General features: G+C 39.6%; 3 pseudogenes across 2 annotated transcripts; 1 reads left to right on the top strand and 2 right to left on the bottom strand.

The window, feature by feature from the left end:
* Positions 1 to 36,206: 36,206 nt before the first annotated feature.
* On the bottom strand, positions 36,207 to 36,480 carry LOC128594454 (leydig cell tumor 10 kDa protein homolog; annotated as a pseudogene).
* Positions 36,481 to 45,674: 9,194 nt separating this feature from the next.
* Positions 45,675 to 47,039, bottom strand: LOC128594451 (26S proteasome regulatory subunit 4-like; annotated as a pseudogene). Its single transcript, XR_008382558.1, has one exon. The product of XR_008382558.1 is annotated as a 26S proteasome regulatory subunit 4-like (transcript).
* A 1,663-nt stretch (positions 47,040 to 48,702) lies between these two features.
* Positions 48,703 to 49,257, top strand: LOC128594453 (60S ribosomal protein L30-like; annotated as a pseudogene). Its single transcript, XR_008382560.1, has one exon. The product of XR_008382560.1 is annotated as a 60S ribosomal protein L30-like (transcript).
* The last annotated feature ends 22,832 nt before the right edge of the window (positions 49,258 to 72,089 follow it).

Raw genomic sequence — 72,089 nt, forward strand, 5'->3', positions numbered from 1 at the left:
CCAACATGTACCCTTGCATTATGCACCATAGGTGTGATCCCACCATTCACCCTCCCTCGATCTCACTTCCCTCCTCCCCTCCACCTCCCCTCCCTCCTTCCTCTTGGGCCATAGTTGTGATTTATTCTTCATATGAAAGTGTAATTATAAATTGGTTTCATAATAGTACTGAGTACAATGGATATTTTTTCTTCCATTCTTGAGATATATTACTAAGTAGGATATGTTCCAGCTCTATCCATGTAAACATAAAAGAGGTAAAGTCTCCACCTTTTATGGCTGCATAGTATTCCATGTTGTACATATATCACAATTTGTTAATCCATTCATGGGTCGATGGGCACTTAGGCTGATTCCATGTCTTAGCTATTATGAATTGGGCTGCAATAAACATTCTGGTGCAAATGTCTTTGTTGTAAAATAATTTTTGATCATCTGGATATATATCTAGTAGAGTAATTGCAGGATCAAATGGTAGGTCTACTTTTAGATCTGTTAGTATTCTTCATACTTCTTTCCAGAAGGGATATATTAGCTTGCACTCCCACCAGCAGTACAGAAGCGTTCCCTTTTCTCCACATCCACACCAACGTCTGTAGTTTTGGGATTTTGTTATGTGAGCCATTCTTATGGGAGTTAGATGATATCTCAAAGTGGTTTTTATTTGCATTTCTCTGATGATTAAAGATGATGAGCATTTTTTCATGTGTCTGTAGGCCATGCACCTATCTTTTTCAGAGAAGCTGCTGTTCAAGTTCCTTGCCCACAATGAAATGGGATTACTTGTTCTTTTCTTATTAATAAGTTTGAATTCTCTGTGGATTCTGGTTATCAAACCTTTGTCAGAAGCATAACCTGCAAATATCCTCTCCCATTCTGAGGGCTGTCTGCTTGCTTTACTTACTGTGTTTTTGGCTCTGTAGAAGCTTTTTAGTTTGATCAGATCCCAGTAATGTATTTTTGGTGTTGCTTCAATTGCCTGGAGGGTCCTCCTCATAAAGTATTCTCCCAGGCCAATTTCTTCAAGTGTTTCTCCTTTTCTGTCTCCAAGAATCTTTATTATTTCATGTCTTAAGTTTAAATCTTTTATCCAGTGAGAGTCAATTTATGTCAGTGGTGAAAGGTATGGGTCCAGTTTCAGTCTTCTACAAGTCACCAGCCAATTCTCCCAGCACCATTTGTTAAATAGGGAATCTTTCCCCCCATTTATATTTTTGATGGGCTTATCAAAGATCAAATGATGATAAGTGTCTGGGTTCATCTCTTGGTTCTCAATTCTGTTCCATACATCACCTCTCTATTTTTGTGCCAAACCATGCTGTTTTGATCACTATAGATTTCTAGTATAGTTTGAAGTTTGGTAGTGTGATTCCTCCTGATTTGTTTTTATTTCTGAGTAACGTCTTGGCTATTTGAGTTTTTTTCTGGTTCCAAATAAAACGAAGTACCATTTTTTTCAGATCTTTAAAGTATGATGGTGATGCTTTGATAGGGATTGCATTAAATTTGTACATTGCTTTGGGTAATATGGACATTTTAACAATGTTGATTCTTCCTAGTCATGAGCATGGTATGTTTTTCCATTTGTTAACTAACATCTTCAGCTATTTCTTTTTTTTTTTTTTTTTTTTTGTAGAGACAGAGTCTCACGGTACCGCCCTCAGGTAGAGTGCCGTGGCGTCACACGGCTCACAGCAACCTCTAACTCTTGGGCTTACGCGATTCTCCTGCCTCAGCCTCCCGAGCAGCTGGGACTACAGGCGCGCGCCACAACACCCGGCTATTTTTCTGTTGCAGTTTGGCCAGGGCTAGGGTTTGAACCCACCACCCTCGGCATATGGGGCCGGCGCCCTACTCACTGAGCCACAGGCGCAGCTATTTCTTTTCTCAGAGTTTTATAATTCTCTTTATAGAGATCTTTCACATCATTTGTTAGGTAAAGTCCCAAATATTTCATCTTCTTTGGCACAACTGTAAAGAGAATAGAGACCTTGGCTGTGTTTTCAGCTTGATTGTTATTGGTATATATAAAAGCTACTGATTTGTGAGTATTGATTTTGTATCCTGACATGACACTGTATTCATTGATCACTTCTAAGAATTTTGTGGTTGAGTTCCTGTGGTTTTCCAGGTATAAAATCGTATCATCTGCAAAGAGTGAAAGTTTGATCTCCTCTGACCCTCTTTGTATACCTTGATTGCCTTGCCTGATTGCGATGGCTAAGACTTCCATTACAATGTTAAAAAGCAGTGGAGACAATGGGCAACCTTGCCTGGTTCCTGATCTGGGTGGAAATGTTTTCAATTGTACTCCATTCAATATGATATTGGCTGTGGGTTTGCTGTAGATGGTCTCTATCAGTTTAAGAAATGTCTCTTCTATACCTATTTTCTTAAGTGTTCTGATCATGAAAGGATGCTGGATATTGTCAAAAGCTTTTTCTGCATCTATTGAGAGAATCACACGGTCTTTGATTTTTAGTTTGTTTATGTGATGTATTATATTTATAGATTTACGTATATTGAACCAACCTTGAGACCCTGGGATAAAACCCATTTGGTCATGGTGTATAATTCATTTGATGTGTTTCTGGATTCTGTTTGCTAGGATCTTATTGAATATCTTTGCATCTATATTCATTAAAGATATTGGTCTATAGTTTTCTTTTCTTGTTGGGTCTTTACCTGGTTTGGGGATCAGGGTGATATTTACTTCATAGAATGTGTTGGGAAGTATTCTTTCTTTTTTGATGTTTTGGAAAAGGTTAAGTAACATAGGTACTAGTTTCTCTTTAAAGGTTTGGTAGAATTCTGATGTGAAGCCACCTGGTCCTGGACTCTTCTTTTTTGGGGAGATTTTATATAGTTGATTCTATTTCAGTACTTGATATAGGTTTGTTCAGCATTTCCAATTCTCTCTGATTAAGTCTAGGAAGTTGATGTGCTTCCAAGTATTGGTCAATTTCTTTCAGATTTTCATATTTCTGAGAATAAAATTTTTTGTGGTATTCATTAAGGATTTTTTGAATTTCTAAAGTGTCTGTTGTTATTTCTCCTTTGTCATTTCTGATTGATGAACTATGGACTTTAATTTTCTATTTTTGGTTAGGTTGGCCAAAGGTTTATCAATTTTGTTGAATTTTTCAAAAAATCAACCTTTTGATTCATTGATCTTTTGAGTCATTCTTTTTTTTATTTCATTTAATTCTTCTCTAATTTTAGTGATTTCTTTTCAGTTTGGGGTTGAAATGCTCTTCCTTTTCCAGTTGCTTAAGATGTCCCATAAAGTGAAACTGGAGGTGGAGCAAGATGGCGGCCGAGTAACAGCTTCCTTGCATCTGGGCACCATGAGTCTGGGGAGATAGGACTCCAGGCATCTCTGGCTGGTGGGATCTGCCTATCATCACCCCTGCGAGGACACAGGGAGTCAGCGAGAGACTTCTGGACCCCAAGAGGAGGACTAAAACAGTGGAAAACCGGCAAGTGGTCACATATGTTCAATCGGTCTAAACCCGCCGGCAACTGTAAGTTCAGTAGCAGCGAGACTGCAAACCAGAAAGGCCTTACCTGTGAACTGTTTTGGTGTCTTTGGACTTGGCACTCAGTTGAACTGCCTTGGGGATAGCCTGAGCGGGAGTGCGGAGAACTTTGGCCTTTGTCTAGGGCCCCAGTCTGAGCCACTGAGCCAGACGGAGCTAATAGTGTTTGGCTGTGGGTCACAGGGAAACATTGTGAGCGATCTGCCCCGGCAAGCTCCGCCATCAGGGTTGCAGAGCTAGAATTGGGTGGGAGCTGGTAACCCAGCGACCAAGTAGCTTAAGGGCGGGGTTTGAGCTGCCTTGCAGCCCTAACCCTCAGGGGCAGAGTGACACCAGTTTTGGCACACTGGGTAAATGGATAGCCACTTCAGCAGTGATTCCAGCAACAAGCATTTTCCTGGGAAACTACTGCTCAGCAAGTGAACAAGTTCAAAGTGCCTTTTAAGTGGGCTGAAGAGAGATTTAGGGTGTCTACCTGCTGGGGTTTGAGAAATCAGCAGCCACCAGTCGTATCATAACTGTGATTAACATCTCATACCCCAGAAGACCACGTGTTGCCCAGACAATATTCAATAACATATACATACTGCTTTGTTTTTGGTTGTGTTTTTTTTTTTTTTTTTTGGTTTGGTTGTTTTTTTTGTTTATTTTTATGTTGTTGATGTTGTTTTGTTTTTTTAGTTCAACCTTTTCCATACAGATCCTTTTTCTTTCTCAATTTTTCTAGTTTAATTATAATTTCCCATTGCTGCCTTTTTCAATAATTAGAACTTCATTTTTGCTAGTGTTTCTACCGCTATTATTTGGTTTTCCACCTAATTTTATCCCGTAAAGTTTTCAGTTTGCTTGTTTTGGTTTGATTTATAGCATTTTTGTTTTTCCTCTCTACTTGGTGGAAGTGGGGTACTGTGTCTGATCAGGTTAGCAAAGAGCTGCTGACCTCAAGGGAACCACCCAACTAAAGGTGGGTTTTTTTTAAGGTTGTGTCAAAGTACCCTACTGTACACCTATATTGCTTTGTCTCCCTCTTTCTGTGCCTCTCTTCTTTTTGTGAATATTCCTTTTACCCACCCCCTCTCCTTTCTCTATTTTTCTTTGTTTTTCTTATCACTCGGTCCTCCTTTCTTTCATCCCTTTTTTGCTCTTCAACCTTCTCACCCTTCTGGTCCTGTAACCCTTAGTCAGATGAATGACAGATGAATGGCTAACAAACACATGAAAAAATGTTCATCATCTCTATATATTAGAGAAATGCAAATCAAAACAACCCTGAGATATCATCTAACCCCAGTGAGAATGGCCCACATCACAAAATCTCAAAACTGCAGATGCTGGCGTGGATGTGGAGAGAAGGGAACACTTTTACACTGCTGGTGGGACTGCAAACTAGTACAACCATTCTGGAAGGAAGTATTGAGAAACCTCAAAGCGCTCAAGCTAGACCTCCCATTTGATCCTGCAATCCCATTACTGGGCATCTACCCAGAAGGAAAGAAATCCTTTTATCATGAGGACACTTGTACTAGACTGTTTATTGCAGCTCAATTTACAATCGCCAAAATGTGGAAACAGCCTAAATGCCCACCAACCCAGGAATGGATTAACAAGCTGTGGTATATGTATACCATGGAATACTATTCAGCCATTAACAAAAATGGAGACTTTACATCCTTCGTATTAACCTGGATGGAAGTGGAAGACAGTATTCTTAGTAAAGCATCACAAGAATGGAGAAGAATGAATCCTATGTACTCAATTTTGATATGAGGACAATTAATGACAATTGAGGTTATGGGGGGGAAGCAGAAAGAGGGACGGAGGGAGGTGGGTGGGGCCTTGGTGTGTGTCACACTTTATGGGGTCAAGACATGATTGCAAGAGGGACTTTACCTAACAATTGCAATCAGTGTAACCTGGCTTATTGTACCCTCAATGAATCCCCAACAATAAAAAAAAAAAAAAAGATGTCCCATAAAGTTATTGACGTCCTCTCTTTCCGTTCTCTGGAGGAAGGCTTACAATGCTATAAATTTCCCTCTTAGGACTGCCTTTGTAGTATCCCACAGGTTTTGATAATTTGTGTCTTCATTTTTGTTTTGTTCTGAAAGTTTGGCATTTCCCTCTTAATCTCATCTATGACTCAGCTATCATTCAGCATAAGGTTATCTAGTTTCCATGTCTTTGTGTAAGTATGCAGATACCTGTTATTGGGGAGTTCAAATTTTATTGTGTGATGATCTGAGAAAATACAAGGAATAATTTCTATACTTTTAAATTTTCTAGAGTAGACTTGTGACCTAAGACGTGATCAATTTTGGAGGAAGTTCCATGGGCCGATGAGAAGAATATGTATTCGGTTTTGTTAGGATGAAATGTTCTATAGATGTCTGTTAAATTCAATTATTGTATGGTGAAGTTTAAGTCCAAAATTCCTTTGCTTAGTTTCTTATTGGAGGATCTATCCAACACTGCCAAAGGGATATTAAAATCTCCAACTATTATGGCGCTGGAAGATATTAAATTGCTCATATCTGTTAGGGTCTCCCTTATAAATTGAGGCTCATTCTGGTTGGGTGCATAAATGTTAATAATTGACATTTCATCATGTTGAGTGTTTCCCTTAACAAATATGAAGTGACCATCCTTGTCTTTCCTTATCTTTCTTGCTTTAAAGCCTAGTGTATCTGCAAATTTAATTGCCACCCCTACTTTTTTCTGATTTCTGTTTGCCTAGATTACAGATGCCCATCCCTTCACCCTGAGTCTATATTATCCTTTAAAGTAAGATGAGATTCTTGTATGCAGCAGATATCTGGCCTGAGTTTTTGTATCCAGTCAGCCAACCTGTGCCTCTTTAGAGGACAGTTTAAGCTATTCACATTGAGAGTATTGATAAGCCTGGTAGTATTTTGGGTGCCAAGTTTTTCAAAACTCCAGTGGACATTTTGAATCTTTTCACCACTGTGGAAGTTGGGTTTTGGTCAAGAATTTCAGAATGAGTTTACTTTGGTAGTAGAGCATTGTGCTGGTCATTATGGAGGATGGGTCTGAGGATATCCTGAAGAGCTGGTTTGGTTATGGCAAATTTCTTCAATGTGTGTATGTCATTACAGTATTTAACTTCTCTATCATAAATGAAGCCCAATTTAGCTGGATACATGATCCTGGGCTGAAAGTTGTTTTGTTTTAGGAGATTGAAGGTTGATGACCATCCTCTTCTGGCTTGAAAAGTTTCAGAAGACAGACCTGCAGTTATTCTAATACTCTTCTCCTTGTAGGTTGTGATTTTCTTACATCTGGCTGCTTGCAGGATTTTCTCCTTCATATTAACTTTGGACTTTGGAAGTTAATTACAATATGTCTAGAAGATGCTTTCTTTGGGTTTAGTCATGCTGTGTTTCTGAAACTGTCTGCTATCTGAATTTCAGAATCTCTGGCCATTTGGGAAGTTCTCCTCAATTTTCCCGTAGAGTAGAGTATCTGTGCCTTTCGGATTATCCTCTTCTCCTTCAGGGATTCCTATGAGGTGAATGTTTGCTCTTTTGGTGGGGTCCCACAGTTCTCTCAGGGAATGATCCATTTTTGTTCTCCACTTCTCTTCCTCATTGAGTGTTTGGGATCATTCAAAAGCTTTGTCTTTTTTTTTTACGTTTTATTTATTTATTTTTATTTATTATTTTATTATAATTTCTTTTTTTAATTAAAAAAAAAAACAATAGCCACTTCAGCAGTGATTCCAGCGACAAGGACTTCCCTGAGAAAGCTTCTGCTCATCCACAGACACGAGAACTTAAAGAGCAAGAGGAAGTGAAAGGAAAATTAGGGCAAGGAAACAGATAAAAGAAATCACCCATGAGGAAGAATCAGTAGAAAACTCCAGGCAACATGAAGAACCAGTCCAGAACAACCCCGCCAAGGGACCATGAGGTAGCTACTGCAGAGGATTCCACCTATACAGAAATGTTAGGAATGACAGAAAGGGAATTTAGAAAACACATGTTGAAAACAATGAAAGAAATGATGGAAACAATGAAGGAAACTGCTAATAAAGTGGAAAATAACCAAAAGGAAATCCAAAAACAGAATCAAATCAGAGATGAATGATATGAAGAATATAAAAAGGATATAGCAGAGCTGAAGGAAATGAAACAGTCAATCAGGGAACTTAAAGATGCAATGGAAAGTATCAGCAACAGGTTAGACCATGCAGAAGAAAGAATTTCAGAGGTAGAAGACAAAGTTTTTGAGATAACTCAGATAGTAAAAGAGGCAGAAAAGAAGAGAGAGAAAGCAGAACGTTCACTGTCAGAATTATGGGACTTTATGAAGCATTCCAAGATACGAGTTATAGGAATTCCAGAAGGTGAAGAAGAATGCCCCAGAGGAATGGAAGCCATAGTAGAGATATTATAAAAGAAAATTTCCCAAATATCACCAAAGATTCTGACACACTGCTTTCAGAGGGCTATCAGACCCCAGGTTCCCTCAACTCTAACCGAGCTTCTCCAAGACACATTGTGATGAACCTGTCCAAAGACAAAAGAAAAGATTCTGCAAGCTGCCAGGAGTAAGCGCCAGTTGACCTACAGGGGCAAATCCATCAGAGTGACCGCAGACTTCTCTAATGAAACTTTCCAAGCAAGAAGACAATGGTCATCTACCTTTAATCTACTTAAACAGAACAATTTCCAGCCCAGAATTCAGTATCCTGCTAAGCTAAGCTTCAAAATTGATGGAGAAATCAAATCATTTACGGATATACAAACATTGAAGAAATTCGCCACAACAAGACCAGCTCTACAGGAAATACTTCAACCTGTTCTGCACACTGACCACCACAATGGATCAGCAGCAAAGTAAGAACTCAGAAATTAAAGGACAGAACCTAACCTCCACACTGATGCAAAAGATAAAACTAAGCAATGGACTCTCACAAAATAAGACGAATAGAATACTACCACACTTATCAATTATCTCAATAAATGTTAATGGCTTGAATTCCCCACTGAAGAGACATAGATTGGTTGACTGGATTAAAAAACACAAGCCATCCATTTGCTGTCTGCAAGAAACACACCTGGCTTCAAAAGACAAATTAAAGCTCCGAGTCAAGGGTTGGAAGACAATTTTTCAGGCAAATGGAATTCAGAAGAAAAGAGGAGTTGCAATCTTATTTTCAGATACATGTGGATTTAAAGCAACTAAAGTCAAAAAAGACAAAGATGGTCACTTTATATTGGTCAAGGGAAAAATACAACAAGAAGACATTTCAATTCTAAATATTTATGCACCCAATTTAAATGCTCCCAGATTCTTGAAACAGACCTTACTCAGTCTGAGCAATATGATATCTGATAATACGAAAATAACAGGGGACCTTAACACTCCTCTTACAGAGCTGGACAGATCCTCTAAAGAGAAATTAAACAAGGATGTAAGAGACTTAAATGAGACCGTAGAACAACTGTGCTTGATAGACGCATATAGAACACTCCATCCCAAAGATAAAGAATATACATTCTTCTCATCACCCCATGGAACATTCTCCAAAATTGATCATATCCTGGGACACAAAACAAATATCAACAGAATCAAAATAATTGAAATTTTACCTTGTATCTTCTCAGACCATAAGGCACTAAAGGTGGAACTCAACTCTAACAAAAATGATCGACTCCACCCAAAGGCATGGAAACTAAACAATCTTCTGTTGAATAACAGATGGGTGAAGGAAGAAATAAAACAGGAAAGCATTAACTTCCTTGAGCATAACAACAATGAAGACACAAGCTACCAAAACCTGTGGGATACTGCAAAAGCAGTTTTGAGAGGAAAATTCATCGCTTTAGATGCCTACATTTGAAAAACAGAAAGAGAGCACATCAACAATCTCACAAGAGATCTTATGGAATTGGAAAAAGAAGAACAATCTAAGCCTAAACTCAGTAGAAGAAAAGAAATATCCAAATCAAATCAGAGATCAATGAAATTGAAAACAAAAGAATCATTCAGAAAATTAATGAAACAAGGAGTTGGTTTTTTGAAAAAATAAATAAAATAGATAAACCATTGGCCAGACTAACGAGGAATAGAAAAGTAAAATCTCTAGTAACCTCAATCAGAAATGATAAAGGGGAAATAACAACTGATCCCACAGAGATACAAGAGATCATCTCTGAATACTACCAGAAACTCTATGCCCAGAAATTTGACAATGTGAAAGAAATGGATCAATATTTGGAATCACACCCTCTCCCTAGATTCAGCCAGGAAGAAATAGAGCTCCTGAACAGACCAATTTCAAGCACTGAGATCAAAGAAACAATAAAAAAATCTTCCAACCAAAAAATGCCCTGGTCCAGATGGCTTCACTCCAGAATTCTATCAAACCTTCAAGGAAGAGCTTATTCCTGTACTGCAGAAATTATTCCAAAGAATTGAGGAAGAAGGAATCTTCCCCAACACATTCTATGAAGCAAACATCACCCTGATACCAAAACCAGGAAAAGACCCAAACAAAATGGAGAATTTCAGACCAATCTCACTCATGAACATAGATGCAAAAATTCTCAACAAAATCCTAGCCAATAGATTACAGCTTATCATCAAAAAAGTCATTCATCATGACCAAGTAGGCTTCATCCCAGGGATGCAAGGCTGGTTTAACATATACAAGTCTATAAACGTTATCCAGCATATTAACAGAGGCAAAAATAAAGATCACATGATCCTCTCAATAGATGCAGAAAAAGCATTTGATAAAATCCAGCATCCTTTTCTAATTAGAACACTGAAGAGTATAGGCATAGGTGGCACATTTCTAAAACTGATTGAAGCTATCTATGACAAACCCACAGCCAATATTTTACTGAATGGAGTCAAACTGAAAGCTTTTCCTCTTAGAACTGGAACCAGACAAGGTTGTCCTCTGTCACCTTTACTATTCAACGTAGTGCTGGAAGTTCTAGCCAATATTATTAGGCAAGACAAGGAAATATGGGCAATCCAAGTGGGAGCAGAGGAGGTCAAACTCTCCCTCTTTGCTGACGACATGATCTTATACTTAGAGAATCCCAAAGACTCAACCACAAGACTCCTAGCAGTCATCAAAAAATACAGTAATGTTTCAGGATATAAAATCAATGTCCACAAGTCAGTAGCCTTTGTGTACACCAATAACAGTCAAGATGAGAAGCTAATTAAGCACACAACTCCCTTCACCATAGTCTCAAAGAAAATGAATACCTAGGAATATACCTAACGAAGGAGGTGAAGGACCTCTATAAAGAAAACTATGAAATCCTCAGAAAGGAAATAGCAGAGGATATTAACAAATGGAAGAACATACCATGCTCATGGATGGAAAGAATCAACATTGTTAAAATGTCTGTACTTCCCAAAGCAATCTACCTATTCAATGCCATTCCTATCAAAATACCAACATCGTACTTTCAAGATTTGGAAAAAATGATTCTGCGTTTTGTATGGAACCGGAAAAAACCCCGTATAGCTAAGGCAGTTCTCTGTAACAAAAATGAAGCTGGGGGCATCAGCGTACCAGATTTTAGTCTGTACTACAAAGCCATAGTGGTCAAGACAGCATGGTACTGGCACAAAAACAGAGACATAGACACTTGGAATCGAATTGAAAACCAAGAAATGAAACTAACATTTTACAACCACCTAATCTTTGATAAACGAAACAAGAACATACCTTGGGGGAAAGACTCCCTATTCAATAAATGGTGTTGGGAGAACTGGATGTCTACATGTAAAAGACTGAAACTGGACCCACACCTTTCCCCACTCACAAAAATTGATTCAAGATGGATAAAGGACTTAAACTTAAGGCATGAAACAATAAAAATCCTCCAAGAAAGCATAGGAAAAACACTGGAAGATATTGGCCTGGGGAAAGACTTCATGAAGAAGACTGCCATGGCAATTGCAACAACAACAAAAATAAACAAATGGGACTTCATTAAACTGAAAAGCTTCTGTACAGCTAAGGAGACAATAACCAAAGCAAAGAGACAACCTACACAATGGGAAAGGATATTTGCATATTTTCAATCAGACAAAAGCTTGATAACTAGGATCTATAGAGAACTCAAATTAATCCACATGAAAAAGCCAACAACCCATATATCAATGGGCAAGAGACATGAATAGAACTTTCTCTAAAGATGACAGACGAATGGCTAACAAACACATGAAAAAATGTTCATCATCTCTATATATTAGAGAAATGCAAATCAAAACAACCCTGAGATATCATCTAACCCCAGTGAGAATGGCCCACATCACAAAATCTCAAAACTGCAGATGCTGGCGTGGATGTGGAGAGAAGGGAACACTTTTACACTGCTGGTGGGACTGCAAACTAGTACAACCATTCTGGAAGGAAGTATGGAGAAACCTCAAAGCACTCAAGCTAGACCTCCTATTTGATCCTGCAATCCCATTACTGGGCATCTACCCAGAAGGAAAGAAATCCTTTTATCATGAGGACACTTGTACTAGACTGTTTATTGCAGCTCAATTTACAATCGCCAAAATGTGGAAACAGCCTAAATGCCCACCAACCCAGGAATGGATTAACAAGCTGTGGTATATGTATACCATGGAATACTATTCAGCCATTAAAAAAAATGGAGACTTTACATCCTTCGTATTAACCTGGATGGACGTGGAAGACATTATTCTTAGTAAAGCATCACAAGAGTGGAGAAGCATGAATCCTATGTACTCAATTTTGATATGAGGACAATTAATGACAATTATGGTTATGGGGGGGAAACAGTAAGAGGGAAGGAGGGAGGTGGGTGGGGCCTTGGTGTGTGTCACACTTTATGGGGTTAAGACATGATTGCTAGAGGGACTTTACCTAACAATTGCAATCAGTGTAACCTGGCTTATTGTACCCTCAATGAATCCCCAACAATAAAAAAAAAAAAAAAAAGCTTTGTCTTCAATGTCAGAGATCCTTTCTTCTGCTTGCTCCATTCTGTTACTGAGGGATTCTACTGTATTTCTCAGATCTTTGGTGTCTGCAAGTTCTTGCCTCAATGTGTCAAAATCTTTGGTGATTTTGTCTTTGAATTCATTGAATTCTTGAGATAACTTTTGAATTTATCCTTTAATTTCTAAGTCCACATTTACCTCCATTCTGTTAATCTTATTTGCAATCCAAATTCTGAATTTGATTTCTGACATCTCGACCATTTGTTTATGAATGGAATCATCTGTTGTGTCTCCTTTGTCATTCCTTGGGGAAGTTGATCTACTCTGATTATTCGTGTTGCTGGAGTTTTTCCACTGATTCTGCCCCATGATTATTTTTCACCGTTTGGCTAGAGAAGCTGGCAAGGTGAAATTGAATTGAGGGCTCCTGGAGTTGTAATTGACCAGCCCTTTACCAAAGAACTGGGACTGGTGATTGCAGCTTTTTCCTTAGAGCTTTACAAAGGTCCCATTCAGAACGACTGCCTGAAACTCTGGGCACCTGCTTGGTGTGGTGGGGCTAGATGGTGCTGACCAGTATTCAGCTAGTCTCTGTCCAATCCCAGTGAGTTAGTGGCTTAAGGCTGAAATCTCAGCTGTGGAGATATTTAAGGAACTAAGACACCCTGCCCCCCCACAGGTGACAACTGGAAGGGGAGAATCCCACACTCCCACAACACAGCCAGGGTACAACCTTGGTGGGTCCCCAGGTGATTGGCCCAGGTCAAGAGTTCCAAACCAATTGTCCTGGTTGATACAAACACTGATCAGGTGGGAGTGTTCAAAAGCTCTTCAGCATCTAGGCAGCAAGGGCCCACTGGCAGTTCAATTTGACCCCAGTGGGAGGGACCATGGAGCTGCCACCACTGTTAGGGGTGGCACTGCCACTGTTGGGGGTGGTGCTGCTGGTCTGGGGTATTGCTATGTGCTGGTTGCAGAAGCTGGCAGGGAGCTGGTTCCCCACCCAGCTCCTGTGACCCACCAGGTGCAAGGGTCACAGGAGCTGGGTGGGGAGCTGGAGGGCAGAGCTGCTGACCCCCGGCCTTGGGCTGTAGGAGCTGGGCCAGAAGCCCCACAGGGGAGTCACAAGCCTGGGGGCCTTAGGGATCGCAGGAGCTGGGCAGAAGTTGCCAGCCATGGGCTACGGGTCTTAGGAGCCAGGTAGGGAGCCAAAGGGCAGAGTCCTTGGCCCTGGGTCTGTGGGTTGCAGTAGATGGGTGGGGAGCCAGATGGCAGAGTCACTGGCCGTGGGCTGTATGGGTTGCAGGAGCCAGGTGGGAGTTGCCAGCCATGGTCAGTGGGTCACAGGAGCTGGGTAGGAGTCGCTGGCCATGGGCCATGGGCCATGGGCCAGGAGTAGGGCAGAGAATTGGAGGGTGGAGTCTCTGGCCTTGGGCCACATGGGATTTGCTGGGCAAATTCAGGGGCCGGGTGGGATTTTCCAGCCATGGGCTGCAGGTTGCAGGAACCTGGTGGGGAGCCAAGCCACCAACTGTGGGCTGCTGAGAAGGTGGGTCATGGTCCCCAGTGGTCAGTAGCGCGGGACCTGAGCTATGCTCTTTCCAACATGGGGAAAGTCTCTCTCCCCTTGTAACTCCCCACCTCTATTGAAGTTATAGTTTCAGCGCAAGTGTCCCACAGCTCATGAGGTGCCCTGCCCTAGCAAAAATATGCCAAACATGCCAGACTTTGCAGTCTAGTCTTCTAGACTGCTAGGAGCGGGGGAGGGGTGGATTGGGAGTTCAGAAAGGTGGGGAGAATACTACATCAACTTTTGGTCCAGACAAGAGCCTGCCTGGGCTTGCAACAGTATCTCTCCATGGAGAGAGTCCCGGCCCTCAGTTATTCTCTCCCTTTTGGTGAAACAAAAGGTCCTCTGTTCTCTACTCCCTCAAGCCTGGGTGAGGGGAGGGGAAGGATTCCCATGTCTTTAGGATGGGTTTTGTACTTGAAATTTGTTTCCTTGGAGTCCCAGCTTTTGGCAGCAGGGGTAATGTGAACCTATCGATCCTCTCTCTCAGTTCAGCTCCCAATCTTCCGCTTTATTAGGTTATTTCTGGGCATTATTTCTCCATCTAGATGGGAGCCTCTGCCGAAAGCTGGCTTCAGTTGGCCATCTTACCTCCCTCCCACCTTTCATCTTAATATACATTTCAGAATTAAAAGATAATGCCTTGCTTATTACACAAATTAACGTCAGTTTTAACCTATCCTTTTGAATAAAGCAATTATTTCTCCTTGAATATATAGCTGGACTCAAACAATGGTATCCCTCTTATGCTGTTATTTATATTACATAGCCCATAATTTGGGAAATACACTAATGGCCATTATGATTCCTTTTCTGAGGCCCTAGGTCAGATTACACTCTGTGAGGAGAAGAAGGACTTTTCTTTAAAGGAAATGAATTTTTCCACTGTAAATCATTCCAGGGTAGGGAAAAATTATGGGCTTTATTCCTGGGGAGAGGTAGACTCTCTTAGTAATATGAAAGGGTGAGGAGACTGGAAGTTTTTTTTTTTTTTATTGTTGGGGATTCATTGAGGGTACAATAAGCCAGGTTACACTGATTGCAATTGTTAGGTAAAGTCCCTCTTGCAATCATGTCTTGCCCCCATAAAGTGTGACACACACCAAGGCCCCACCCACCTCCCTCCTTCCCTCTTTCTGTTTCCCCCCCATAACCATAATTGCCATTAATTGTCCTCATATCAAAATTGAGTACATAGGATTCCTGCTTCTCCATTCTTGTGATGCTTTACTAAGAATAATATCTTCCACGTCCATCCAGGTTAATACGAAGGATGTAAAGTCTCCATTTTTTTTAATGGCTGAATAGTATTCCATGGTATACATATACCACAGCTTGTTAATCCATTCCTGGGTTGGTGGGCATTTAGGCTGTTTCCACATTTTGGCGATTGTAAATTGAGCTGCAATAAACAGTCTAGTACAAGTGTCCTTATGATAAAAGGATTTCTTTCCTTCTGGGTAGATGCCCAGTAATGGGATTGCAGGATCAAATGGGAGGTCTAGCTTGAGTGCTTTGAGGATTCTCCATACTTCCTTCAAGAAAGGTTGTACTAGTTTGCAGTCCCACCAGCAGTGTAAAAGTGTTCCCTTCTCTCCACATCCACGCCAGCATCTGCAGTTTTGAGATTTTGTGATGTGGGCCATTCTCACTGGGGTTAGATGATATCTCAGGGTTGTTTTGATTTGCATTTCTCTAATATATAGAGATGATGAACATTTTTTCATGTGTTTGTTAGCCATTCGTCTGTCATCTTTAGAGAAAGTTCTATTCATGTCTCTTGCCCATTGATATAAGGGATTGTTGGCTTTTTTCATGTGGATTAATTTGAGTTCTCTATAGATCCTAGTTATCAAGCTTTTGTCTGATTGAAAATATGCAAATATCCTTTCCCATTGTGTAGGTTGTCTCTTTGCTTTGGTTATTGTCTCCTTAGCTGTACAGAAGCTTTTCAGTTTAATGAAGTCCCATTTGTTTATTTTTGTTGTTGTTGCAATTGCCATGGCAGTCTTCTTCATGAAGTCTTTCCCCAGGCCAATATCTTCCAGTGTTTTTCCTATGCTTTCTTGGAGGGTTTTTATTGTTTCATGCCTTAAGTTTAAGTCCTTTATCCATCTTGAATCAATTTTTGTGAGTGGGGAAAGGTGTGGGTCCAGTTTCAGTCTTTTACATGTAGACATCCAGTTCTCCCAACACCATTTATTGAATAGGGAGTCTTTCCCCCAAGGTATGTTCTTGTTTCGTTTATCAAAGATTAGGTGGTTGTAAGATGTTAGTTTCATTTCTTGGTTTTCCATTCGATTCCAAGTGTCTATGTCTCTGTTTTTGTGCCAGTACCATGCTGTCTTGAGCACTATGGCTTTGTAGTACAGACTAAAATCTGGTATGCTGATGCCCCCAGCTTTATTTTTATTACAGAGAACTGCCTTAGCTATACGGGGTTTTTTTCAGTTCCATACAAAACGCAGAATCATTTTTTCCAAATCTTGAAAGTATGATGTTGGTATTTTGATAGGAATGGCATTGAATAGGTAGATTGCTTTGGGAAGTATGGACATTTTAACAATGTTGATTCTTCCCATCCATGAGCATGGTATGTTCTTCCATTTGTTAATATCCTCTGCTATTTCCTTTCTGAGGATTTCATAGTTTTCTTTATACAGGTCCTTCACCTCCTTCGTTAGGTATATTCCTAGGTATTTGATTTTCTTTGAGACTATGGTGAAGGGAGTTGTGTCCTTAATTAGCTTCTCATCTTGACTGTTATTGGTGTATACAAAGGCTACTGACTTGTGGACATTGATTTTATATCCTGAAACATTACTGTATTTTTTGATGACTTCTAGGAGTCTTGTGGTTGAGTCTTTGGGGTTCTCTAAGTATAAGATCATGTCGTCAGCAAAGAGGGAGAGTTTGACCTCCTCTGCTCCCATTTGGATTCCCTTTATTTCCTTGTCTTGCCTAATTGTATTGGCTAGAACTTCCAGCACTATGTTGAATAGTAAAGGTGACAGAGGACAACCTTGTCTGGTTCCAGTTCTAAGAGGAAAAGCTTTGAGTTTGACTCCATTCAGTAAAATATTGGCTGTGGGTTTGTCATAGATAGCTTCAATCAGTTTTAGAAATGTGCCACCTATGCCTATACTCTTCAGAGTTCTAATTAGAAAAGGATGCTGGATTTTATCAAATGCTTTTTCTGCATCTATTGAGAGGATCATGTGATCTTTATTTTTGCCTCTGTTAATATGGTGGATAACGTTTATAGACTTGCGTATGTTAAACCAGCCTTGCATCCCTGGGATGAAGCCTACTTGATCATGATGAATGACTTTTTTGATGATAAGCTGTAATCTATTGGCTAGGATTTTGTTGAGAATTTTTGCGTCTATGTTCATGAGTGAGATTGGTCTGAAATTCTCCTTTTTGTTTGGGTCTTTTCCTGGTTTTGGTATCAGGGTGATGTTTGCTTCATAGAATGTGTTGGGGAAGATTCCTTCTTCCTCAATTTTCTGGAATAATTTCTGCAGTACAGGAATAAGCTCGTCCTTAAAGGTTTGATAGAATTCTGGAGTGAAGCCATCTGGACCAGGGCATTTTTTGGTTGGAAGCTTTTTTATTGTTTCTTTGATCTCAGTGCTTGAAATTGGTCTGTTCAGGAGCTCTATTTCTTCCTGGCTGAGTCTAGGGAGAGGGTGTGATTCCAAATATTGATCCATTTCTTTCACATTGTCAAATTTCTGGGCATAGAGTTTCTGGTAGTATTCAGAGATGATCTCCTGTATCTCTGTGGGATCAGTTGTTATTTCCCCTTTATCGTTTCTGATTGAGGTTACTAGAGATTTTACTTTTCTATTCCTCGTTAGTCTGGCCAATGGTTTATCTATTTTATTTATTTTTTCAAAAAACCAACTCCTTGTTTCATTAATTTTCTGAATGATTCTTTTGTTTTCAATTTCATTGATCTCTGATTTGATTTTGGATATTTCTTTTCTTCTACTGAGTTTCGGCTTAGATTGTTCTTCTTTTTCCAATTCCATAAGATCTCTTGTGAGATTGTTGATGTGCTCTCTTTCAGTTTTTCGAATGTAGGCATCTAAAGCGATGAATTTTCCTCTCAAAACTGCTTTTGCAGTATCCCACAGGTTTTGGTAGCTTGTGTCTTCATTGTTGTTATGCTCAAGGAAGTTAATGATTTCCTGTTTTATTTCTTCCTGCACCCATCTGTTATTCAACAGAAGATTGTTTAGTTTCCATTCCTTTGGGTGGGGTCGAGCATTTTTGTTAGAGTTGAGTTCCACCTTTAGTGCCTTATGGTCTGAGAAGATACAAGGTAAAATTTCAATTATTTTGATTCTGTTGATATTTGTTTTGTGTCCCAGGATATGATCAATTTTGGAGAATGTTCCATGGGGTGATGAGAAGAATGTATATTCTTTATCTTTGGGGTGGAGTGTTCTATATGCGTCTATCAAGCACAGTTGTTCTAGAGTCTCATTTAAGTCTCTTATATCCTTGTTTAATTTCTGTTTAGAGGATCTGTCCAGCTCTGTAAGAGGAGTGTTAAAGTCCCCTGTTATGATGGTATTATCAGATATCATATTGCTCAGACTGAGTAAGGTCTGCTTCAAGAATCTGGGAGCATTTAAATTGGGTGCATAAATATTTAGAATTGAAATGTCTTCTTGTTGTAGTTTTCCCTTGACCAATATAAAGTGACCATCTTTGTCTTTTTTGACTTTAGTTGCTTTAAATCCACATGTGTCTGAAAATAAGATTGCAACTCCTCTTTTCTTCTGAATTCCATTTGCCTGAAAAATTGTCTTCCAACCCTTGACTCGGAGCTTTAATTTGTCTTTTGAAGCCAGGTGTGTTTCTTGCAGACAGCAAATGGATGGCTTGTGTTTTTTAATCCAGTCAGCCAATCTATGTCTCTTCAGTGGGGAATTCAAGCCATTAACATTTATTGAGATAATTGACAAGTGTGGTAGTATTCTATTCGTCTTATTTTGTGAGAGTCCATTGCTTAGTTTTATCTTTTGCATCAGTGTGGAGGTTAGGTTCTGTCCTTTAATTTCTGAGTTCTTACTTTGCTGCTGATCCATTGTGGTGGTCAGTGTGCAGAACAGGTTGAAGTATTTCCTGTAGAGCTGGTCTTGTTGTGGCGAATTTCCTCAATGTTTGTATATCCGTAAATGATTTGATTTCTCCGTCAATTTTGAAGCTTAGCTTAGCAGGGTACAGAATTCTGGGCTGAAAATTGTTCTGTTTAAGTAGATTAAAGGTAGATGACCATTGTCTTCTTGCTTGGAAAGTTTCATTAGAGAAGTCTGCGGTCAATCTGATGGATTTGCCCCTGTAGGTCAACTGGCGCTTACTCCTGGCAGCTTGCAGAATCTTTTCTTTGGTCTTGACTTTGGACAGGTTCATCACAATGTGTCTTGGAGAAGCTCGGTTAGAGTTGAGGCGACCTGGGGTCCGATAGCCCTCTGAAAGCAGTGTGTCAGAATCTTTGGTGATTTTTGGGAAATTTTCTTTTATAATATTCTCTAGTATGGCTTCCATTCCTCTGGGGCATTCTTCTTCCCCTTCTGGAATTCCTATAACTCGTATGTTGGAACGCTTCATAAAGTCCCATTATTCTGACAGTGAACGTTCTGCTTTCTCTCTCTTCTTTTCTGCCTCTTTTACTATCTGAGTTATCTCAAAAACTTTGTCTTCTACCTCTGAAATTCTTTCTTCTGCATGGTCTAACCTGTTGCTGATACTTTCCATTGCATCTTTAAGTTCCCTGATTGACTGTTTCATTTCCTTCAGCTCTGCTATATCCTTTTTATATTCTTCATATCGTTCATCTCTTATTTGATTCTGTTTTTGAATTTCTTTTTGCTTATTTTCCACTTTATTAACAGTTTCCTTCATTGTTTCCATCATTTCCTTCATTGTTTTCAACATGTGTATTCTAAATTCCCTTTCTGTCATTCCTAACATTTCTGTATAGGTGGAATCCTCTGCAGTAGCTACCTCATGGTCCCTTGGCGGAGTAGTTCTGGACTGGTTCTTCATGTTGCCTGGAGTTTTCTGCTGATTCTTCCTCATGGGTGATTTCTTTTATCTGTTTACTTGCCCTAATTTTCCTTTCAATTCCTCTTGCTCTTTAAGTTCTTGTGCCTGTGGACTAAGGGTTACAGGACCAGAAGGGTGAGAAGGTTTAAGAGCAAAAAAGCGATGAAAGAAATGAGGACCGAGTGATAAGAAAAAAAAAAAAATGAAAAAAAAGAAAAATAGAGAAAGGAGAGTGGTTGGGTGAAAGGAATATTGACAAAAAGAAGAGAGGCACAGAAAGAGGGAGACAGAGCAATATAGGTGTACAGTAGGGTACTTTGATACCACCTTAAAAAAAAAAAAACACCTTCTGGGGGTGCCAAGTGGGGTGGTTCCCTTGAGGTCAGCAGCTCTTTGCTAACCTGATCAGACACAGTACCCCACCTCCACCAAGTAGAGAGGAAAGACAAAAATGCTATAAATCAAACCAAAACGAGCAAACAGAAAACCTTACGGGATAAAATTGGCTGGAAAAACCAAATAATAGTGGTAGAAACACTAACAAAAATGAAGTTCTGATTATTGAAATAGGCAGCAATGGGAAATTATAATTAAACTAGAAAAATTGAGAAAGAAAAAGGATCTGTATGGAAAAGGTTGAACTTGAAAAACAAAACAACAATCTAGAACGTCAAAATAAACAAAAAAAACAACCAAACCAAAAAAAAAACCAAACAAACAAACAAAAAAAAACACACACGCAACCAAAAACAAAGCAGTATGTATATGGAATTGAATATTGTCTGGGCAACACGTGGTCTTCTGGGGTATGAGATGTTAATCACAGTTCTGATACAACTGGAGGCTGCTAGTTTCTCGAACCCCAGCAGGTAGACACCCTAAATCTCTCTTCAGCCCACTTAAAAGGCACTTTGAACTTGTTCACTTACTGAGCAGAAGCCTTCTCAGGGAAGTGCTTGTTGCTGGAATCACTGCTGGAGTGGCTATCCACTTACCCTGTGTGTCAAAACTGGTCTCCCTCTGCCCCCGAGGGTTAGGGCTGCAAGGCGGCTCAGACCCCGCCCTTAGGCTACTTGGTCGCTGGGTTACCAGCTCCCACCCAATTCCAGCTCTGCGACCCTGAGGGCGGAGCTTGCCAGGGCAGATCGCTCACAATGTCTGCCTGTGACCCAGAGCCAAACTCTATTAGCTCCGTCTGGCTCAGCGGCTCAGACTGGGGCCCTAGACAAAGGCCAAAGTTCTCCGCACTCCCGCTCAGGCTCTCCCCAAGGCAGTTCAGCTGAGTGCCAAGTCCAAAGACACCAAAACAGTTCACAGGTAAGGCCTTTCTGGTTTGCAGTCTCGCTGCTACTGAACTTACAGTTGCTTGCTGGTTTAGGCGGATTGAACACACGCGACCACTTGCTGGTTTTCCACTGTTTTAGTCCTCCTCTTGGGGTCCAGAAGTCTCTCGCTGACTCCCTGTATCCTCTCAGGGGTGATGATAGGCAGATCCCACCAGCCAGAGATGCCTGGAGTCCTATATCCCCAGACTCACGGTGCCCAGATGCAAGGAAGCTGTTACTCGGCTGCCATCTTGCTCCACCCTCGAGACTGGAAGTTTTAAGTAGCTTAGGGATCAGGTTGTCTCAGGTCTAAAGTAGTGTTTTTCTCCTAAAACCCAGCAAGAGCTAGACAGAAATGCTAAGATCAGATTTTGGCCTCTAATTAGTTTTAGTAGCACTTGGTAATGTTTTGAATGGTAGTACTATTATTCCTTAAGGACTTAATATTTTTAAAAACTTTTTTCATTAAGAAATTGAAACACAGATATAGAGAATTTCATGACTCACAAAATTATACTTTAATAAATTATAAAGCAAATTCTCTTGTAGCCATCACCAGGTCAAGAAATAGAAATTTGCTAACTCCCCAAGAAGTTCTCCATGTGTTGGGCCCCTTTTCCATAACAGAAACCACTATCTTGATTTTTTTTATTGCAATCACTTCCCTTTCTAAAGAAATAGTTGTACCACCTAATGTACATCCATAAACAACTATAGTTTAATTTGATGTGTCTTTTAGCCTAAATATTTTTCTATACTCCTTTTATCCCATGTAAAGTGTTTGTTGAAGAGTTTTTTGTCCTATAGAGTCTCATGATCTGGGTTTTGCTATAAATTGGTGGTTGGATCAGATTCAGGTTTGTTTATGTATCTTGGCAAGACTGTGGGTGACACAGTGTTCTTTCTTCAAGAGGCACAGACTGGTTGCCTCTCTTTTTGTGATCTTAGCAGCTATTACTGCTCCATGCTTAGATCTATAATTTGAACAGGGGCTTTTTAATTTATCTACTGGAATCTTTCTATGAAGAGTCACTTCCCCTCATCTACTATTTAGTTACTGAGATAAAATTCTTATGAGAAAGACAGAGTGTTTGATGCTTTTTTCTTTGTTAGTTTTCAAGATGAGTTGGTTTCCCAAATCTTTCATCAAATATGACTATTTTTTAAGGATCAATATAAACTAGTGGACTTAAATGTATTTGATACGTAGCAATCCATTTCAGTGAACATCCTTTTTGAAACTCAAATTGCCCCATTTGGGGTCACAGGGAGTCTCTTCAAATTGGTTGTTTTGGACCAACCTTCATGGTATGAAAACATTACCATCCTGTCTATTTCCTGCTGCTCTTCCCAAATTAGTCATATCTCCAAGAAGCCTTCATTGCAAATCATATTCTGGGTGCTAACTCATGGTATTGGGTTGGGTTCTTGTTTCCAGAAATTTTTAATGGACAGGTGTAGGGTCAACCCAAAGATATCCTAGTGCTCCTATTGTGATCTTGAAATGAGAACTTCTTGAATACACATGGACACAATACATACACACATATACATTCATAAATGTTAATTGAATGGTAACCTCATCTAATGCAACTTTAGGATAACTGAGTTTTTACATAACCTCTTCTAACTTAATCCATGTTTTTTTCTTCCATACTAAGATTCCTGGTTTTCAACAAGACAGTGGATGATAGAATAACATTAGGCATTAAGTACACATTTATTTTATCCTACAATGCATAAACAATGGTTGACTCACAATACTAATATCAATACCTCAACATAGAATTACTGAAAAGAATTTTTAAAATTTTGTGTATGCTCTTTCCCTGTTCCCCCATTTTTTAGTTACACTGTAACTATATTACTAGCACACATTATAATCTTGCCTTTTGAACTTTTTTTTTTCCTTTTTTTTAATTGTTGGGGATTCATTGAGGGTACAATAAGCCAGGTTACACTGGTTGCAATTGTTAGGTAAAGTTGCTCTTGCAATCATGTCTTGACCCCATAAAGTGTGACACACACCAAGGCCCCCCCCTCCCTCCTTCCCTCTTTCTGCTTCCCCCCCCAATAACCATAATTGTCATTAATTGTCCTCACATCAAAATTGAGTACATAGGATTCCTGCTTCTCCATTCTTGTGATGCTTTACTAAGAATAATATCTTCCACGTCCATCCAGGTTAATACGAAGGATGTAAAGTCTCCATTTTTTTTAATGGCTGAATAGTATTCCATGGTATACATATACCACAGCTTGTTAATCCATTCCTGGGTTGGTGGGCATTTAGGCTGTTTCCACATTTTGGCGATTGTAAATTGAGCTGCAATAAACAGTCTAGTACAAGTGTCCTTATGATAAAAGGATTTCTTTCCTTCTGGGTAGATGCCCAGTAATGGGATTGCAGGATCAAATGGGAGGTCTAGCTTGAGTGCTTTGAGGATTCTCCATACTTCCTTCAAGAAAGGTTGTACTAGTTTGCAGTCCCACCAGCAGTGTAAAAGTGTTCCCTTCTCTCCACATCCACGCCAGCATCTGCAGTTTTGAGATTTTGTGATGTGGGCCATTCTCACTGGGGTTAGATGATATCTCAGGGTTGTTTTGATTTGCATTTCTCTAATATATAGAGATGATGAACATTTTTTCATGTGTTTGTTAGCCATTCGTCTGTCATCTTTAGAGAAAGTTCTATTCATGTCTCTTGCCCATTGATATAAGGGATTGTTGGCTTTTTTCATGTGGATTAATTTGAGTTCTCTATAGATCCTAGTTATCAAGCTTTTGTCTGATTGAAAATATGCAAATATCCTTTCCCATTGTGTAGGTTGTCTCTTTGCTTTGGTTATTGTCTCCTTAGCTGTACAGAAGCTTTTCAGTTTAATGAAGTCCCATTTGTTTATTTTTGTTGTTGTTGCAATTGCCATGGCAGTCTTCTTCATGAAGTCTTTCCCCAGGCCAATATCTTCCAGTGTTTTTCCTATGCTTTCTTGGAGGGTTTTTATTGTTTCATGCCTTAAGTTTAAGTCCTTTATCCATCTTGAATCAATTTTTGTGAGTGGGGAAAGGTGTGGGTCCAGTTTCAGTCTTTTACATGTAGACATCCAGTTCTCCCAACACCATTTATTGAATAGGGAGTCTTTCCCCCAAGGTATGTTCTTGTTTGGTTTATCGAAGATTAGGTGGTTGTAAAATGTTAGTTTCATTTCTTGGTTTTCTTTTTTTTTTATTGTTGGGGATTCATTGAGGGTACAATAAGCCAGGTTACACTGATTGCAATTGTTAGGTAAAGTCCCTCTTGCAATCCTGTCTTGACCCCATAAAGTGTGACACACACCAAGGCCCCACCCCCCTCCCTCCTTCCCTCTTTCTGCTTCCCCCCCATAACTATAATTGTCATTAATTGTCCTCATATCAAAATTGAGTACATAGGATTCATGCTTCTCCATTCTTGTGATACTTTACTAAGAATAATGTCTTCCACGTCCATCCAGGTTAATATGAAGGATGTAAAGTCTCCATTTTTTTTAATGGCTGAATAGTTTTCCATGGTATACATATACCACAGCTTGTTAATCCATTCCTGGGTTGGTGAGCATTTAGGCTGTTTCCACATTTTGGCGATTGTAAATTGAGCTGCAATAAACAGTCTAGTACAAGTGTCCTTATGATAAAAGGATTTCTTTCCTTCTGGGTAGATGCCCAGTAATGGGATTGCAGGATCAAACGGGAGGTCTAGCTTGAGCGCTTTGAGGTTTCTCCATACTTCCTTCCAGAATGGTTGTACTAGTTTGCAGTCCCACCAGCAGTGTAAAAGTGTTCCCTTCTCTCCACATCCACGCCAGCATCTGCAGTTTTGAGATTTTGTGATGTGGGCCATTCTCACTGGGGTTAGATGATATCTCAGGGTTGTTTTGATTTGCATTTCTCTAATATATAGAGATGATGAACATTTTTTCATGTGTTTGTTAGCCATTCATCTTTCGTCTTTAGAGAAAGTTCTATTCATGTCTCTTGCCCATTGATATAAGGGATTGTTGGCTTTTTTCATGTGGATTAATTTGAGTTCTCTATAGATCCTAGTTATCAAGTTTTTGTCTGATCGAAAATATGCAAATATCCTTTCACATTGTGTAGGTTGTCTTTTGCTTTGGTTGTTGTCTCCTTGGCTGTACAGAAGCTTTTCCGTTTAATGAAGTCCCGTTTGTTTATTTTTGTTGTTGTTGCATTTGCCATGGCAGTCTTCTTCATGAAGTCTTTCCCCAGGCCAATATCTTCCAGTGTTTTTCCTATGCTTTCTTGGAGGATTTTTATTGTTTCATGCCTTAAGTTTAAGTCCTTTATCCATCTTGAATCAATTTTTGTGAGTGGGGAAAGGTGTGGGTCCAGTTTCAGTCTTTTACATGTAGACATCCAGTTCTCCCAACACCATTTATTGAATAGGGAGTCTTTCCCCCAAGGTATGTTCTTGTTTGGTTTATCAAAGATTAGGTGGTTGTAAAATGTTAGTTTCATTTCTTGGTTTTCAATTCGATTCTAAGTGTCTATGTCTCTGTTTTTGTGCCAGTACCATGCTGTCTTGAGCACTATGGCTTTGTAGTACAGACTAAAATCTGGTACGCTGATGCCCCCAGCTTTATTTTTGTTACAGAGAACTGCCTTAGCTATACGGGGTTTTTTCCAGTTCCATACAAAACGCAGAATCATTTTTTCCAAATCTTGAAAGTACGATGTTGGTATTTTGATAGGAATGGCATTGAATAGGTAGATTGCTTTGGGAAGTATAGACATTTTAACAATGTTGATTCTTCCCATCCATGAGCATGGTATGTTCTTCCATTTGTTAATATCCTCTGCTATTTCCTTTCTGAGGATTTCATAGTTTTCTTTATAGAGGTCCTTCACCTCCTTCGTTAGGTATATTCCTAGGTATTCATTTTCTTTGAGACTATGGTGAAGGGAGTTGTGTGCTTAATTAGCTTCTCATCTTGACTGTTATTGGTGTACACAAAGGCTACTGACTTGTGGACATTGATTTTATATCCTGAAACATTACTGTATTTTTTGATGACTTCTAGGAGTCTTGTGGTTGAGTCTTTGGGATTCTCTAAGTATAAGATCATGTCGTCAGCAAAGAGGGAGACTTTGACCTCCTCTGCTCCCACTTGGATTGCCCATATTTCCTTGTCTTGCCTAATAATATTGGCTAGAACTTCCAGCACTACGTTGAATAGTAAAGGTGACAGAGGACAACCTTGTCTGGTTCCAGTTCTAAGAGGAAAAGCTTTCAGTTTGACTCCATTCAGTAAAATATTTTCTGTGGGTTTGTCATAGATAGCTTCAATCAGTTTTAGAAATGTGCCACCTATGCCTATACTCTTCAGTGTTCTAATTAGAAAAGGATGCTGGATTTTATCAAATGCTTTTTCTGCATCTATTGAGAGGATCATGTGATCTTTATTTTTGCCTCTGTTAATATGGTGGATAACGTTTATGGACTTGCGTATGTTAAACCAGCCTTGCATCCCTGGGATGAAGCCTACTTGGTCATGATGAATGACTTTTTTGATGATAAGCTGTAATCTATTGGCTAGGATTTTGTCGAGAATTTTTGCATCTATATTCATGAGTGAGAGTGGTCTGAAATTCTCCATTTTGTTTGGGTCTTTTCCTGGTTTTGGTATCAGGGTGATGTTTGCTTCATAGAATGTGTTGGGGAAGATTCCTTCTTCCTCAATTTTTTGGAATAATTTCTGCAGTACAGGAATAAGCTCTTCCTTGAAGGTTTGATAGAATTCTGGTGTGAAGCCATCTGGACCAGGGCATTTTTTGGTTGGAAGATTTTTTATTGTTTGTTTGATCTCAGTGCTTGAAATTGGTCTGTTCAGGAGCTCTATTTCTTCCTGGCTGAGTCTAGGGAGAGGGTGTGATTCCAAATATTGATCCATTTCTTTCACATTGTCAAATTTCTGGGCATAGAGTTTCTGGTAGTATTCAGAGGTGATCTCTTGTATCTCTGTGGGATCAGTTGTTATTTCCCCTTTATCATTTCTGATTGAGGTTACTAGAGACTTTACTTTTCTATTCCTCGTTAGTCTTGCCAATGGTTTATCTATTTTATTTATTTTTTAAGAAAACCAACTCCTTGTTTCATTAATTTTCTGAATGATTCTTTTGTTTTCAATTTCATTGATCTCTGATTTGATTTGGATATTTCTTTTCTTCTACTGAGTTTAGGCTTAGATTGTTCTTCTTTTTCCAATTCCATAAGATCTCTTGTGGGATTGTTGATGTGCTCTCTTTCTATGTTTCAAATGTAGGCATCTAAAGTGATGAATTTTCCTCTCAAAACTGCTCTTGCAGTATCCCACAGGTTTTGGTAGCTTGTGTCTTCATTGTTGTTATGCTCAAGGAAGTTAATGATTTCCTGTTTTATTTCTTCCTGCACCCATCTGTTATTCAACGGAAGATTGTTTAATTTCCATGCCTTTGGGTGGGGTCGAGCATTTTTGTTAGAGTTGAGTTCCTCCTTTAGTGCCTTATGGTCTGAGAAGATACAAGGTAAAATTTCAATTCTTTTGATTCTGTTGATATTTGTTTTGTGTCCCAGGATATGATCAATTTTGGAGAATGTTCCATGGGGTGATGAGAAGAAGGTATATTCTTTATCTTTGGGATGGAGTGTTGTATATGTGTCTATCAAGCACAGTTGTCCTAGGGTCTCATTTAAATCTCTTATATCCTTGTTTAATTTCTGTTTAGAGGATCTGTCCAGCTCTGTAAGAGGAGTGTTAAGGTCCCCTGTTATTATGGTATTATCAGATATCATATTGCTCAGACTGAGTAAGGTCTGTTTCAAGAATCTGGGAGCATTTAAATTGGGTGCATAAACATTTAAAATTGAAATGTCTTCTTGTTGTATTTTTCCCTTGACCAATATAAAGTGACCATCTTTGTTTTTTTTGACTTTAGTTGCTTTAAATCCACATGTATCTGAAAATAAGATTGCAGCTCCTCTTTTCTTCTGAATTCCATTTGCCTGGAAAATTGTCTTCTAACCCTTGACTTGGAGCTTTAATTTGTCTTTCGAAGCCAGGTGTGTTTCTTGCAGACAGCAAATGGATGGCTTGTGTTTTTTAATCCAGTCAACCAATCTATGTCTCTTCAGTGGGAAATTCAAGCCATTAACATTTATTGAGATAATTGATAAGTGTGGTAGTATTCTATTTGTCTTTATTTGGTGAGAATCCATTGCTTAGTTTTATCTTTTGCATCAGTGTGGAGGTTAGGTTCTGTCCTTTAATTTCTGAGTTCTGACTTTGCTGCTGATCCATTGTGGTGGTCAGTGTGCAGAACAGGTTGAAGTATTTCCTGTAGAGCTGGTCTTGTTGTGGCGAATTTCCTCAATGTTTGTATATCCGTAAATGATTTGATTTCTCCATCGATTTTAAAGCTTAGCTTAGCAGGGTACAGAATTCTGGGCTGGAAATTGTTCTGTTTAAGTAGATTAAAGGTAGATGACCATTGTCTTCTTGCTTGGAAAGTTTCATTAGAGAAGTCTGCAGTCACTCTGATGGATTTGCCCCTGTAGGTCAACTGTGCTTACCCCTGGCAGCTTGCAGAATCTTTTCTTTTGTCTTGACTTTGGACAGGTTCATCACAATGTGTTTTGGAGAAGCTCGGTTAGAGTTGAGGCGACCTGGGGTCCGATAGCCCTCTGAAAGCAGTGTGTCAGAGTCTTTGGTGATATTTGGGAAACTTTCTTTTTTAATATTCTCTAGTATGGCTTCCATTCCTCTGGGGCATTCTTCTTCCCCTTCTGGAATTCCTATAACTCGTATGTTGGAACGCTTCATAAAGTCTCATAATTCTGACAGTGAACGTTCTGCTTTCTCTCTCTTCTTTTCTGCCTCTTTTACTATCTGAGTTATCTCAAAAACTTTGTCTTCTACCTCTGAAATTCTTTCTTCTGCATGGTCTAACCTATTGCCGATACTTTCCATTGCATCTTTAAGTTCCCTAATTGACTGTTTCAGTTCCTTCAGCTCTGCTATATCCTTTTTATATTCTTCATATCGTTCATCTCTTATTTGATTCTGTTTTTGAATTTCCTTTGGTTATTTTCCACTTTATTAGCAGTTTCCTTCATTGTTTCCATCATTTCCTTCATTGTTTTCAACATGTGTTTTCTAAATTCCCTTTCTGTCATTCCTAATATTTCTTTATAGGTGGAATCCTCTGTAGTAGCTACCTCATGGTCCATTGGCGGGGTTGTTCTGGACTGGTTCTTCATGTTGCCTGGAGTTTTCTGCTGATTCTTCCTCATGAGTGATTTCTTTTATCTGTTTCCTTGCCCTAATTTTCCTTTCACTTCCTCTTGCTCTTTAAGTTCTCGTGCCTGTGGAAGTTGCGGGCGGGTTTAGACGGATTGAACACATGTGACCACTTGCTGGTTTTCCACTGTTTTAGTCCTTCTCTTGGGGTCCAGAAGTGTCTCGCTGACTCACTGTATCCTCTCAGGGGTGATGATAGGCAGATCCCACCAGCCAGAGATGCCTGGAGTCCTATCTCTCCAGACTCACGGTACCCAGATGCAAGGAAGCTGTTACTCGGCTGCCATCTTGCTCCACCTCCCTTTTAAACTTTCTTTTCAACTTAGTTCTATTAGTAATCATGTTTTTAATGCTCATTAGAAGTACTCATGTTGATGCCTCTTTAATTTGAGTGTTTGCAGTTTGTTCTTGACTAAAGGAAAGGGTTAAGGAAAAAATACTCTCAGAATTCTGAGATATTGATAATGGCTTATATAGAGCTTTTAATGTTGAAAGTCAGTTTGGCTGGTTGTAGAAACTTTGGCTCACCTTCTTTTCTCTTGGATATCTTAAATATATTATCTAATTATATTTAGGAATAGAGCATTGTTCTTCAAAAGGCTAGTATTCTTTTCATTATGAGCTACTTTATCATCTTCTTTAGATGCTCGCCAATATGTTTTGTTAAATATGTGAGCCTCTTCTTAGCTCTACCTTGGGAATTATGAGAGAGTTTTGTGTCCCATGTTGGAGAGAAGCTGTGAGGAATATGAAGGGCATTATGAGGTGGTGAGAGGGGTCCTACTTGTCTTTGCAGGAGCAGTGTTTCTGAGCATGATGAACTCCAGGAGCCAGGGAAGGAAAACACCAGCAGGAGTCATTTACATTGACCCATTTCTTAGGAACTCCAAAAAACTTACTGTGACAGTCTGGGTGCATTTCTGATAGTCCATGCAATGGGCCTAGTGATTCTTATATTTTTGAATACAAAAGGAAGTAAAATATTTTACAGTTACAGGCTGCTGAATCTGGTAATATATTGGGCAAATTGTTAAGAGTTTTTAGCAAAGTGACTGAAAATGAATGCAAATATTCTTCCTATGTACCAGCATTGACTAGCTAGAATATATAATAAAATTCACTCAAACAAAACCATTCATTCTTTTCATAAAAACAATCTGAGATTTCTGATTCTAGAAAGCTGGTGTACCAAGTTAACATAAAAACCTTACATAACATGTAGAAATGCAGGATGCTATCTATAATATACAGCAATTGTAAAAAACATCTTACTGAATTCACCTGGAAGAAAGAAAATCTATAGGTGCAAGAAATAAATAAGGAAAGAAGAATGGATCTATGGGTCTAGATGATGTCATATACATGTTGTAGCAATTCTTCAAAGAACAAATACTTTTCTTATACAAATTGATTTAGTAAATAGAAAGCAAAGGAAAAATTTTTTCATCTCATTTTATGCCATATAATCTTTATGTATGCAGAGAAAGCATTTAGTAAAATCCAATAGAAATTCATAATAGAAACTTATGATTATTTTTTTAACCTGAGTAAGAAAATCATAAAAACTCTTAGAATAAATGTTGTATTTAATAGTGTGAGACCTGGTAAGGGTGTTTACCATACCAATTTTATTCAATGTTATTATTCTGAAAGTCAGAATTAGCATAATAATATACAAAAATAGATAAAAGTTAAAAGGATAGGTAAAGAAAAATGAAATTGTCATTATTTGTAAGCAAAATTAATATCTACATAGAAAATCTAAGCAAGGTCAAAGACAAATAATGAGAATTAATAAGTGACTTTATCAAGTTTGCTAGATACTAGACTATCTTATGAAAAAGAAATTCATTTCTATGTATCAACAACAAGCATTTAAAAGATAACTTTTATAAAAATACCACTTATAGTGTCAAAAATCTATAAATTACCTAGGAATGTAATAGAGATGCCTAATGTCTTTATGAAAAATATTATAAAACCTTACTGAAGGGCACACAAGAAGATTTACACAAAATAAAAACATATGCTCATTTACTGAATGAAAAGTCAGAAATATGTAAAATCTCCCCAGGTTTATCTATAAAATTCAGTGCAGTACCAATTAAAATCAAAGGAGTTTATTTACAGAAGTTCATCCTAAAATTCCAATGGAAATGAAAAGGATCACAAATAACAAAGACAATTTTGAAGAAGAAAAATTAATAAGGGGAGAAGAACTCTCCTTACCAGATACAAGTATTTATTAGGTCAATCTATGTAGTAATTAACACAGAATGGTACACATATATAGACATAAAAGTCCAATTAAAGAGAATACAAAGCATAGATACAGACCTAGGTATATACTAAAATTAAGAATTACATTTACAAGAAAAGTATTGCATAGTAAAAGGGATGCCAAATAATCAATAAATGATACCAAAAATTGGCTTTCCACATGGAAAAATATGACATATAAAAATATAAATTGGATTACATTAAACTATAGATTGGATTGTTACCACACACCTCTCAATAAAATGAATATTAGACCAGGTAATGAGTGGTTATCATACACTCTCCAACCTGATGAACTGTGGCATGCTCATCACCTATATGATGATGACATGAAGAAATAGGGGAAGGAGGGTCCTTGGCTGAAGGACCAGCATTTGACCTGAAGCAGAAAGAAGCAAGGTGTAGAGGGAAGGCCAGAGTGACTGACGCTTCACTCTATTCCCTTCACTTTGGAATGGGAGTAAGTGGCCAGAGCTGAGATGTGAAAAACTATGGTCAGCCATGTTTAGAATCTGTCCTAAGAGCAATGGAAGCCAGAAGAGTTTTCAGTGGGACAAGTACTGAGCAGATTTTTAAAAGATCCCTCTACCTGCTGTGTGAGAAATGATTAGAAGGCTAGGAGTGGATATGGAAAGATCACACTGTAGCTTCTATTAGTCATCCAGGGGCTCAGCCTATGGATGTGGCTGTGGTGTAATGGAAGAGTCTGACATTTTAAAATGGGAAATGGTCACATGAGTCAAAATGTACAGTCATTTTTTTGGTGTCTGTGGAGGTTTGGTTCTAGGATACCAAAATCTATGGATGCTCAAGTGTCTGATGTCAAAATGGTGTAATATTTGTATATAACCCACATACATCCTCCCATATGCAGTAGAACCTGTATAAGTTGACCACCCAAGGGACTGTAACAAACTGGTTAACATATAGAAGTGGTCAACGTAAGGTACTAGGCCTACTATACTGATATATACATGTGGTACATGTCCTGTCTATGAAAATTAGGTCAGCTTAAGGAGGTGGTCAGTGCAGGGAGGTGGTCAGCTACGGACATTCTACTATTATTTATAGTACCTAACACAATGTAAATACCATGTAAATAGTTGTTATACTATATTATTTTGGAAATAATGACAAGAAAACAAAGTCTGTATGTGATCAGTACAAACGCAGTCATCCAGTATTTTTTTAAATATTTAAAAAATATTCAATTTATGGATGTGAATTGCTGATTATATTTTGTCTGCAGCTCTTCCTCAATCTCAGACAGGAAGGCTAAAACCCCCGAAGAAAGGAACCTTTAAAAAAATACTGAGGCCAACACAAATGGCCTGCTTTTTTTATGTTTGGGAGCAAAACAATCGGGGAAAGGGTGAAATGGAGGAGACACAGAGAGAATACCAGAATCACTGAGAGATTATAGACATCTGGGTCACTTGAACCCTCCTAGACAGCAAAAATGTTATATAAAATAAAATTTTGTCCCGAATTTTGGGACAAAATTAGGTAGATTATTGAGAATGTGATATCATAGTATATGAAAATCCAACCACTTGTTTTGGCTTACTGCTTCTAAGAAAACGCATACTGACCTTCCTGGGACATGGTAGAAAAGGTGTTGTACATAGAAAGACTGAGCTCTTCACAACCGTCAAGAAAATATTGGCTCCACTCGGTAATTCCTCCTGATCCATAAAGAAGTACAGGGCAGAGGGAAAGAAGGGGGCGACATGCCAAGTCAGGGACAGCTACAAGGGTAGAAGGCTAAGCAGGTGTGAAGAACTACAGCTTGGGCCACCAGAACTCACCAGCAACATCATGTTGAAATGCAGGGCCTGGGTCTTTATCATTTTTCCAGCAGCATGTGAACCCAGGGATTTTGAGTGATCCAGTGGAGTAAGGGAAGGACCCAGGAGGGACTGATGCAGTGAAAGTTCATAGGCTGGGACAGCTTTCTTAAAGAAAGCACTGTATCCTCGCTGCCCGTGGTCCTAATCATGGCTGTAAAACTTCTGGGGTCTCTTTCTTAAGATGACCCTTGTTTGCAGGTTCTGAGTTACCCCAGCTTTTTAATAGTAACTTTGGAATGGCTTACATTAATTACTGCATAGTTATCCAGAGAGACAGCTGAGAATTTGGCCAAGGTCACATAGCAAGAGTATAGTATCTGCCTCCCATCCCATTACTATATCCATCACACACTTCCATTTCATAAACAGTACCTTCACCCAGCAGCACACTCTATTTCTAACCTCCCGCTGTGCAACTGCTTCTCATTCTGCGTTAGACTTTGGTCTGCATAAAAGATCATGACTGTGCTACCAGAGAAGTTTAGCAGGATGAATTTTTGACTTTCAGCCTCCCTACTGTCTTCACATGTATTCTTCCAGCTCTCACCAGGGAGTGTGAGTTTCAAGGAATGAGTGAAATAAACACTGTGGAGCTATTACCTCATGTTACATTGATTTGGGAATAAACATTTATAGACTTTATGATGCCTCTGGCAGTGGCAACATCTTGTTTTTAAGAAACCTTGTTTCTAGAAAAGGATATTGAAAGGAGAAACAACTTACTTTTGTTTTGTTTTAAAAAACTAGACACATTGGGCAACACCTGTGGCTCGAAGGAGTAGGGCGCCGGTCCCATATGCTGGAGCTGGAGGGTTCAAACCAAGCCCGGTCAAAAACTGAAAAAAAAAAAAGAAAAAAAGAAACTAGACACATTTAAAATGTATCAGTGTGTGACCTTCTTCATTAGTGTCTCCTGGTCATTTCTTACAAAATAATTTCATGTGGTATCATTCATTCATACATGGGCCAGCACAGGTGTTTCCTAAAGTAACTCTCAGGGAATTCTGGTTCTTTGAGATATTTCATAAGAACAGACACTAGAGTTGCAGTCTAGACCACCCCTCTTGGAATATGCTCATTAGCATATTAAAGGTTTTAAAAGTCTTTTCATGTAGCCTATTTCCTAAACTTCTTTGATTATGGTATCCTTGGAATCCTTGTTAGTTCTTTTTCTTTTCTTTTCTTTTCTTTTTTTAACTTCCTTTTACTCAAGTTCCACAGAACAGTCTTGGGAAGTCCTGGTTTATGAGTACCCTTTAGGAGTTGAATGCATAGAGGGGCATTTTTGGTCATCATGGCTCTCTGTAGAACCTTTAACTGTGAGCCTGTGACCTAGGTGAGCATCTGACATCAGCAAATTCTCTTCTGTCACAATGTGACAATATTTTCCTATTATTTTTCAACTCCTGAATGTCTACAGTATTCTCAATGCTTATTAGCATCACCACGGCTGAGACTCAACCTCACAGAGACATTCCTGACCTTCCAGCCCCTACTTTGTACTGTGCATGTCAGAAACCTTAGTATTAAATAGCTGTGTCTGTAAGAAATCCTAACCGCAGCATAGGGCGTGCCATCAGTGATCAAATCCTCAGAAATAGGAAACACTTAAGTATTCCACCGAGAATTAATACACCTGGTCACCCATGGCACCTTCTCTGCAATTCACCTGACCACCTACAATTCTTCAGATACAGATTTCCTTCCAGATGCTCAGAAGAATGTGACACCATAGTAATTTGTTCCTGCTCCTGCTCATTAAATGCCAACCATTTCTGAGACTGGGGAAATAAACCTACATTTAGTCACCTTACTGATACCTGTTACTAGAATTTGTTACACTTAAAAATTACAGCTGGGGCTGGATATTCAACTGGCTCCCATGGGCCCTGTCCAGAACACCAGTACTAACTTGCTACTTGAAGGAAGCTGGTATAATTTGCCTATCTTAGATATGTGAGAAAGCAGAGTCTAGCAGATATTATTTTTTAAAAAAAGATTTTTTTTTTTTGAGGAACAAAACCAAGTTTATTGCTCAGGGTTATGAAAGGGACAGGATTGGGGCAAGGGGACTGAGGAAGTTGGTGACTGTATGTTCTTGGTCATCACTGGATTCTCAGCACCCTGGGATCTACTGATCACTTGCCAGGCCCTTACCAAAGTATTAGGCTGCCTAGCACTGGGAGCAGGGTGCTCTTCCCCTGGTGCAGCTGCAGGGTCACCTGCAAGGTTCGAGCATGGAGGTGGGGCTGCAATTTTGACCTCTGTTGGGGCTGGTACCTTTAGGAAGGCGTCTTAGCAAAGGAGGCAGCTGCCCCCTTCTTCTTGGCTGGGGCCTTCAACAAGGCCAGCTTCTTGGGCAGGCTGCTGCTGACTTTCATCACCACATCATGTCCAGTCTTCTTCCAGATCCCAACTTCCAGGTTCTTCTCGAACTTCTGCTCCTGCACAATGCACACATTCTTGGGAGCGAGAACACGACCACCAGTCAGAGGTCATCGCATTCTTACTCTTTGGGGGTTTGAGAGCCTGGAACTTGAGCTGCCCCTGCGCCATGACCCAGCACACACCAGAAGAGGTGGTGCTGTGAGAATCATACCTTGAAGACGCAAGGCATCATGGGATCCTAGCAGACATTATTAATTAAGGTGACTGGGGTAGCTCCTAAAGTCAGGTAGTAATGAGGCAATAGTGGCCAAGGCAGCCCAGTTAGACAGGAGGTCAAGCAGTCCTACATCTTATTCCAAAGTCAATGTTCTGAACTGTCATCCCAGATCCCCACCTCTGCCTCAGGAGTGGAGATAATGACATCCCTTAAGTCAGGTGCTTTGCAATGTGACACTAGTTCTCCTTGAGATCCACTCATTACCTCCAGGACAATAACCAGAGTCAGGTATCCGCACAATCTGATCAGGGAAATACCACCTCTACTCCAAAGGATTTTCAGGACATGGAGAACACATTAGGAAGTAGATCTAAAGGGTAGTATTGGCCTTGCATGGGACAGCAGATACAAAACTGGGTAAAGGGCATTTATTGACAAGAAAGAGGTCATTCACGACTTGGGTTCAATACTCCAGAAACATCCTAAGATGATTCTAAAAATCTGTTAGGATGACGCCTTAAAGCTTGTACAGGGTGAGGCCTTCAGTGAATTAAGGGAGATGCTAGGATGTTCTTGGTGTGGTATTAAAGAAAGGATCAGAAGGCTCATGAAGATGGGAGTATTATAATTAATTATGTAAGATCTAGAAACATATTATCTAGGGATGTTCACTGAGAGGATCCAGAAGACACCTGTTTAACCAAAACAATAAGGAATGCAATAGCCAGACAGTACTGACAGTTGTTCAGAAATTTCAGGGAAGCTTTTTACAGATAAAAAAGACTGATGTTTTGAGATGCTGCCATAAAATGGTGCTCCACATTATCAGTAGGGTGACAGAATTCTGGAGTGGCAGAGCCTGAGACTCTAATAGTTCAATTATCAGAGCTTGATGTCTATAATGGGCAGCAGGGACAGACAGTCAGTTAAAATGCCTTAACAAAGCTCTCTGGTGTTGGCTAATAGATCACGGTGTTCCTGTATGTGAGATAGCTAGACTGATGACTGGGGTTGCTGACTTGCACTATTTTATTTTTAAAAATTGAGAGCTGCTGAGCAGAAACATGATATCAGTTACCAAAATGGAAATTTGTGGTCTTTATAGTTTCAAGATTTAAGTTAATTCACAGACTTAAAACCCACATATTGCAAGAAAGGCTGCATTTCCTGGAAGAATGACATTGCAATGCTGTTGCAAATCTATATACATATATTAAATATACCTCTAATCCTTTCCTACGGGGACCTGTGGCCATTTCATAAAGTATTGTACACTGGGAGAAGGAAATACACAGATATTTTTTAACACTGTTAAATAGAGGATTTGATCTTTCTGATCCTAGTGGACTCAAAACTTCACCATGGATTTCCAGTTAGAGTAGGTACAGGGAGGCTAGGTGATAAAGGCAATCTTAGCCCAAGTTTACCTCAGTTATTTTCCCAGTCTCCAAGTATATAGTTATTTTAAGCACCTAGGAGGACACTCACTTTGTTTCTCTGACTTGTAGAGTAAGGGCCATTATGGTAGGAAGGGCCAACACACATCCTTGCCCTATATGATAAATGAGAAGTAATCTGCATCCCAGGAGAAATTGAGAGATTTTTACCACCATCAAACATTTAAAGGACACAGAGGTGTTGGTCTCATTATGTCCCTATTCAGCTGACCTGCGTGTGTCCTGAAAGAAAAAAAATATGCACAGGTTATGGCAGACAATATTGTACTATCATAACTCTCACTGCAGCTTACATGTGAAATGATGTATCTTCAATGGAACAGATCAAGACAGCTTTGGGCATTTTGTGTGTAGCTACTAACCTAGAAAACACATTTCTCTAGGTCTGGGGTAGGCTCATGGAATAAATATGACCAGAGACCTGAAAGACAGAATTGAATGATTATAATAGAACCATGTGGCTGAAAATATTTACTGAATGACCTTTTATGGAAGAAGTTTGCTGATTAGGTCTCTATCAGTAAAGATGATCAAAAGAAATTTGCCTTGCCATTTAGAGGAACAACTGTACACATTCACTGTTTTAACTCTCCTGTTGCCTGTAAGATAGTATTTAGAGCCTTCGATAATCTTGAGCATCTTCAGAACATCCCAATATTGTACTTGTCTGCTATATTGATGACGCCATGCTTATTGGAAATAAGCTAAGTTCCCCAGTAAGTATGTGTGTGCCAGAGGACAGAAAATAAATCCTATGAAGATTCAGTGTCCCACCATATTGGTAAACTTTATTGGTATACAGAAGTCCAGAACATGCTAGGACATTTTCCTAAGGAAATACTGTTTTGGTCTACTTTATGGGAGATTGGGAAGTTTTGTGTGGGCCACAGTTAAGAGCAGCTTTTGCAGCAGCCCTGTCATTCAGGCCATGACTCAATAGATCCACTGGGGTGGTAGAGGTCTCATATCTATATCTGATGAAGGTTCAGGCTGCTTCACTCATTGTGGAAAGCAAACAGGATCTGAGAGAAAGAGAGAGAGAGAGAGAGAGATTGATTGGAGGTGCCAGGCTCTTTTTAACTATCAGTTCTCCCAGGAACTAACAGAATGAAAATTCACTCACTACTATTATAATTGTTCCAAGCCATTCATGAGAGCTTCTCCCCACAGGACTCAAACACCTCCCTTTAGGCCCCACTTCCAACCAAACTTTAACATGAGATTTGGAGGGGACAAATATCCAAACAATAGCAAGCTGTATACTATTGGATCCACTGAATCATAGATTGGATAGGCACAGTAGCAATCTGTCATATCGTGGAAATGTTATATCTAGGAATGGGCCTGAGCAGATCCAAAAAGCAAGAGTAAATTTCTTAAAGAGGTGGCCCATATTTGCATGTCATCTGCTTCTATTGCTTCGATGTTTTCTACCTCATCTTTCACTTATCCGTTATGGGGCATTCTTTATGACTAGCTGATAGGGGTTAAAAACTTCAGATGTAGTTCACAAGTGTGTCAATAGAAGCCAGTCAAAAATGCACTGCTGACATTCTATAGATCTACCTAACAGTATCTCTAAGTGACAGTAGTAAAAGTAAGTTACCCAGTGGGAAATTGGTGAGCAGTAAACTTGGTCAACCACTCCACTTAGATGACTGGTCAGGAGATTGGAAGGAACAGATGTGGAAAACTAGGGACAAAGAGGCCTGGTGAGTAGGAATACAAAGTATGCAGATATTACTATCTACCAGAGAACACACACTGCCTGGGAGTCTCTTAACAAATAATGGGGGAAATCATTATGTATGTCAGCCAATCTGTCTCATTGATTGCCTCTATGCTGGATGATGGGCCCAAGAATGGTGTGTTCATGTGGTGGTGATAGAGGCTTATAGAAACTCTCTTTGCTCTAGCTAATGTTACTCTTGAATGTCCAACCTCAGCAGAGACTGAGGAGATCAACCAGACTCTTGGTATCAGGTTGATCATATTTAGACATCATCCACTTTGGGGAAGATGAGGAAACCATAAATTTGTCCTTACAGGAATTGATCTTTAATGTGATATGAGTTTTCCCTCCCTCTCTGCAGTAACTCAACTGGCATACCATCTACAGGTTATAGAAGGCTTGAGTTATCAACACAATGTCTCAGACAACGTTGCCTCACACCAAAGGTATAATAGACAAGGTAGAGTAATGCATAGATGCCCACAGGGCCCACTAATTGTATCTTGTCACCCAGAATCAGCCATTCTAAGAAATGGTAGAAATCCTGTTAGAGGCTCTCTTAAGAAGCCAGCTTGGAGACAACCTATAGCAGAGCTGGAGTGCGATCCAAGATATGGTATATATGTGAACCCAAGGACGAATAGGTGGTTCTGAATCCCTAGTAGCTTACTACATGAGATTGGCAACCAAGTGATTATAGAATTTGTTTTCCACCCTGCAGCCTTACCCTGTATTAAATTAGAAGTCCTGATTATGGTGGTAGATGTGGAAAAGAATGAGTCTGTCAGAAGAAGTACACAAGTTCTCTAAATTTTAAGCTGAAAATAGTATCAATTAGACCCCTTGTGCCTATGGTACAGCAGGGAATAAAAAGTTACTACCTTGGTGAAGGTGATACCCCTGATTATCTTGAAGAACTAGGATTGCTGTACTCAGTGGGGACAAGGAGAAGCATGTCTGGAACCCAAGAGTTTCACATGGGATATCTGTGTCCAGTAACAACATAGTTGTACAAAGTTGTATTGTCCCTACACAGTTGTATTGTCAAGTTGATACATAGTTGTATTGCCACAACTATAACCAATAAAGGGAAGGCAAATAAGGGCTCAGGCCCCTCAAGGATAAAGGTTGGTGTCATTTCACCAGGACACTAACCCCAACAGCGAATGTTCTGGCCAGTGGTGGGAAAATGTAGAATTGTTGGATGAGATCAGAGATACATATTTCTTAAGACTTCAGATCAAGCTATAGCTATGGGACTAAAGCTTGTTTTACTTATTTCCAATCAAATTATGGCTGACCATTACATTGAAGGGGACTTTGTGACATATTGGACCAGTGCAGTGCAATAGATGAGGACAACTTGTTCTTACAAAAATGGGAACCTATATTGTAGTCTGGGAATGAGATATTATCCTATAATGGCAGATCAAAGTGAACCTGAATGGTGCAAGGGGTGAACTGTATTAATACCTTTCATGTGCTACTTCATATTCTTTGGCTCACTTAACTCAAGATGCCACTGAGATAACTTGTTCAGGGTATGTTCCAACCATTTGCATGCAGGTGCAACCTGATGTCATCAAAATTTCTCAACTCTTTCCCCAGCTGCTCTCTCCACTGGTGATCCATAAGACCTTCCGTGTACTCAAGAATGTGCGGTATGGAAGTACAAGGTCCTTTGAGATAAATCTGTGACTAACTGGAGACTGGAGCCAGTGGTTAAATTCATTCCTTTATTTCTTCCATGATGAAATGATATAACTTCTCAGAAGATGGTCCCAAGAAATTGAGCAATCAGTCACACCTAGCAGTAGTCAGGTCTATAATGCAACTGCATATTCTCTCTCTATTTCTTTTCTGTTTCACTTCCTTGCTCCTCTCTCCTGCTCCCTGGGATTGTACTGTCTAATGCAGGCTAGGATAAACTCCTACCTCCCAATCTGACCCACTTGTGCCCTCTGGCCATCCCACCACCACAATGAAAGTTCCCCCCAGTTGCACTTTTACTGAAACAAAGCTGTGTACAGCTTTCCATGCAGCCCGCTCAAATAAAGACCCCTGGCTTAAGTAAATATTTTTCTCAGATCATTCTTATTCTTTCTTTCTCCTTTGACACATACGCCCTCCAGCTATAATATCCTCTAGTCCTTCCAATTATTTTTGTGTCTGTTCATTTCTTGCCATTCAGATGTCATCTGCCTATTTCAGTCCTGGTTATTTCAACAGCTTTCCATTCTCAACATCAAATAACTCTCTGCTTCTGAGCTTTCCTACCTTCACCCATCTTGGACACTGACAAAAGAGCAATCTTCCTAAAACACAAATATAATCATGTCCTTTATCTGCTTAAAACTTTTCAATGGCTACTTATTGATCTTAACATAAAAGTACAAATTATTTATCTTAACAAGTAGATTCTCTAAAATTTACCTTCTATTTCTTTCTAGCCTTTATCTTTTGCCACTTCCTCTCTCACAGTCAGCTCTACTAACACCGAACTACTTTCACTTCCTTACATTGGAGCCAAAGCCTTGGCACATGTTACCCATGGCCGGAAACACCCTCCACTACTTGATTAATGACACTCAGCCTTGAAGGTCTTGGAAGCAACAAGCAAGGCTCCTGGGACATTTTCCTGGGCCTTCTACACTTGAGCTCATACTAGCCATCTACCTTTGCCCTTCTTACTTAACACTTATACAACATCCACACCTTTGTATTATTTGTCTCTGGATCTTCTGTCAGACTCTGGGCTTCCCAGTCCTCATAGCATGTAGTGGAAAAGAAGCACTGGACAAAAAATTGTTGAAAGAATTAACTCATGAGTTAAGTGCTTTTCTTTCCTTTTTGTTAAATGTTCACCATCTTTTTGACTAGGAACTTTCCCAGTGGTAGTTTATATGACTGGACTTTACTGCTTACAGTCAGAGTTTAGGAAAAATAGATTAAATTTCATGCATAGATTCATAATCATTTACTATCCTTCTTCTATCCTTTTATATTTTAAAAATCCTGTGTTATTTATTTTAATACAAATAGTCATCACAGAGCTGAACAAAGCTTCTCTTCCACATTTATCTTACTAATGGCCTTGAATCTTACATGATATCATGATAATTAGAATTTGGACTTCATAGTGATTGACAGAGAACAGAGGCCAAATATGGCTAGCCCTCCTTAGCTATTGAAATGGGGTCCTGAGGGAGTACTGATAGCCCCTTTTCCAACACAGTGCCATATATTTGCACAGATGTGAAATTACAGAAGCAAAACTTCCTCTGCATCTCAACCCTGTTAACATCCATTCTTCAGTAGTTATCAGTTAGATTTTATTGTAAGAAAAAAGGAAACCAGGAACCTGATGGAACAACATGGCAACAGGTAGGCTACATAGGGTGATGGTTAAGATTACAAACTTTTGACTCAGACATTTGGATTTAAATTGTTATTCTGCTTTTAGACCCCTAACTTTCAGTCTCTTCATGTGCAATGGGGAAAATAGTTGTTACTTTATAAGATTGTTGGAGAAATTAAGTAAAATATCAGATGTGGAATTTTTAGCGTGTATTATATTCTCCATTACTCACAGCATCTATCAATGATGAGTTCCCAGTAACCTGGGACAATAAGAAAATATGATTAAAGGAGACTTGGGAACCAGAATATATTTGGGGAGAAGTCAGGGTCAAGGAGCCTGGATAGGTGAGAGGGGATGAGGGAAGTGTGGTTATTTTCTCTAAAGCAGTCTTTATGAAATTACAGCTTCCCATCTGGGGTTCAGAACTGTACACAATCACCTAGGAGCCAACAAGACAGAAAGAAATTGTGCTAAGTCTAGATCTATTATGAAAACACTCAGAAAACTGCAGGGGAGAGATAGCAGGAAGATTCATGGCTAATGCACCTCTTTTAAAAGACTTTCATAACTCACTGGACACAGAGGGATGTTGTGCTTTTTCCTAGTCACAAACAGATGATCAGCAGAGTGATTTACTTGTCAGAAAAAGCTCTAACTTGTCAGGCAGAAAACTTGATGAACTTTTTTTTTTTTTTCCTTTAGTGATAAACCGAATCCGAGGCAATCATCCCCTTTAGACAAGTCTGGAGTAAACTGGAGGTTCATCTGTCATTAATTCATTTCAGTATTCACATGGTGAAAAATACTGCCACATGTGGGATGAATCAAGTAGGATTTAGAGCTTTTTCTGAAATAAGAATGATAAAAAATCATACCCACTAAAAACATGTTAATATAGTAACATGCTCACATATTAAGGTTAAAATTATCAATATAAAGTGAGTTCTTCATTACTCTCCAAACACTTTTATAGCCAACATTTCATTTGCACTGAATAACAGGGGAGATGTTCTTATATTATCCTCATCTTAAAGATGAGGAAACAGTCTCTGAAAGGTTCACAAGTCTCATTCTTTGTCGCATAACTTATAAATGAAAGAACAAAAGTTCAAACAAAGCTCATGCCTCCAAATCAAGAAGCCCCAGTAGACCACACGGATGCTGTTCACAATCTATGTGTTTTGATGTTTATACAGGTCATTCTGAATGCAGGTATTTAGCAGTCAATGGCACAGGGTATGTCTTTAGACAAAGGTACAAGTTTAAACATCTCACAGGCATTTCCCTGATTAGGCCCATGAATAGAATGCAAATACAACTGTAAAACTGAATTCCATTCCTGTTTGTTCCTCTGGTTCCACTCTTTGCCCTCTTCATCCAGACTTGAGCCCTGGGGACTGGCCTTATGACCCAAAACAAAGGGATTCCTCACCTCTGGCTTCCCAGCAATTCATCGAAAAGGGAATTCCTACAGAACGTTGGAGGGAGGGATGAGGGGAAGCCTTGTGTATTTGTTTCTTTCCCCAGCTCTCATTTTAATGGGTGGTCACAGGCTGGCTGTGTCCTTAATAAAGATCTCAGCTTCTGTCCAGAGGCCCACTGCAGGCAGACCTCTGTGCCTCCAGGTTTGGTAATCATTCCCTCCTCTTGCTCCTTCAAGGCCAGGGGTGTCAAGGTGCCCAGATGTTACTGTGTCCATCCCTGCAGCACTATCCCTGTGCCTTGCCTGAACCTGGCCATGCCCTTTTAAATATCTCTTAAACTCTCCTCAGATTGTCTGAATTTGAGCAATCCCTCAGTTGTTTGCTAGGATTCTTTTTAACATTATCTTTCAGAATGAACCTTGTTGAAGGTGTTTATTCTCTAGGCAAGTTAAGTCCAATTTCCCATCTCTTATAAAAGGAAATGAGCCAACATCTTTTTAAATTGAGAATAAGACAAGATGTGTGTCTGGAACACATAGCCTAGGAAGATATAGTCATAGAAACAGACTTTTCTCTCCTCCTTTTGGTAGCAGTATCCATATTTTCCTTTGAGAAACTACCTTCTCTTCTTTCTGGCTCTGTGGTTAGAATGGGACCCTACACTCCAAGAACAGGCATGGGACCCTACCCTGGTCTGTAAGAGAACTAGTCACCCCTAACCACACTGAATAGGTTAATGATGGGAAGGGACCACAGCAGGGAAACCAGAATCATGGCCTTTGCCAGAAGAATCAGGAAGGAGGCTCTCTTCCTACCAGAAGAGGCTCTCTTCTTATCCACCTTTGACATCATATAGAAGAGGCTCTCTTCTTATCCACCTTTGACATCATATAAAAGTTAAAATAACAAAAGGTGGAACTGAGATATGGCAAAGATGTCTTCCTGGCAACGTGGGATGAACATTTGAATTTAGCTATACCTGAACCTGCCCTTGGACTTTTCTTCCCTAGACCAATAATTTATTTTTTCTTAGTTTGTTCTGTCACTTTCTTTTTTTTTTGGCCGGGGCTGGGTTTGAACCTGCCACTTCCGGCATATGGCACTAGCGCCCTACTCCTTGAGCCACAGGCGCCGCCCTGCTCTGTCGCTTTCTTTTTTTTTTTTTTTTGTCTGTGACAAGAGCCCGCTTTATTGGGAAGCAGAGTGCTGCACACTGACCAGCAGATGAAGGCCACCCAAGGGGCAGCTTATACATCATATTCCAAAAGATACAAAGGATGTTTGCTAATATCAGTCAAGTGGAAAACGTACAACTCTAGGCAGCTTCTCCAACCTCATCCCTCTGGGGTCAGGTAAACTCCCATTTTCCTGATAGCAGCTGTGGTTCACTAGAGATAAAGCCCCTCAGGGGTGCCTTCTTGTTTTTTATACAGAACATTTTCTTTAGATTTTTTGAAGTCTTCATTTGTTACTTTCATTCTACGTTCTCTTAAAGCCATCAAACCAGCTTCTGTACAAATTGCCTTAATGTCAGCACCAGAGAGGTCATCTTTAGCCATGATCAAGTCATCCAGAGTTACATCATCAGCCAGGGTCATCCTGCTTGTGTGAATCTGAAAGATGCGCTTCTTAGTCTTTTCATCAGGCAGGGGAAACTCGATCTTCCTGTCAATACGGCCAGGTCTGATAAGGGCTGGATCCAAAGTTTCTATTCGGTTTGTAGCCATAATAACTTTCACATCTCCCCTTGAATCAAATCCATCCAACTGGTTCAACAGTTCCAACATTGTTCGCTGAATTTCTCTCTCACCACCAGAATTTGAGTCGTATCTTTTTGTCCCAATGGCATCAATTTCATCAATAAACACGATGGAAGGTGCATGTTCTTCAGCAACTCGAAACAATTCCCGAACAAGTTTGGGCCCATCACCTAGGTACTTCTGAATGAGTTCAGAGCCAACCACTCTCAAGAAAGTGGCCGAGGTTTGGTTTGCTACTGCTTTGGCTAACAAGGTTTTACCTGTGCCAGGTGGACCATAGAGAATTACCCCTTTAGGGGGCTTTATACCCATCTCTTCATAATATTCAGGATGGGTGAGAGGAAGCTCCAGGAATTAAGGAAGCTTCCTTAATTTCCTGGATTTGGTTGTCCAAGCCCCCAATATCAGCATAGGTCTCCTGGGGTGCCTTTTCCACCTTCATCACTGTGACCAGGGGATCTGTGTCATCCATCAGCACCCCTATCACAGCATGCACCTTGTGGTTGAGCAGGACTGAACAGCCTGGTTCCAGCAGATCCTTGTCAACAAATGAAAGGATGCTGACATAGTGTTCTGAGCCCACAGATGTAGACACAATGGCATGATTGTCATCAATGATCTCTTCCAAGGTTCCTACTGACATTGGGGTCCCCCTCAGATCATCCACTTTTGATCTTTCCTCCTCTTGCTTTTCTTCCAATGGTTTCATTTGTTCCTGATTTCTAATGAATTCCTCCTCCATGAGAAGATAGTCTTTAATTCTCTCTAACTTCAACAATTTTTTTTTTTTTTTTTTTTTGTAGAGACAGAGTCTCACTTTATGGCCCTCGGTAGAGTGCCGTGGCCTCACACAGCTCACAGCAACCTCCAACTCCTGGGCTTAAGCGATTCTCTTGCCTCAGCCTCCCGAGCAGCTGGGACCACAGGTACTCGCCACAATGCCCGGCTATTTTTTGGTTGCAGTTTGGCCGGGGCCGGGTTTGAACCCGCCACCCTCGGTATATGGGGCCGGCGCCCTACCGACTGAGCCACAGGCGCCGCCCTAACTTCAACAATTTTAATCGGCACTGAGTGTGAGGTGTCACCAGTGGTAGTTTACTGGCTGCATCTGGTCCCTTTGTTTTCTTCTTCTTTTTCCCCACTCTGGTTGGTACAGGAGGTTCGTATTTCTTTTTCTTATCCTTGTCATCCTTCTTGCCACCTCCAGGACCATGGCCACCACTCTGACTTTGACCCATCTTGCCTCGGCCGCTCGATCTCGCTCTGTCACTTTCAACCAGAAAAGTCCACAGTAAAGAAAAAACTCATGATTTGGAAGACTTAAAACTCTTTCCAGTCTCTGCCCTTTAGAAGGTATATGATCTTTAGTGAATTATTTTGCCTGTCTGGGCTGAGATTCCTCATCTATAAAATGAGGATTTTGTATTGGCTGCCCTTCATATACCTTTCTAGAGATGCATGTGGAGAAGGATAAATAGTGGCCAATTTCCAGCTGAGCTAGAACTAAAAGGAAATTATGCTTCAGAGTGAACTCACTATCTATTCCCACCACATTCACTATAGCAAACAGGCAGCCACTGCTACCCATCCAAAAGCAGCTATTATTACAATTAACAACCATACCCAATGATCATAATAGCCACACTGATATTCCTAGGAGATCTCACCTCATCGTTTCACTTTAATTCAATCAACCAAATACATTATATAATTTTCATATCTCTCTTCAAATCTAGTCAGCACATCAAATGTCCAAATAAATATTCAGTTCCTACCAGAAGTAAAATGTGCAAGATAGTGTGATTTTTAGCATTCCATCTTTACGTGTAGTCTCCTTGCAAGGGACTCAATTCATTTTCATCTCATTTAAAACAAATGAGTTTTAAAGTAAAGACAAAGGAAAAATTTTAAGAGTACTTAATCTCCTTATTGTTCGTTCATTCTTCCATGACCCAATGACCCATATTATTTCTCTTTATGCAATTTACTAATTTTCTTTTCATAAATTTGTTTTCTGCTATTGCTTTCTCGTGGATGAAAATTTAGTGTAAATAAACTAGGCTTATGTGAAACTAAGTATAATTTGTCAAACGGTTATTGAGAGGTCACATATTTATATACTAAATTTTTTTCACTTTATGTATTTTACCAATTTCAATAAGTTAGACAAAAAAACACTTATGAAGCCCAAAATGTAGTATGAAGGAAATCACAAAAGTAAGAATACATATTTACAAGCAGAAACTCAGTAGACTTTATGTAAAGATGTGTTATTTAAACTACTATATATTTAATATACTACATTTAGATGTGGGAAAGAAACTGTTGTCATCTTTTTTTGAAAACCTCATTCCTAGCAAGGGTGGAAAAGAAAAACCTAAAAAAAAGTGCATAGAAGTTATTTCAGTCTCTGCTGGCTTAAACCGTCTTTTAAAGACTTGGTCAGTTGGTGAGTGGGCTCCAGCGGACCGAGGTTTAAGCCCCGCGGGTAGCCTTGTGGGTTGCCGTATGGAACTTCGGATCCTAAACTTCCCGTCTTGTCCTTGTATGTTCTAGGTTGGGGGCCGTCCCGCATCTAGGGCAGGAAGATGGTGGCTGCAAAGAAGACGAAAAAGTCGCTGGAGTCGATCAACTCAAGGTCCAGCTCGTTATGAAAAGTGGAAAGTATGTGCTGGGTTACAAGCAGACTTTGAAGATGATCAGACAAGGCAAAGCGAAATTGGTCATCCTCGCCAACAACTGCCCAGCTTTGAGGAAATCTGAAATAGAATATTATGTCATGTTAGCCAAAACTGGTGTTCATCACTACAGTGGCAATAATATTGAATTGGGCACAGCATGTGGAAAATACTACAGAGTATGCACACTGGCCATCATTGATCCAGGTGACTCTGATATCATTAGAAGCATGCCAGAACAGACTGGTGAAAAGTAAATCATGTACATTTTTTCTTTAATAAAACTTGCTAGAGCTTGTTTAAAAAAAAAAAAAAAAGACTTGGTCAGTATTTATTTATTTATTTATTTGATAAATACTTGACCAAATTTAGGGTATATGTTCCTCGTGGTACTGTCTCTAGCTTTAGATAACCACAAGGTGGCAGTTTCCACAAGAGGTATGTTCTACAAGAAGGCATCTTCCAAAAGATGACAGCTGTAGGAGAGTAAAGCTTACCTGTCCTCTTTGCAATGAGGAAAGAGGTGAGGCTACCTGGTCCTCCTGGTGCTGTCTTCTGATCCTCTCTTGTCTTTGAGAAGATGTTCTGTCTATCTATTGGGCATCCTCCTGACAAAAGCTGCTGACACTCAATAGCTAGTGTGTCTATGACATGGTGGTCTAGCTGGGATCTATCTGTTACACTTTCTTACCTTGATTCTCACTAGAGTTGCAGGTCCTCTTGGTCTGGCCCTAGGTTTTCCAACTTGCAGCCTCTGCCACAGCATTGAGTTTCCCCTCCAACAGTGAATCATGGTGGGTCTACTGGCTGTCATCTCCCTTCCCTGTTGGGAGCACATAACAATGTTTGGATTTCTTCCCTGCTCCACAGGATTCAGCCTATTCCCAGCTGCCTTTTTTTGCTTAAGTATTGTGAACCACCATGTCTATTTTTCTGTTCTATTGCAGTTTTCCCATTCCAGTGCAGAGGTTCCCTAAAAGGTGGTCTCCTCTCAGAATGTCAAAAAGGAAATGGGTTTCCTTGTTGACCTCTTTTGATTTGATCCTGGGAACTTGTTCTCTCTCTTGCTCTAGCTGTCTCTATCACTTGCCTTCCTCCTAGACTCAAGATGAATATCTATCTACTTTATCTTTCTGCCCAGTAGGACATCACCAAGTAATATGTTTGTCCTCTTTCTTTTGCATGCCATAACTTTTCAATACTTCTTTCTCCGGACAATAAATAGGTTTTAATGATGGAAGGCCTTTGGCAGAGAAATCACTTATATGGGAAAGGAAAGTGTAACTATTTAAATAGGATTCCTGTTATTTATAATATAAAGCTCTATACTATTTTCTAGAAAGGGAGCTGAGGAGGGGCTCAGAGGAGAATAAAACAGGGTTTCTTCTCTTAAATAGCTTTTAATTTTGTGAAAGGGAAAGATGTGATCATGAGTACCACTAGGTAAGGCATAGCATAGGAACCAAATGTGGCCGCACCACTGCTGTGATAAGAGACATGGGGTGAGAGGTCATAGGGCTCCATTAAAAACCTTGGAGCTTTCAGTTTAATTGCTTCTTCTCAGTTCTGCAGGTTAGAAACCACACACAGTTAGAAACTTTATTGGCAGTCACGTCATCTTGATGAAGGGAATATTATAAGAAGACATTTCAATTATAAATATTTATGCACCCAACTTAAATGCTCCCAGATTTGTGAAACAGACCTTAATGGGTCTGAGCAATAGAATATCCTATAACACCATAATATTATAGAATATCCTATAACACCATAATATTTAGGGACTTTAACAGCCTTCTGAAAGTACTGGACAGATCCTCTAAACAGAAACTAAACAAAAATACAAGGAACTTGAATGTGACCCTAAAACAAGTGGGCATAATATTTATGCAGAACATACCATCCCAAAGCTAAGGAACATAGATCATATACTAGGACACAAATCAAACCTCAACAAAATTTAAAAAATTGAAATTATACCTTATATCTTCTCAGACCACAAGGCATAAAGGTGAAACTCAACTTCAACAAAAATTTTCATCCCTACACAAAAGCATGGAAATTAAACAACTTTATGCTGTATGACAGTTGGGTCAGGAATGAGCTAAAGGAGGAAATTATTAAATTCCTCTAACATAACAGCAATGAAGCTACAAGTTACCAAAACCTGTGGGATACTGCAAAAGCAGTCATAAGAGGGAAATTTATTGAATTAGATGGCTATATCAGAAAAATAGAAAGAGAGCACATCAACAACTTAATGAATCATCTTAAGGAAATGGAAAAGGAAGAGAAATTCAATCCCAAACCTATCAGAAGAAAATAAATAACCAAAATTAAATCATAAATAAGTGAAATTGAAAACAAAAGAATAATTTAGAAAATTAATGAAACAACAAGTTGATTCTGGGGCTGGGCACAGTGGCTCACATCTATAATCCTAGCACTCTGAGAGGCTGAGGCAGGTGGAATGCCTGAGCTTCTGGGCTCAAGACCAGTCTAAGCAAGAGTGAGACCCTGTCTCTAAAAATAGCTGGGCATTGTGGCAGGTGCCTGTAGTCCCAGCTACTCAGGAGGCTGAAGCAAGTTAATCACTTGAGCCAAAGAGTTTGAGGTTGCTGTGGGCTATGATGCCATGGCACTCTACTAAGGGCGAGAAAGTGAGACTCTGTCTCAAAAACAAACAAACAAAAAAGTTTATTTTTCAAAAAGATAAATAAAATTGATATACCTTGGCCAGATTAACTAAAAACAGAAAAGTAAAATCTCTAACAACCTCAATCAGAAATGAAAAAGGGGCCGGGCATGGTGGCTCATGCTTGTAGTCCCAGCACTGTGGAATGCCGAGGCGGGTGGATTGCCTGAGCTCGGAGGTTCGAGACCAGTATGAGCAGAAGTGAACCAGAGTGACACCCCATCTCTACAAACATCCAAAATAGCCAGACGTTGTGGCAGGTGTCTGTAATCCCAGCTGCTGGGGAGGCAAAGGGAAAGAGAATCACTAAAGGAAGAACAGTAAAAAGAAAAAAAAAAACCAAAAGAAAGCAAACAAACAAAAAAAATTTCAAAAAAAGAAGAATTAACAAGCAAGCTGAAATTAAAAATAAAAAAAAAGAGGGAGGCGGAGCAAGATGGCAGCCGAGTAACAGCTTCCTTGCATCTGGGCACCGTGAGTCTGGGGATATAGGACTCCAGGCATCTCTGGCTGGTGGGATCTGCCTATCATCACTCCTGAGAGGATACAGAGAGTCAGCGAGAGACTTCTGGACCCCAAGAGGAGGACTAAAACAGTGGAAAACGGGCAAGTGGTCGCGTGTGTTCGATCCGTCTAAACCCGCCCGCAACTTCCACAGGCACGAGAACTCAAAGAGCAAGAGGAAGTGAAAGGAAAATTAGGGCAAGGAAACAGATAAAAGAAATCACTCATGAGGAAGAATCAGCAGAAAACTCCAGGCAACATGAAGAACCAGTCCAGAACAACCCCGCCAAGGGACCATGAGGTAGCTACTGCAGAGGATTCCACCTATACAGAAATGTTAGGAATGACAGAAAGGGAATTTAGAATACACAGGTTGAAAACAATGAAAGAAATGATGGAAACAATGTAGGAAACTGCTAATAAAGTAGAAAATAACCAAAAGAAAATTCAAAAACAGAATCAAATAAGAGATGAACGATATGAAGAATATAAAAAGGATATAGCAGAGCTGAAGGAAATGAAACAGTCAATCAGGGAACTTAAAGATGCAATGGAAAGTATCAGCAACAGGTTAGACCATGCAGAAGAAAGAATTTCAGAGGTAGAAGACAAAGTTTTTGAGATAACTCAAATAGTAAAAGAGGCAGAAAAGAAGAGAGAGAAAGCAGAACGTTCACTGTCAGAATTATGGGACTTTATGAAGCGTTCCAACATACGAGTCATAGGAATCCCAGAAGGGGAAGAAGAATGCCCCAGAGGAATGGAAGCCATACTAGAAAATATTATAAAAGAAAATTTCCCAAATATCACCAAAGATTTTGACACACTGCTTTCAGAGGGCTATCAGACCCTAGGTTGCCTCATCTCTAACCGAGCTTCTCCAAGACACATTGTGATGAACCTGTCCAAAGTCAAGACAAAAGAAAAGATTCTGCAAGCTGCCAGGAGGAAGTGCCAGTTGACCTACAGGGGCAAATCCATCACAGTGACCGCAGACTTTTCTAATGAAACTTTCCAAGCAAGAAGACAATGGTCATCTACCTTTAACCTACTTAAACAGAACAATTTCCAGCCCAGAATTCTGTACCCTGCTAAGCTAAGCTTCAAAATTGATGGAGAAATCAAATCATTTACAGATATACAAACATTGAGGAAATTCGCCACAACAAGACCAGCTCTACAGGAAATACTTCAACCTGTTCTGCACACTGACCACCACAATGGATCAGCAGCAAAGTAAGAACTCAGAAATTAAAGGACAGAACCTAACCTCCACGCTGTTGCAAAAGATAAAACTAAGCAATGGACTCTCACAAAATAAGACGAATAGAATACTACCACACTTATCAATTATCTCAATAAATGTTAATGGCTTGAATTCCCCACTGAAGAGACATAGATTGGTTGACTGGATTAAAAAACACAAGCCATCCATTTGCTGTTTTCAAGAAACACACCTGGCTTCAAAAGACAAATTAAAGCTCCAAGTCAAGGGTTGGAAGACAATTTTTCAGGCAAATGGAATTCAGAAGAAAAGAGGAGTTGCAATCTTATTTTCAGATACATATGGATTTAAAACAACTAAAGTCAAAAAAGACAAAGATGGTCACTTTATATTGGTCAAGGGAAAAATACAACAAGAAGACATTTCAATTTTAATATCTATGCACCCAATTTAAATGCTCCCAGATTCTTGAAACAGACCTTACTCAGTCTGAGCAATATGATATCTGATAATACCATAATAACGGGGGACCTTAACACTCCTCTTACAGAGCTGGACAGATCCTCTAAACAGAAATTAAACAAGGATATAAGAGACTTAAATGAGACCCTAGAACAACTGTGCTTGATAGATGCATATAGAACACTCCATCCCAAAGATAAAGAATATACATTCTTCTCATCACCCCATGGAACATTCTCCAAAATTGATCATATCCTGGGACACAAAACAAATATCAACAGAATCAAAAGAATTGAAATTTTACCTTGTATCTTTTCAGACCATAAGGCACTAAAGGTGGAGCTCAACTCTAACAAAAATGCTCGACCCCACCCAGAGGCATGGAAATTAAACAATCTTCTGTTGAATAACAGATGGGTGCAGGAAGAAATAAAACAGGAAATCATTAACTTCCTTGAGCATAACAACAATGAAGACACAAGCTACCAAAAACCTGTGGGATACTGCAAAAGCAGTTTTGAGAGGAAAATTCATCGCTTTAGATGCCTACATTTGAAAAACAGAAAGAGAGCACATCAACAATCTCACAAGAGATCTTATGGAATTGGAAAAAGAAGAACAATCTAAGCCTAAACTCAGTAGAAGAAAAGAAATATCCAAAATCAAATCAGAGATCAATGAAATTGAAAACAAAAGAATCATTCAGAAAATCAATGAAACAAGGAGTTGGTTTTTTGAAAAAAATAAATAAAATAGATAAACCATTGGCCAGACTAACGAGGAACAGAAAAGTAAAATCTCTAGTAACCTCAATCAGAAATGATAAAGGGGAAATAACAACTGATGCCACAGACATACAAGAGATCATCTCTGAATACTACCAGAAACTCTATGCCCAGAAATTTGACAATGTGAAAGAAATGGATCAATATTTGGAATCACACCCTCTCCCTAGACTCAGCCAGGAAGAAATAGAGCTCCTGAACAGACCAATTTCAAGCACTGAGATCAAAGAAACAATAAAAAATCTTCCAACCAGAAAATGCCCTGGTCCAGATGGCTTCACTCCAGAATTCTATCGAACCTTCAAGGAAGAGCTTATTCCTGTACTGCAGAAATTATTCCAAAAAATTGAGGAAGAAGGAATCTTCCCCAACACATTCTATGAAGCAAACATCACCCTGATACCAAAACCAGGAAAAGACCCAAACAAAAAGGAGAATTTCAGACCAATCTCATTCATGAATATAGATGCAAAAATTCTCGACAAAATCCTAGCCAACAGATTACAGCTTATCATCAAAAAAGTCATTCATCATGATCAAGTAGGCTTCATCCCAGGGATGCAAGGCTGTTTTAACATACGCAAGTCCATAAATGTTATCCACCATATTAACAGAGGCAAAAATAAAGATCATATGATCTTCTCAATAGATGCAGAAAAAGCATTTGATAAAATCCAGCATCCTTTTCTAATTAGAACACTGAAGAGTATAGGCATAGGTGGCACATTTCTAAAACTGATTGAAGCTATCTATGACAAACCCACAGCCAATATTTTACTGAATGGAGTAAAACTGAAAGCTTTTCCTCTTAGAACTGGAACCAGACAAGGTTGTCCTCTGTCACCTTCACTATTCAACATAGTGCTGGAAGTTCTAGCCAATACAATTAGGCAAGACAAGGAAATAAAGGGAATCCAAATGGGAGCAGAGGAGGTCAAACTCTCCCTCTTTGCTGACGACATGATCTTATAGTTAGAGAACCCCAAAGACTCAACCACAAGACTCCTAGAAGTCATCAAAAAATACAGTAATGTTTCAGGATATAAAATCAATGTCCACAAGTCAGTAGCCTTTGTATACACCAATAACAGTCAAGATGAGAAGCTAATTAAGGACACAACTCCCTTCACCATCATTTCAAAGAAAATGAAATACCTAGGAATATACCTAACGAAGGAGGTGAAGGACCTCTATAAAGAAAACTATGAAATCCTCAGAAAGGAAATAGCAGAGGATATTAACAAATGGAAGAACATACCATGCTCATGGATGGGAAGAATTAACATTTTTAAAATGTCTATACTTCCCAAAGCAATCTACCTATTCAATGCCATTCCTATCAAAGTACCTACATCGCACTTTCAAGATTTGGAAAAAATGATTCTGCGTTTTGTATGGAACCGGAAAAAACCCCATATAGCTAAGGCAGTTCTTAGTAACAAAAATAAAGCTGGGGGCATCAGCATACCAGATTTTAGTCTGTACTACAAAGCCATAGTGGTCAAGACAGCATGGTACTGGCACAAAAACAGAGACATAGACACTTGGAATCGAATTGAGCACCAAGAAATGAAACTAACATCTTACAATCACCTAATCTTTGATAAACCAAACAAGAACTTACCTTGGGGGAAAGACTCCCTATTCAATAAATGGTGTTGGGAGAACTGGATGTTTACATGTAAAAGACTGAAACTGGACCCACACCTTTCCCCACTCACAAAAATTGATTCAAGATGGATAAAGGACTTAAACTTAAGGCATGAAACAATAAAAATCCTCCAAGAAAGCATAGGAAAAACACTGAAAGATATTGGCCTGCGGGAAGACTTCATGAAGAAGACTGCCATGGCAATTGCAACAACAACAAAAATAAACAAATGGGACTTCATTAAACTGAAAAGCTTCTGTACAGCTAAGGAGACAATAACCAAAGCAAAGAGACAACCTACACAATGGGAAAGGATATTTGCATATTTTCAATCAGACAAAAGCTTGATAACCAGGATCTATAGAGAACTCAAATTAATCCACATGAAAATAGCCAACAATCCCTTATATCAATGGGCAAGAGACATGAATAGAACTTTCTCTAAAGACGACAGACGAATGGCTAACAAACACATGAAAAAATGTTCATCATCTCTATATATTAGAGAAATGCAAATCAAAACAACCCTGAGATATCATCTAACCCCAGTGAGAATGGCCCACATCACAAAATCTCAAAACTGCAGATGCTGGCGTGGATGTGGAGAGAAGGGAACACTTTTACACTGCTGGTGGGACTGCAAACTAGTACAACTATTCTGGAGGGAAGTATGGAGAAACCTGAAAGCACTCAAGCTAGACCTCCCATTCGATCCTGCAATCCCATGACTGGGCATCTACCCAGAAGGAAAAAAATCCTTTTATCATAAGGACACTTGTACTAGACTGTTTATTACAGCTCAATTTACAATCGCCAAAATGTGGAAACAGCCTAAATGCCCACCAACCCAGGAATGGATTAACAAGCTGTGGTATATGTATACCATGGAATACTATTCAGCCATTAAAAAAAATGGAGACTTTACATCCTTCGTATTAACCTGGATGGAAGTGGAAGACAGTATTCTTAGTAAAGCATCACAAAAATGGAGAAGCATGAATCCTAGGTACTCAATCTTGATATGAGGACAATTAATGACAATTAAGGTTATGGGGGGGGAAGCAGAAAGAGGGATGGAGGGAGGAGGGTGGGGCCTTAGTGTGTGTCACACTTTATGGGGGCAAGACATGATTGCAAGAGGGACTTCACCTATCAATTGCAATCAGTGTAACTGGCTTATTGTACCCTCAATGAATCCCCAACAATAAAAAAAAAAAAGACGACAGACAAATGGCTAACAAACACATGAAAAAATGTTCATCATCTCTATATATTAGAGAAATTCCAATCAAAACAACCCTGAGATATCATCTAACCCCAGTGAGAATGGCCCACATCACAAAATCTCAAAACTGCAGATGCTGGCATGGATGTGGAGAGAAGGGAACACTTTTACACCGCTGGTAGGACTGCAAACTAGTACAACCATTCTGGAAGGAAGTATTGAGAAACCTCAAAGCACTCAAGCTAGACCTCCCATTTGATCCTGCAATCCCATTACTGGGCATCTACCCAGAAGGAAAGAAATCCTTTTATCATAAGGACACTTGTATTAGACTGTTTATTGCAGCTCAATTTACAATTGCCAAAATGTGGAAACAGCCTAAATGCCCACCAACCCAGGAATGGATTAACAAGCTGTGGTATATGTATACCATGGAATACTATTCAGCCATTAAAAAAAATGGAGACTTTACATCCTTTGTATTAACCTGGATGGACGTGGAAGACATTATTCTTAGTAAAGCATCATAAGAATGGAGAAGCATGAATCCTATGTACTCAATTTTGATATGAGGACAATTAATGACAATTATGGTTATGGGGGGGAAACAGAAAGAGGGAAGGAGGGAGGGGGGTGGGGCCTTGGTGTGTGTCACACTTTATGGGGGCAAGACATGATTGGAAGAGGGACTTTACCTAACAATTGCAATCAGTGTAACCTGGCTTATTGTACCCTCAATGAATCCCCAACAAAAAATAAATAAATAAATAAAATAAAATAAAGAAATGAAAAAGGGAAAATAACAACAGATACCAGAAAGATACAAGAAATTTTCTCTAACTACTATAATAAACCTCATACCTGGAAATTTGACAATGTGGAGGAAATGCACCAATGCTTGGATCACATCATCTCCCTAGACTTAACCAGGAAGAAATAGAGCTCTTGAACAGACTGTTAATAAACACTGAGGTCAAAGAAACAATAAAAAAGCTTCCAATGGCAACAACAAGAACAAAAAAGCCCTGGACCAGATGGCTTCACACAAGAATTCTATTAAACTTTCAAAGATGAGCTTGTACCTATGCTGCAGAAACTACATTCCAAAACACTGAGAAGAAAGGAACCTTCCCTAGCTCAGTCTATGATGCCAGCATCACTCTGATTTTAAAATCAGGAAAAAGTCTAACTAAAAAGGAGCACGACAGACCAATTTCACTAAGGCATACAGATGCAAAAATACTCAATTAAATCTTAGCCAATGGATTACAGCTACACATTAAACAAATTATACATCATGATCAAGTAGGCTTCATCCAAGGGATACAAGGCTGGTTTAACACACACAAATCCATAAATGTAATTTACCATATCAATAGAAGCAAAAACAAAGACCATATGATCCTTTCAATAGATGCAGAAAAAGCATTTGATAAAATTCAGCATCCTTTCCTAATTACAACACTTAAGAATTATAGGCACAGGTGGCATATTTCTTTTTCTTTTTTATTGTTAAATCATAGCTGTGTACATTAGTGCAATCAAGGGGTACAATGTGCTGGTTTCATATACAATCTGAAATATTCTCATCAAACTGTGCAATGTATTGTATATAGACATTTGTATTTGTATTCTGGCTTTAGAAAGTTTCATCTGTACCCATCCTAAGATGCACTGTAGGTGTGGCCCCACCGGATACCCTCCCTCTACCCTAACATCCTCCCTCCCTTCCACTTCCTTGGCCCTTTCCCCATAGTCTTGTGCTATAGTAGGGTTATAGCCTTCATGTGAAAGCTATAATTTAGCTTCATAGTAGGGCTGAGTATATTGGATACGTTTTCTTTCATTCCTGAGATACTTTGCTAAGAAGAATATGTTCCAGCTCCATCCATGTAAACACGAAAGAGGCAAAGTCTCCATCTTTCTTTAAGGCTGCATAATATTCCATGGTATACATGTACCACAATTTGCTAGTCCATTCATGGGTCGATGGGCACTTGGGCTTCTTCCATAACTTAGCAATTATGAATTGGGCTGCAATAAACATTCTAGTACAGATGTCTTTGTTATATTGTGATTTTTGGTCTTCTGGGCATAAACCTAGTAAAGGAGCAATAGGATCCAATGGCAGGTCTATTTTTAGGTCTCTAAGTATTCTCCAAACATCCTTCCAGAAGGAATGTATTAGTGTGCATTCCCACCAGCAGTGTAGAAGTGTGCACTTTTCTCCACATGATGTCTCCACGCAAACATCTCTGGTTTGGGGATTTTGTTAAGTGGGCTACTCTTACTGGGGTTAGGTGATATCTCAGAGTAGTTTTGATTTGCATTTCTCTGATGATTAAGGATGATGAGCTTTTTTTCATGTGTTTGTAGATTGTGCATCTGTCTTCCTTAGAGGAGTTTCTCTTCAAGTCCCTTGCCCACCCTGAGATGGGATCACTTGTTCTTTTCTTGCTAATATGTTTGAGTTCTCTGTGCATTCTGGTTATTAGACCTTTATTGGAGGAATAACCTGCAAATATTTTCTCCCATTCTGAGGGCTGTCTGCTTGCTTTACTCACTATGTTCTTGGCTGTGCAGAAGATTTTTAGTTTGATTAAGTCCCAGTAGTGTATTTTTGATACTGTTTCAATTGCCTGGGGAGTCCTCCTCATAAAATATTCACCCAGGCTGATTCCTTCAAGAGTTTTCCCTGCACTTTCTTCAAGTATTTTTATAGTTTCATGTCTTAAGTTTAAATCTTTTATCCAGTGAGAGTCTATCTTAGTTAATGGTGAAAGGTGTGGGTCCAGTTTCAATCTTCTACAGGTTGCCAGCCAGTTCACCCAGCACCATTTATTAAATAGGGAATCTTTTCCCCACTGAAAGTTTTTAATTGGCTTGTCAAAAATCAAATAACGGTAAGTAGCTGGATTCATCTCTTGGTTCTCTATTCTGTTCCAGACATCTACTTCTCTGTTTTTGGGCCAGTACCATGCTGTTTTGATCACTATTGATTTATAGTACAGTCTCAGGTCTGGTAGCATGATTCCTTCTGCTGTGTTTTTGTTGCTGAGTAATGCTTTCGCTATTCTAGGTTTATTCTGATTCCATATAAAATGAAGTATTATTGTTTCAAGATTTTTAAAATATGACAATGGAGCTTTAACAGTAATTGCATTGAAATTATATATTGCTTTGGGTAGTATAGACATTTTAACAATGTTGATTCTTCCCAGATATGAGCATGGTGTGTTTTTCCATTTGTTAACATCCTTAGCTATTTCTTTTCTTAAAGATTCATAGTTCTCTTTGTAGAGATCTTTCACATTCTTTGTTAGGTATACTCCCAAATATTTCATCTTCTTTGGCACTACTGTGAAAGGAATAGAGTTCTTGACTTTTTTCGGCTTGGTTACTGTTGTATATATAAAGGCTACAGCTTTATGGGTATTGATTTCATAGCCTGAGACATTGCCGTATTCCTTGATCACTTCTGAAAGTTTTGTAGTAGACTCCCTAGTGCTTTCCAGATACACGATCATATCATCTGTGAAGAGTGAAAGTTTGATCTCTTCTGACCCTATGTGGATACACTTGATCACCTTTTCTTCCCTAATTGCAATGGCTAAAACTTCCATTACAATGTTAAAGAGCAATGGAGACAATGGACAACCTTGCCTGGTTCCTGACCTAAGTGGAAATGATTTCAATTTAACTCCATTCAATATGATATTGGCTGTGGGTTTGCTGTAGATGGCCTCTATTAGTTTAAGAAATGTCCCTTCTATACCAATTTTCTTAAGTGTTCTGATCATGAAGGGATGCTGGATATTAGCAAAAGCTTTTTCTGCATCAATTGAGAGAATCATGTGGTCTTATTTTTTAGTTTGTTTATGTGCAGAATTACATTTATAGATTTACGTATATTGAACCAGCCTTGAGACCCTGGGATAAATCCGACTTGGTCATGGTGTATAATTTTTTTGATGTGTTGTTGGATTCTGTTTGTTAGGATCTTATTGAGTATTTTTAGCATCAATATTCATTAGTGATATTGGTCTATAATTTTCTTTTCTTGTTGGGTCTTTCCCTGGTTTCAGGATCAAGGTGATGTTTGCTTTGTAGAATGTGTTGGATATTATTCCTTCTTTTTCTATATTTGGAAGAGGTTTAGTAATATAGGTACTAGTTCTTCTTTAAAGGTTTGGTAGAATTCTGACATAAAGCCATCTGGTCCTGGGCTTTTCTTTTTAGGGAGATTTTCTATAGTTGATGCTATTTCAGAACTTGATATGGGCCTATTCAACATTTCCACTTCATTCTGGCGAAGTCTTGGTAGTTCCAGGTATTGGTTAATTTCTTTTAGATTTTCATATTTCTGAGGGTAGAGTTTCTTGTATTATTTGTTAAGGATTTTTTGAGTTTCTGAGGAGTCTGTTGTTATTTCATTGTTACCATTTCTGATTGATGAAATTAGAGATTTTACTCTTTTTTTCCTTGCTAGGTTGGCCAAACGTTTATCTATTTTATTGAACTTTTCAAAAACCAACTCTTGGATTTATTGATCTGTTGTATTATTCTTTTGTTTTCAATTTCATTTAATTCTGCTCTGATTTTGGTTATTTCTTTTCTTCTGCTGGGTTTGGGGTTGGAGTGTTCTTTCTTCTTCAGTTGCTTGAGAAGTCCCATTAAGTTATTTTTCTTTTTTATTAAATCATAGCTGTGTACATTGATATGATCATGGGGCATCATTCACTAGCTTCACAGACCGTTTGACACACTTTCATCACACTGGTTAACATAGCCTTCCTGACATTCTCTCAGTTACTGTGCCAAGACACTTACATTTCACATTTACGAAGTTTCACATATACCCTTGTAAGGTGCACCACTGGTGTAATCCCACCAATCCTCTTCCCTCTACCCACCACCCCCCTCCCTGCCCTCCCTTTCCCCCTTCCCTCTATTCTTAGGTTGTAACTGGGTTATAGCTTTCATGTGAAAACCCTAAATTAGTTTCATAGTAGGGCTGAGTACATTGGGTACTATTTCTTCCATTCTTGAGATACTTTACTAAGAAGAATATGTTCCAGCTCCATCCATATAAACATGAAAGAGGTAAAGTTTCCATCTTTCTTTAAGGCTGCATAATATTCCATGGTGTACATATACCACAATTCATTAATCCATTCATGGATCGATGGGCACCTGGGATTTTTCCATGACTTAGCAATTATGAATAGGGCTGCAATAAACATTCTGGTACAAATAACTTTGTTATGATGTGATTATTGGTCTTCTGGGTATATGCCTAATAGAGGAATTATAGGATTGAATGGCAGATCTATTTTTAGATCTCTAAGTGATCTCCATATCTCTTTCCAAAAGGAATGTATTAATTTGCATACCCACCAGCAGTGCAAAAGTGTTCTCTTTTCTCCACATCCACGCCAACATCTCTGGTCTTGGGATTTTGTGATATAGGCTAGTCTTACTGGATTTAATTGGTATCTCAAAGTAGTTTTGATTTGCATTTCTCTGATGATTAAGGATGATGAGCATTTTTTCATATGTCTGAAGGCTGCACGCCTGTCTTCTTCAGAGAAGTTTCTCTTCAAATCCCTTGCCCAGCCTGCGATGGGATCCCTTGTTCTTTTCTTACCAATGCGTTTGAGTTCTCTGTGGATTCTGGTTATTAAACCTTTGTCAGAGACATAAACTGCAAATATCTTCTCCCATTCTGAGGGCTGTTTGCTTGCTTTACTTACTGTGTTCTTGGCTGTGCAGAAGCTTTTTAGTTTGATCAAGTCCCAGTAGTGTATTTTTGAAGCTGCTTCAATTACCCGGGGGGTCCTCCTCATAAAATACTCTCACAGCCCGATTTCTTCAAGGGTTTTCCCTGCACTTTCCTCTAGTATTTTTATAGTTTCATGTCTTAAGTTTAAATCTTTTATCCAGTGAGAGTCTATCATAGTTAATGGTGAAAGGTGTGGGTCCAGTTTCAGTCTTCTACAGGTTGCCAGCCAGTTCAGCCAGCACCATTTGTTAAATAGGGAATCTTTTCCCCCAGTGAATGTTTTTAATTGGCTTGTCAAAGATTAAATAATGGTAAGTAGCTGGATTCATCTCTTGGTTCTCTATTGTGTTCCAGACATCTACTTCTCTGTTTTTGTGCTGTTTTGATTACTATTGATTTGTAGTATAGTCTGAGATCTGGTAGCATAATTCCTCCTGCTTTGTTTTTATTTCTGAGTAATGTCTTGGCTATTCGAGTTTTTTTCTGATTCCATATAAAATGAAGTATTGTTTTTTCAAGATCTTTAAAGTATGGCAGTGGAGCTTTAATAGGGATTGCATTGAAATTATATATTGCTTTGGGTAGTATGGACATTTTAACAATGTTGATTCTTCCCAGCCATGAGCATGGTATGTTTTTCTATTTGCTATTTCTTTTCTTAGAGTTTCATAGTACTCTTTATAGAGATCTTTCACGTCCTTTGTTAGATAAATACCCAAATATTTCATCTTCTTTGGCACTACTGTGAATGGGATAGAGTCCTTAACTGTTATTTCAACTTGACTATGTTGGTATATATAAAGGCTACCGATATATGAACGTTGATTTTGTAACCTGAGACGCTGCTGTATTCCTTGATCACTTCTAAGAGTTTTGTAGTAGAGTCCCTAGTGTTTTCCAGATATACAATCATATCATCTGTGAAGAGCGAAAGTTTGATCTCTTCTGACCCTGTATGGATACCCTTGATCACCTTTTCTTCCCTAATTGCAGTGGCTAAAACTTCCATTACAATGTTAAAAAGCAATGGAGACGATGGGCAGCCTTGTCTGGTTCCTGATCTGAGTAGAAATGATTCCAATTTAACTCCATTCAATACGATATTGGCTGTGGGTTTGCTGTAGATAGTCTCTATCAGTTAAAGAAATATCCCTTCTATACCAATTTTCTTAAGTGTTCTGATCATGAAGGGATGCTGGATATTATCAAAAGCTTTTTCTGCATCGATTGAGAGAATCATATGGTCTTTGTTTTTTTATTTGTTTATGTGCTGAATTACATTTATAGATTTACGTATATTGAACCAGCCTTGAGACCCTGGGATAAAACCAACTTGGTCATGATATATAGTTTGTTTGATGTGTTGCTGGATTCTGTTTGTTAGGATCTTGTTGAATATTTTTGCATCTATATTCATTAGTGATATTGGTCTATAATTTTCTTTTCTTGTTGGATGTTTTCCTGGTTAGGGGATCAGGGTGATGTTTGCTTCATAGAATGTGTTGGGTAGTCTTCCTTCTTTTTCTACATTTTGGAACAGGATGAGTAATATAGGTACTAATTGCTCTTAAAGGTTTGGTAGAATTCTGATGTGAAACCATCTGGTCCTGTGCTTTTCTTTTTAGGGAGGTTTTGTATGGTTGATGCTATTTCCGAACTTGATATGGGCCTGTTCAACATTTCCACTTGATTCTGGCTAATCCTTGGGGACGTGCTTCCAAGTATCGGTCAGTTTTCTTCAGATTTTCATATTTGTGAGAATGAAGTTTCTTGTAATATTCATTAAGGATATTTTGGATTTCTGAGGAGTCTGTTGTTATTTCATGTTTGTTCGTTCTGATTGATGAGATGAGAGATTTTACCTTTTTTTTCCTGATTAGGTTGGCCAAAGGTTTATCTATTTTATTGACCTTTTCAAAAAACCAGCTTTTTGATTTATTGATCTGTTGTATTATTCTTTTGTTTTCAATTTCATTTAATTGTGTTCTAATATTGGTTATTTCTTTTCTTCTACTGGGTTTGGGGTTTGAATGTTCTTCCTTTTCCAGTTGTTTGAGATGTCCCATTAAGTTGTTAACTTCCTCTCTTTCCGTTCTCTTGAGGAAGGCTTGCAGTGCTATAAATTTCCCTCTTAGAACTGCCTTTGCGGTGTCCCGGAGGTTCTGATAGTTCGTGTCTTCATTGTCGTTTAGTTCTAAAAAATTGGCGATTTCTTTTTAATCTCATCTCTGATCCAGCTATCATTCAGCATAAGGTTATTTAACTTCCACGTTTTTGTATGAGTATGCAGATTCCTGTTGTTACTCAGCTCAAGTTTTATTCCATGGTGGTCTGAGAAGATGCATGGAATAATATCTATTCTTTAAATTTTCTGAGGTTAGACTTGTGACCTAAGATGTGATCAATTTTGGAGTAAGTTCTGTGGGCTGATGAGAAGTATGTGTATTCAGTTTTCTTGGTATGAAATGTTCTGTAGATGTCTGCTGAATCCACACGTTGGATGGTTGGGTTTAAATCTAAGATTTCTTTGCTGAGCTTCTTGTTGGAGGATGGATTCAACACTGCCAAAGGAGTGTTGAAATCTCCGACTATTATGGAGCTGGAGGAAATCAAGTTGCTCATGTCTGTTAGAGTTTCTCTTATAAATTGAGGTGCATTCTGTTTGGGTGCATAGATATTAATAATTGACATCGCGTCATATTGAGTATTACCCTTAACAAATATGAGGTGACCGTTCTTGTCCTTCCTTACTTTTGTTGGTTTAAAGCCTATTGTATCTGCAAATAAAATTGCAACACCTGCTTTTTTCTGATTACCATTTGCCTGAAATATGGATGACCATTCTTTCACCCTGAGTCTGTATTTGTCTTTTAAGTTAAGATGTGACCCTTGTATGCAACAAATATCTAGCCTGAGATTTTGTATCCAGTCAGCTAACCTATGCCTCTTTAGAGGACAGTTTAAGCCATTTGCATTAATGGAGAATATTGATAAGTCTGGTGAAATTTTGGGTATCGGGTTTTTCAAAAGTCCAGTGGGCATTTTTAATTTTTTTGCCAGTGTGGAAATTGTAGTTTGATTCGAAGTTTCTGAGTTTACTTTGTGGTATAGGATTGGGTTTGTCATTATGGAGGATAGGTCTGAGAATATCCCGAAGAGCTGGTTTGGTTATGCAAATTTCTTCAATATATGAATGTCATTAAAGTATTTAATTTCTCCATGATAAATGAAACTCAGTTTAGGTGGATAGAAGATTTGGGGTTGAAAGTTATTTTGCTTTAGGAGATTAAAAGTCAATGACCACCCTCTTCTGGCTTGAAAAGTTTCAGCAGAGAGATCTGCAGTCATTCTAATATTCTTCCCTTTGAAGGTAATGGTTTTCTTTCTCCTGGCAGCTTTGAGGATTTTCTCCTTCATATTAACTTTAGTGAAGTTAATTATGATATGCCTGGGGGATGTCTTATTGGGGTTGAGTCGTGCTGGGGTTCTGAAGCTGTCTGCTATCTGAATTTCAGAATCTCTAGGCATGTCTGGAAAATTCTCTTTCATAATTTCATGCAGAAGGGCCTCTGTGCCCAGCAAGGCCACTTTATTTGTTTCAGGAACTCCATGATTCAGATATTAGCCTTATTCGAATTATCCCAGAGCTCTCGGAGAGAATGATCCATTTTTGCTCTCCATTTCTCTTCCTCTTTGAGAGTTTGGGAGCGTTCAAAGACTTTATCTTCAATGTCAGAAATCCTTTCTTCTGCTTGCTCCATTCTGTTGCTGAGGGATTCTACTGTATTTTTCATATCTTTGAGGGCTGCAAATTCTTGCTTCAGTGTTTCTAAGTCTTTGGTGGTTTTGTCTTTAAATTTGTTAAATTCTTGAGACAACTTTTGAATTTCTCCTCGAATTCCTAATTCCGCTTTATTAATCTTGTCTGCAATTTAAATTCTGAATTTGATTTCTGACATCTCAGCCAGTTGTTTATGAATGGGATCTTCAATTATATCTGCCACATCTTTCCTTGGGGGCGTTGATCTATTCTGGTTATTCATGTTGCCAGAGTTTTTCCACTGATTCCGCCCCATGGTTATTTTACTCCCTTTGATTTTTTTTCCCTGGGGCTTTGTCGAGGGCCTGTACAGTGTTGTGGCCTGAGAAACTGGGGCCCTGTCTGGTGTGGTGGGGCTAGGTTGTTCTGTCTTGTTTTCAGCTGGTTTCTGTTCCACCCTAGTGAAATAGATACTCTGGATTGAAGTCTCAGCTGTGGAGAAATATCAGCAATTAGGTCACCCCACCCCCAACAGGCAAACAATTGGAAAGGAATATCAAACCTTCCTACCACCGTGCACCCAGGGCACCACCCGATTTGTCCTCAGGTGATTGGTTCAGTTCAAAAGGTCCAAATCAATTGTCTCAGTCTGCACCTGTCTCAGGTGAGAGAGTTTAAGAGGTCTCTGGGAACTGGATCACAGGGGTCTAGTGACTACTCTGGTGTGGTTTCTCAAGTGCTGGGTGGAGTCAGGAGGAGCCACCCAGCCAATAGATCAGTCTGGGAAGGTTGCTGCCTCCTTCCCCACCTTGCACCACTGTCACACCCAGTCACTGATAGCCCTGCAGTTGGCAGACCCAGTTGCCTGTAGTGAATCGGTACTCCAGGAGTTTGCACCTGCCTGAATCACAAGGAAGTCTACCAGGCTGCTGTGCTCTGCCTCTCTCTAGCAGGAGGAGGTGAAGCCTGACAACCTCGGGCATTTGATGAAGGTTGGGGGGTTTTCTTTCAGGTCCAGTCTCACCCCTGATTAATGTTACTTACAGAACAGAACAACTTTGTGGTTCCCCTACAGAAGAGAAGCTGAATTGAGTTCCAAATCAGCTTGTCTTTGCTCTTGTTTTGTCTATAGGCTGACGATCCCCTGAGGATCAGGTGTGTCTTAGGCTCAGTAAAGCGGACTTCCAGGTCAGCCCTGCCCTGGGAGTTTCCCTGGTTTGCAAGTTGGTGTTGCCTTAGGCAAATTCTATACTCACAGTCTCTGGTTGCCCAGGGAGACAGGGGGTTTGGCTTCAGAATATTCAGTAGTGAGCCATATTGCTACTAAAAGAGGGCTGCTGTTTTATGCCTCAGGGAACTTTTGCTCCAGTGCAGCTCCCTTCCAGCAAACCGTCCTCTCTCTGCTCCCGTGCCCCAGAGTCTGCACCGACCGGCTGCAGCCCCGGCAGTGTCCACACCCTTCGAGCAATTGCCCAGGAGTCTGGACTCCTAGGGTACAGGCCTCCAGATCTCAGAGCGAGGGTGGAGGGGAGTGCTGGGAGCCCAGGGTTTCAGGCAGAGAACACACACTGTTCCACAGAGTTTTATGCCTGGCCGTATTGTCGCCAAAAGATGGCTGCCACACTGTGCCTCAGGGAACCACTGCTCTAGTGCAGCTCCCTCTCAGCCGACTGTCCTCTCCTCAGTCCAGAACCCCAGAGCCAGCACCCACTGGCTGCAGCCCAGGCACTGTCCACATCCCCCCAAGAAGTCACCCAAGAGTCTGGACTCCTGGGGGACAGGCCTCCAGACCTTGGAGCGAGAGTGAAGGGGAGTGCTGGGAGCCCAGGGTTGAGGACAGAGAACACACACAGTTTTACACAGTTTTATGCCTGGTCATATTGTCGCCAAAAGACGGATGTTGCACTGTGCCTCAAGGAACTGCAGCTCCGGTGCGATCCCCTCTCCGCTGACCATCCTCTCCTCACTCCTGTGCCCCGGAGCCGGTGCCAACCCACTGCAGTCAAGGCACTGTCCACACCCCTCGAGAAATCACCCAAGACTCTGAACTCCTGGGGGACTGACCTCCAGACCTCAGTGTGAGTGGAGAGGAGCACTGGGAGCTCAGAATTCCAGGTAGAGACTATATACAGTTTTACGCCTGGCAGGAGGATGCTGTGGCACCCTAGTAGGGGAGGTAGGTCCAGTTTTTAGAGGGTCTCTCCCATGGAGTGTAGTGGGAGGACCTTTGAACTCTGCCCAATTGTTTGTGGGGCACTCCGAGCCATTCTCATGGGGGAGGGAACTCCCGTCCACTTGGTGATGGATTTTGTACCTTTTGTTTGTATCCTTGTGGTCGTAGCTTGCCTCAGTGGGGTTGACGTGCATTCTTCAACCTTCTCTCTTAGTGCAGCTCAAATCCACCAGGTTACTTGCTAAATTTTTGTCCTTTAACTCTCTTTCTGGACGAAAGCCTCTGTGGAAAGCTGCCTTTAGTCAGCCATCTTGTCTCCTCCCCCCATTAAGTTATTAACTTCCTCTTTTTCGTTTTCTTGAAAAAGGCTTGCAGTGCTATAAATTTCCTTCTTGGGACTGCCTTTGCAGTATCCCAGAGGTTCTGATAATTCATGTGTTGATTGTTGTTTTGTTCCAAAAATTTGGTGATTTCCTTCTGAATCTCGTCTATAACCCATCTATCCTTCAGTATAAGATTGTTTACCTTCCATGTTTTTGTATGGGTATGCAGGTTCCTGTTGTGATTGAGTTCAACTTTTATTCCATGATGGTCTGAGAAGATGCAAGGAATAATTTCTATTTTTTAAAATTTGCTGAGGTTAGATTTGTGGCCTAGGATGTTTTCAATTTTGGAGTATTTTCTGTGGGCTGATGAGAAGAATGTGTATTCAGTTTTGTTGGGATAAAATGTTCTGTACATGTCTGTTAAGTTCAGATGTTGAATGGTTAAGTTTAAATCTAAAATTTCTTTGCTTAGCTTCTTTTTGGAGGATCTATCCAGCACTGCTAAAAGGGTGCTAAAATCTCCAACTACTATGGAACTGGACGATATCAAGTTGCTCATTTCTGTTAAGAGTTTCTCTTATAAATTGAGGTGTGTTCTGGTTGGGTGCATAAATATTAATAATTGAGATCTCATCATATTGAGTATTACCTTTAACAAATATGAAGTGTCCATCTCTATCCTTCCTTATTTTGGTTGGTTTAAAGCCTATTGAGTCTGCAAATAGGATTGCAATGCCTGCTTTTTTCTGCTTTCCATTTGCCTGGAATATAGATGACCATCCCTTCACCTTGAGTCTATAGTTGTCTTTTAATGTAAGATGCAATTCTTGGATGCAGCAGATATCTGGCTTGAGTTTTTGTATCCAGTCAGCCAACCTGTGCTTCTTTAGAGGACAATTTAAACCATTCACATTAATTGAGAATATTGACAAGCCTTTCGAGAGTCCAGTGGACATTTTTAATCCTTTTGCGACTGTGGAAGTTGGAATTTGATCCAAATTTTCTGGGCGGGTTTACTTTTGTGGTGGAGGATTACACCGTTTTTTATGGAGGATAGGTTTGAGAATATCCTGTAGAGCTGGTTTAGTTATGGCAAATTTCTTCAACATGTGAATGTCATTGAAGTATGTAATTTCTCCGTCATAAATGAAACTCAGTTTAGCTGGGTACACGATCCTGGGTTGAAAATTATTTTGTTTTAGGATATTAAAAGTTGATGACCATCCTCTTCTAGCTTGAAAGGTTTCAGCAGAGATCTGTAGTTATTCTAATATTCTTCCTCTTATAGGTGATGGTTTTCTGTTTTCTGGCTTCTTTCAGAATTTTCTCCTTCATATTAACTTTAGTGAAATTGATGTTCCTGGGGGATGTCTTATTTGGGTTAAGTTGTGCTGGAGTTCTGAAACAATCTGCTATCTGAATTTCAGAATCTCTTGGCATGTCTGGAATGTTCTCCTTCATAATCTCATGGAGAAGAGACTCTGTGCCTTGTGAAGCCACTTCGTCGCTTTCGGGGATCCCTATAAGAGAAATATTGGTTTTCTTCAAATTACCCCAGAGCTCTCTGAGAGAGTGATCTCTTTTTGCCCTCCATTTCTCTTCCTCTTTGAGAGTTTGGGAGCTTTCAAAATCTTTGTCTTCAATGTCAGAAATCCTTTCTTGTGCTTGTTCCATTCTGTTACTGAGGGATTCTACTGTGTTTGTCAGATCTTTGAGGGCTGCAAATTCTTGTCTCAATGTGTCAAAATCTTTGGTCATTTGGTCTTTGAATTTGTTGAATTCTTCAGATATCTTTTGGTTTACTACTTGGAATTCTAATTTGATCTTATTTGCTATCCAGATTCTGAATTTGATTTCTGACATCTCTTTGTTTGTGCATGAGATCTTGTGCTGTGTCTGCCCCATTGATCCTTGGGGGAGTTGATGTACTCTGAGTGTTCATATTGCCAGAGTTTTTCTGTTGATTTCACCTCATGGTTGTTTTTCACCATTTTCTCTGGCCGTCCTCAGAGTTGGGGAGGTGTCTTTCCAAGATTAGACCCCAGCAGGATCACTCTATTGTTACTGGATCTTTGTCAGGAGTGACCCTGTGTAGTTCCTCTGGGGCTTCCCCAGCTAGGGAGTTCTGTTTGTGGAAGCAGCTCTGGCGTGTGACACACCCAGATCCAGCAATAGGACTGGAAATGGTGCTCACAGTTCTGGGAGTGCCTGGTGCCCAGTGACTTTGGCACAGAGGGTGCAAGACTCCAGCCATCTCTGGCCACGAGAAGAGCTCTGAACAGAGGCAGGGAGGGCTCTGGAGGGCACGCAGCTACTAGTGTCCCTGGCCAGACAAGCGGGCCGGTGTGGAGGCAGGGAGGGTACAGGAGGGAGGATGCGGGGTTGCGTGGCTCCTTCAGTTCCTGGTCAGGGTATGTGGAGGCCCAGCAGGCACAGGTCGTGGGTTGGGTGTCGAGGTCCGTGCAGCTCCAAGCCCAGGAGTTTGAGTTTGCTATGAGCTCTGATGCCATGGCACTCTACCCAGGGCAACAACCTGAGGCTCCAGTGTGCCAAAACTGCT

This window comes from Nycticebus coucang, chromosome 9, assembly GCF_027406575.1.
Source record: "Nycticebus coucang isolate mNycCou1 chromosome 9, mNycCou1.pri, whole genome shotgun sequence".
In the NCBI taxonomy this organism is placed as follows: Eukaryota; Metazoa; Chordata; class Mammalia; order Primates; family Lorisidae; genus Nycticebus; species Nycticebus coucang.